This window comes from Ictalurus furcatus, chromosome 21 (genome assembly GCF_023375685.1).
Source record: "Ictalurus furcatus strain D&B chromosome 21, Billie_1.0, whole genome shotgun sequence".
NCBI lineage: Eukaryota > Metazoa > Chordata > Actinopteri > Siluriformes > Ictaluridae > Ictalurus > Ictalurus furcatus.
Window position 1 is genome coordinate 19,803,717 of NC_071275.1, and position 72,089 is coordinate 19,875,805.

At 44.0% G+C, this 72,089-nt stretch overlaps 3 protein-coding genes across 3 annotated transcripts; 1 reads left to right on the forward strand and 2 right to left on the reverse strand.

Moving 5' to 3' along the window:
- Nucleotides 1-9,299: 9,299 nt before the first annotated feature.
- Nucleotides 9,300-33,129, reverse strand: mst1rb (macrophage stimulating 1 receptor b). Its single transcript, XM_053652750.1, has 21 exons — nt 32,633-33,129; nt 27,765-29,064; nt 22,941-23,117; nt 22,390-22,512; nt 21,456-21,626; nt 20,926-21,086; nt 20,544-20,682; nt 19,626-19,762; nt 19,372-19,551; nt 19,127-19,226; nt 18,688-18,906; nt 17,910-18,056; nt 17,611-17,764; nt 17,356-17,454; nt 16,989-17,213; nt 16,756-16,842; nt 15,498-15,679; nt 15,289-15,398; nt 14,721-14,886; nt 14,351-14,487; nt 9,300-12,558 (listed from the first exon to the last, which is right to left on the reverse strand). The coding sequence occupies exons 2-21, from the start codon at nt 28,983-28,985 to the stop codon at nt 12,327-12,329; spliced, it is 4,167 nt and encodes a 1,388-aa protein (XP_053508725.1). The 5' UTR covers nt 28,986-29,064; nt 32,633-33,129; the 3' UTR covers nt 9,300-12,326.
- Nucleotides 33,130-33,196: 67 nt separating this feature from the next.
- On the reverse strand, nt 33,197-42,520 carry mon1a (MON1 secretory trafficking family member A). Its single transcript, XM_053652751.1, has 6 exons — nt 42,435-42,520; nt 41,640-41,840; nt 41,091-41,507; nt 39,845-40,610; nt 38,854-39,001; nt 33,197-38,321 (listed from the first exon to the last, which is right to left on the reverse strand). The coding sequence occupies exons 2-6, from the start codon at nt 41,767-41,769 to the stop codon at nt 38,181-38,183; spliced, it is 1,602 nt and encodes a 533-aa protein (XP_053508726.1). The 5' UTR covers nt 41,770-41,840; nt 42,435-42,520; the 3' UTR covers nt 33,197-38,180.
- A 338-nt stretch (nt 42,521-42,858) lies between these two features.
- On the forward strand, nt 42,859-49,392 carry traip (TRAF-interacting protein). The gene is made up of 16 exons (XM_053652752.1): nt 42,859-43,063; nt 43,280-43,387; nt 43,526-43,583; nt 43,666-43,752; nt 43,994-44,033; nt 44,110-44,237; nt 44,565-44,659; nt 44,766-44,879; nt 46,924-47,011; nt 47,493-47,582; nt 47,698-47,786; nt 47,896-48,051; nt 48,150-48,189; nt 48,299-48,412; nt 48,526-48,576; nt 49,207-49,392. The coding sequence occupies exons 2-16, from the start codon at nt 43,290-43,292 to the stop codon at nt 49,321-49,323; spliced, it is 1,365 nt and encodes a 454-aa protein (XP_053508727.1). The 5' UTR covers nt 42,859-43,063; nt 43,280-43,289; the 3' UTR covers nt 49,324-49,392.
- The last annotated feature ends 22,697 nt before the right edge of the window (nt 49,393-72,089 follow it).

Genomic DNA, 72,089 nt, shown 5'->3' on the forward strand with positions numbered 1-72,089 from the left:
GATACTCAGAGTCCACTCCTAGACTGAGACTCAGAGGCCACGCCTCCTTCACTGGGACTGACAAAAACAGAGGCCACGCCTCCTTCACTTGGACTGACAAAAACAGGAGCCTCTTTGACTGATGGACAGAGACCTTGCCTCCATCATGGAGACTGACAGGGCCACACCTCCTTCACTGGGAGGTCACGCCCACTTCCCTAAGACTGACAGGCACATAGGCCATGCCTCCACCACTGTGACTGACAGATCCAGAGTCCACGCCTCCTTCGTGAGGACTGAGACACGGTTTTTCAAGTGTCACTCTCCAGGATACTGTAGTAGGTTTTTTTTATATGCTTGAACACACCTGATTCGACTCATCAGCGAATTACGGAGCTCTTCACGAGCAGAACGCGACGCCGCGTCGTGCATCTCCGCGTCCCTTCCCGCGTTCGGCCGGGCAGCACCCGGATTAACGAACCACGGCTTAGCCGAACCCAATTAGCGCGTCCGAAAAGTTTCCTCCGAGCTCTGAATGCAAAATGTCCTCCATAAATTAAGCGGGTGTAAACAAAAGCAGCGCTAAGCTACCAGACCGCGGCGTTATTAAAAGCCGTCCGGCGGACACGGCCCGCATTAACGCAGAGACTCTGAAACAGAGCTAATCAGCGGGGGAGGATTTACTGTCGATCGACGTCTAATCCGCTCGCCTCTCCCCAGGCGTTGTAATCACGGTGGAACGTTTTACTCCGAGTTCAATCTCGGTCCACAGACGGCTGTATGCAAATACGCTCCTTCCCACGCTGACCCGCAGCTCTGGAGATCGACGCTGATTCAGTGGCTAATTATGAAAACGCCTCCGACAGCAACAGCACGTAGCCGTGAAAGCCGAACGTCTGGGTTGATTTTTGGCTCGCCGAAGCCGGCGCCTCCTCAGCGACTTTCGAGACACTTGGATCGGAGAAGAACGGAGGTATAAAAGTGCCCCGGAAGATTTATTCCTCTGACAAGCGCACTTAATGATACATTTTTATCGGTCGGCGCCTTCGCCTCAAGGACACCTTACGGGAAGACCGCGTCCAATAAGAAGAGCGTCGTTAAGATAGATACACAAAATATAAACAAATATACAGGAATTCATGCTAACGAATAAGCTAATTCGAATACATTTACTTCTTTCAATCAAGCAGCGCTAATCTCTCCAAGCGGCATAACGTTATGCTAACCAGCCCGCGGGCTGGTTAGCATAACGTTATGCCGCTTGGAGAGATTAGCGCTGCTTGATTGAAAGAAGTAAATGTATTAGCTCAAGCACGGAAAATATTAAACTTCACCCTCAAAAAGGCCCATTACATGCCCTCTGAACCTTACACCGATCATCCTGTTCAAAAGTTTACACCCCCCCCCCCATTCCACGAAGGTCTTAGAGGAGTTATACGGCGCTTGACTACTTTTAAAAGGGGAAGTTTCGTGTTAGTGCGACGGTTTTTAGAATCATGATTCACCACGATATTGCAGAGCGGAGAAGAAGAAGAAGAAGAAGAAAGAAAAAAGAAAAAAGCTCACGAAGAAAGTTCTCCCTTCTCGGCTTCTACGCCGGCGTAAACGATCGAACTCCTCCTGGATAAATATTTATCGAGGCTGATTTGTTGAGATTGATCTGGGTAATTACAGCGCGCTCGTTTAAGCGGACGGTATATTCGGGCGAGGGGAGGAGACAAATCCATCTCAGTTCATTAGCCGCGCTACAGTGATATTGAGAGGGCTGTTAAGGAACACGGTAAACACGAGTAATTGGGATCGGAGAGTCCCGGGTAAGTACCGTCGTACGTTATTTTTAGACCGTGGAATAAAACAGGACGACGTGCAGGGTTAAATCGTTATCCGTGAAAAAGAAAATAAAATGAATGTCTTCGGTAATGAGTGACGGCTTTGTATTCTGCGCGCCGCACACTTTCGAGATATTCCACTGCACTGTTACCGCTTCCTCCATGCAAAAACGCCGGGGGTATATTTTTGGCATGCAGCGAGCGATGGCGATCATCATGAGACTCTGGGTTCTGCTGCCTGGAGGAGAACCGGCACGGATTCATCCCTTCTTCGGTGCCTGTCAATCAGCGTCGCACCGAGGGAAACTTTTCAGCGCTCGGCACACACGGTTCGTCTCCGGGAGTTCTGAATAAATTGAATCCGTGTGTGGAGTTTCAGGAGCTGCGACGTCCGTCGTCATCCAGTTCAGGAAGACGGAGCAGCTCCTGACTTGGCGATGATTCCTGAAAAGCATCTGATCTTGTTTAATAGTCTGTGATTGAAGATTCGCGAACGTAGTTAAAAATGAACCACGCCCTGTTCCTTCGGCGACGTCGAACGCTGAAGTGCCGATCGCTCAGGACACACGCGTGACTCAGCGTCATCTCTAAACGCTAAATAAATGAACCTGTTGATGTTATCAGGGACGCCATCTTGGATTTATTCATTGGTGGTGTTCTTTGGCGAAACGTGGTGTCGTGGAGAAAAACCAGGCGGCGATGTCTGCATTCACAACACACAGAGTAGACTAACGTACGCTACAGACAGAGGCTGCGTCGACGGGAAAATTCCCGCCGCTTATGGGAATTTACAAGGAGTTTTATAAGACGTGCGCGGAATACGACTTCCACCGTATAATACGCAAACTGTAATGTTTCCGCAAGATGAAACCATTTCGCCTGCTGCTAATATCCGAGTGAACACACGGTCAGGATTCTGGTGAGATTTCGCCAGCGCCACGGCTCGAACGGACGCCGCCGCGAAGCCGATCCCGTGCGAGCAGGTACGGCGGATGTCGGAAAGTGATCCGAGTTTGTACGATGCGGTTTTTAATGATCACACGGCGAGTAACCGTTGGCGACGGGCGAAAGATTGGTAACGACACCGTAGCGGGATCAGACTCTTGGAGTCTAACGTGGGAGTCTTTTCAGACATCTTTCACGCGAGACTAAAACGGATGAAAGTGAGGATGAATAAGGAGGAGGAAACGGAAGACTAGATTTTAGCCTGGGTCAGGAGTAAACAAACAAACAAATAAATAAATAAACAAATCGCTGGTTTTAAATAAACACTTAGCACTGAAGCGTTCTTTATATATGTTCTACTCGGCGTCAGATCTCTTCCTCGTCTCTTTAGTGTTGAATTATTACTGATGTTTTTGCACTGGCGTGTGTGTGTGTGTGTGTGTGTGTGTGTGTGTGTATATGCCATGCGCTCTGAAGGTCCCGAGGTGTCGTTTCTGCCTTTTCTCATCCGTTCTCTCTCCGGAGGCGAGCTGACACCATTATCCAATAAAGCGGCACGCTGCCGCCGGCTCCCGGGCCATAAAGAGCGGACACGGGGGAGCTTAAAGATAATACAGCTCAAATTGCCTGAGACTTCAGGCGCTGTGTGTTCTTCTCTCCTTACAGACCATACCCCATGTTTCGTCGCACGTAGAAAACGACTACGTCGTCTATATGCGACACGTACACGTGGACAGGAGTGGGGGCAACGCTCGAGAAATCACACTTCGTTACCATGCGTAAGTATCGTTTTCGTGTATTTCTGCTTTACTCGAGTGTTACCGAATACTTGTACTTTTATTTATACTATACACACCCTCCATCCTCCTTTATGTAGACCTTCAAAGTACTTCACAGACATCAAACGGGTTCATCAGAAAACTATTGGGAATCCAAGATCGTCTCGGCCGCGTCTCATGCTACACGACGTAGCTAGCGTTGTAGGTATCAGTGCGCGTTGAAACGCTTGAGGATGAGCGCCTCAAGTGAGTAAACACACACTCGTATAAAACCAGGCGTCTCCTTTTCCTCCGTAGAAGGCATCTAATTAAATGGCGCACTTATATAGCGCGGTTATCCAAAGGTGTCTCCTTCACCCGTTCACATGCACTCACACACCAATGGGAGCAGAGCTGCCATGCAAGGCGCTAACTTGCCATCGGGAGAAACTTGGGGTTCAGTGTCTCGCCCAAGGACACTTCGGCACGTGGAGTCACGTGGGCCGGGAATCGAACCGCCAACCTTACGATTAGTGGACAACACGCTCTACCACCTGATCCACAGCCGCCCCAATCTAACTGTTGTTTAAAAAAAACACCATTAACTGTCTATGTTTATCTAATTCATCCTGTCTTATTTCGCTAATGCCAGGTTAGACTAGCGTCGATTCCAGACACACAGTGCAACCGAGAGCGAATGATGCTTTCAGGCCAAACGGCGTAACCGCTTCCAAACAAAAACGCTTTTAGAGATAACAAACTTTATACTTTATACATTAACTTTAAATCCCATCATTTAAATACGTTTACTTTTTAATAAATCAAAAAAAAAAAATAAAAAAAATAAGCAGAGATGATATTTATATTAACATTGTTACAACACAAGCTTAAATCAAATAAATAAATAAATAAATAAAATGAAACTCATTATTAATATTGTTGCATTAAAGTGTTATTAAACACGTTTAATCTATTTTATCTCGCAAGTACTTAAGTGTGCGATTTTCTTGCGTTCTTTTTCTTTTCGTTTATTACTGTTGCTTTAATCTCGCTGTTTTCTGTTCGGAAACTCATCTGTAATCTGAAAAAATATATCGATCTTATTATTTTTATTGTCATCATTATTTATAATTACTTCAGTTAAATGATCTTTGTCCTGTTTTGTACTTGTTCTGAAATGTAATATCTAGTCGTCACACGGTACCTGTGTGTGTGTGTGTGTGTTTTGTTAAATCTTGTTTTTTGTTTTTAATTAGTTCTAAAGTTGGTTGTTGATAACGGAGCCTCCGTGATCCGGGGTCAATAATGGTCTGAGGTGAGGGGTGATGGAGGAAGAGCTGCTCGGCTGAGGAGGGGTAACAGTTCGATGGTCTCCTGCGAAGACGCTGAACGAGGGATCGATCGCTCTTAACACCGCTGCGTTCAGGACTCTGACCTCGCATCAGTGCCGGGAGAACACGTCTTCCCCCCACCGCCCACACCCCCCCCCCCACCTCTCTCTGTGTGTCCGATTTATTTTATCTTCTTTCAGTTGTTGTTTCACAAAGATACGCTCATGAAATATTGAAGATGCAGGTAGGTATTGTGTAGAGAAGAAGAATGTCTTTTTGAGTGGCAGAAGGCTCTGACAGTGAGCGTTCCGTCAGGCTCCTGCTGACACACACACACACACACACACACATAGAAGTAAAGAGAGAGGGAGAGAGAGAGAGCTCTGTGTGTCCACTCGGTAGGGCAGATTTACTGCAGCTATAAACAGCGAAATGGCGTCTAGAACTTCAGAAAAGTGGACGATGTAAAAATTCAAGGCCAGAGTTTTCTCCGGCGCTCTCTCTAAACTGCTCCGTGGCTGAGGGTTTCAGTTTGCCTTGATGTCCTTGTCACATCGTCTGTTACCCCAAAAGCAATTCCAAAATCTTGAAGATCGAGAATGGAAGATAGGAAGTTAGGCTTGATGGTAAATTGCCAAACCAGTCTTTTTTTTGTGTGTGTGTGATTTTTGCGGGAAAAAAGCGCTCGGTTTTGCTGCGGCGTTTTTTCAAAATGTGCGATGCAACCTGCGGACTTGTTCTGCAGAAAACTACTTCAATTCTGCGCGCTCTTTCGCGGTGATGTTTGTCGGTAAATGAGACCTTTTAGCTGTACCCGTGTTCGACGCACGTGAATCGGAGAGCGCTCTGGCTGAATGCGGTTTGAGACGACGTCACGTGACGCCTCTCGGCCCGGACCTGCGGAAAATCTGCGGTAATTTTCCAAAACTGCACGCGCCTCCGAATATCGCGGAGTTTCCCTGATTTTGCGCTCATTTCTGCGATCGCTAAATCATGGAGGGACTGAATAACCTGACTTTTACACACACACACACACACACACACACACACACACACACACAAAACAAGTAGAACAACTCACCACCACTGGAGTCCTTGTTACTCATTTGTATCCATGAGATATACTTCAAACAGGATGGAAGGTGTTGAAGGACCCGTTTCAGACGTTGCTGTGACCTCGTCCATGTCTGGATCCATTCCAAAATCTCATTAGTTCATCTGCTGCTTACAATCATCATACAGTATAAAAAAAAAGCAGACTGACTGCTACAACGTGCCGACACTGGAGACTCCTTCCATAGATAAAACCTTCCCGCATATTTGCTCCTTCGGTACAAGGCGCGCCTAATCCGATCTGAACTCATGAAGTTATATAAGACGGCGCGCTATGAGATGAGGTACCTTAGAAGCCCTGTGTCACTTCACCCCTAGTCTAGGCCCTTACCCGAATTTAAATTCGCAGCATAACTCAAACATCGAAGTCTCACAGTTTTACAAGTTCGTTCGTACGAGGTCGTCTCGGCGAGTCCGGTCTTCGCACGTCGTAAGGGTACGACTGCACGCTAGCACCTCCGTGTCCTTCCTGACAAGGCGTGCGTTATTTATGCCTCGGTGTGAGACAAGTGTGTGTGTGTGTGTCCCTCCTTATGTCTTTCTCACATGCCCTGTGCTCTACACACACACACACACACACACACACACACACACACACACACACACAACTCAGAGTCTTACACTTAATGATAATGTGTGTTCTCATCTCAGCACCATTCAAAAGCTCCACCATCTGGGATTTTGCTTCTGTACACTGAAAATGAGAGAGAGAGAGAAAGAGAGAGAGAGAGCAAGAGACAGAGAGAGCGAACGAGAGAGAGAGAGAGAGAAAGCAAGAGACAGAGAGAGCGCACGAGAGAGAAAGAGAGAGAGAGAGAACAAGAGACAGAGAGAGCGCACGAGAGAGAGAGAGAGAGAGCAAGAGACAGAGAGCGCACGAGAGAGAGAGAGAGAGATAGAGAGAAAGAGAGCAAGAGACAGACAGAGTGAATGAGAGAGAGGGTGAAAGAGAGAGAGAGAGAGAGAGAGAGAGAGAGAGAGAAAGAGAGCAAGAGACAGAGAGAGCGAACGAGAGAGAGGATGAAAGAGACAGAGAGAGAAAGAGAGCAAGAGACAGAGAGAGCGCACGAGAGAGAAAGAGAGAGAGAGAGAACAAGAGACAGAGAGAGCGCACGAGAGAGAGAGAGAGAGAGCAAGAGACAGAGAGCGCACGAGAGTGAGAGCAAGAGACAGAGAGCGCACGAGAGAGAGAGAGAGAGATAGAGAGAAAGAGAGCAAGAGACAGACAGAGTGAATGAGAGAGAGGGTGAAAGAGAGAGAGAGAGAGAGAGAGAGAGAGAGAGAGAGAAAGAGAGCAAGAGACAGAGAGAGCGAACGAGAGAGAGGGTGAAAGAGACAGAGAGAGAAAGAGAGCAAGAGAGAAAGAGATTGAGCGAGAGTTGAGAAAGTTCTTTGAGAAGTTTGTGTGTGTGTGTTTGTGTGTGTGTGTGTGTGTGTGTGTGTGTGTGTGTGTGTGAGAGAGAGAGAGAGTAAGGGCGCTGAGGCTCACAGCATCCACACACACACACACACGTCAACAGAAACAAAACAAGAAGGAAATAAACATCAGTTGCTTTCTGCCTCACTACTCGTCTTCTCCCTCCTCGCTCCTTCTCTCTCTCTCCCTCCTCGCTCCTTCTCTCTCTCTCTCTCTCTCTCTCGCTCCTTCTCTCTTTTTCTCTTTTACCCTCTCAGTCCTTTGCAAGCTGTAGAGTTCTGCAGGGTGTCAGAACTTCCTCACAGCTTGCTCTCGTTTTCTCTCTCTCCTGTCTGGAGAGATCAGAGGGAAAGATAAAGATAGAGAGAGCGAGACAGAGAGAGGGAGAGAGAGAGAGAGAGACTCCCATCCCTCACCTCACAAAAGAAAGCAAATATGAAACACTTTTCAAGCAATCAGCTAAGGCATGTTTGATGTCTGGAATGTGCTTCGTCTCTGCCACGCAGGAGTTATGACTATAACTAAGCTACAGCGTAAAGGAGTAAAGCTTATCGCTACCGGTTTAGCCTCATTAGGCCTCGTTCATCAAACTGGACACGAACAGATTTAATCATGAAACGCGGCGTTTGTGAAAACCGCGCCCCGGGTTCTGCTCCCGAGTTTATCTGAATTTAGGTATCACGTGATCCTCGAGCGTTTCGCTTGAAATCGACGAGTTGTTGCTACGACGTTTAAATCAGGCGTTTCGAAAACGTCGAGAAAGCGCTTGGTAATTTAGAGCTGATTGATATTTATCAACGTACACACACGTGTAAAACAACAACAACAACAAACAGCGTTACGGAAACGTGTGAATCTGGAGGTCATTTTGAGCTCGGACGACGTTTACACACGGCTTTGTTAAACGATCGATAATCGAGGCGTGTTGTTTTCGCGGATCGTTGTAACCCCGTCTGATCGTCACGTGCGGGGAAATAAAAATGCGCTGCACTTGAAAATTCCAACTCGTCGAAAAACCTGCACGTGCGAAATGACCACTCGACGCCAAACCACCCCGTGAGTGTGTACCGGATTAAACCTGCAGTCGCTATGATGCTAAACTGGTAGCTATACCTCTCTCCTTAATTGTTAGCTAGATCAGCTTCAGACTCATCAGGTTCCTGTTGCTTAAGTGTAGAAACCATCGACTTCATCTGACACACACACACACACACACACACACACACACACGTCCAGACTTGTACAGTAAGATACTCACAAACCCCTGACACAGCTGCTGTCTTTAAGGAGCGGCACAAACATCTGAAAGAAGGTGCTGGCTCTGATTACTGTAAACGCTGAAGACTGACACGTTCACGTTCACGTTACAGAGACGTGATGGTTTACAGATGCAGTAACGTGTGTGTGTGTGTGTGTGTGGAAAAGGTTCCTGTGGAAAAAATCTGTAACTCATTCACTTTGACAGAGGCTCACCTGCAGCTGTGTGTGTCTGTGTGTGTGTGTGTGTGCAGATGTGAGAAAGGGTGTGAGAGAGACTCTACTGTCCTCTAATGGTGACATTCTGCCAGTGCAGCCTGAGGCAGAGGATTTAATACAGAGACGGCATGGATCTGATGTCCGGTATCCTTAAGATGGTGATACCAAGCGGCAAAAGGTGGATCGGATTTCCAGAGAAGATATATCGGATATCGGATCCTGTAACTGTAGAAACATTTGAAAGCATAATAGGTTTTAAAGGAAATGATACGGGACGGGTATCGGTATCGGGTCATACCCAAGAATTCGGAGATAAAGAGTAAAGATAAACAGGTATCGTGCCATCTCTAATTTAATACTATCATCTCGTTCATCTATCATCTTATTATTCTTTTTATTTTCAAATTGTCTCTTGCTTTTATGTGACATCGTGATATTTATGTGACAAAAAACAAAAAAACAAAACGCTATTTCCTTCTTCAGTCCGTATTTTTTATCCCTTATTTTTTCCAGGATTAAATGCGAGTGCTTGTGAGACGGTAATGGATAACCCCGTCTCGGAATAACCTCGGGCGCTTCTGGTCCAGGAGCGCGGGTGACTCCCGAGTCGCCGAGCGAATACGAACCTGTGTGATCGTTGTAACGTGACAGGACACGTTTAGAAAAACAATACAATGACATCGCTCATCAATTTAAAAACAAAAAGGACAAGGAAAAAAAAAAAAGAATGCCATGAAGTGAAACAAAGCTGTCTTTCTTTACATCTTTTTATTTAATGAAATGTCATTAACCGTGGTACAATCGCTACACAGTTCCAGGAACTTCAAATTAAAGCCAGTGAAAATAAATCACCGTGACGCTATCTCGTGTGCTTCAAATGAGAAACGCACGGCTACGCGACGTCGTCGGGTCGGTCACGGAACGACGATCGGATACGGCGTGTGCCTTCGAGAATCTAAAACGATTACGTGCCATCGGTTGTATTTACAAACATACAAGTACGTACAGACGTACGAGACAAAACAGACATCGGCTACAGCTCACGTCGTCATGGCGATCGCGAACACTCAAAACGCTGTTTTCCGGTCTAACGTTTATCCGTCGCGTCCGTAGTGTAAGTGTGAGGAACAGAGACGGAAACAAATGACTTGAAACAATTCAAACGGACGTTTAAGGGAAATTTTTGGAATTGGATTCATTTAAACGAGGATGAAAAAGCTCCAGCGTCACGTCCAGAGTCAATGGGCGTGGCTAAAAAAGCGCTAGCTAACGTAACATAAATATACGTCTTGAGCTAGTTTGCTAGTTACGTGTATTTATACACAATTAAGGGGACATGAACATGTAGCGCAACCTGGTGTTTCGTCCTTGCGTCGCACGTTAAGACAAAAAAGAAAGACGTTATTCGTCGCTGACTAGCGCCTTGATTTTCTCTCGCCGTGTGAAAACGCGAGGCGACTGTGTGTACGTGAGCCGTAAGCAGACGAGCAATACGACAGCTTCGCATCGGAATTTATTTCGAAAGGCGCTGATCGATCCTCCCGCTGTAGTAAAGATGAGATGCGTGTAGCGCGGCAGGTGGTGCCTGTTGAACCCGTTCCTGCAGATGTGTCTATGAACGTATCCGTACGGCTGTAAAAGTCGTCCTTTCGGAGATGGTTACGGTTACGGTCGTATTAGCATGGCTCGACCCAAACACACTGTTTATAAATAAGAGAAATTCTTGTCTGCACTAAACACACGTACGTCACAGAGATGAGCATTTCGAAACCTAGCGGGTGCCGGTTAACGCTAAATTAAACAAGACTAACCGCTGACCGGTTCAGTGTTAGACACGTTAGCATATCGGAGATAAATATTCCTTTGAGTGGTCTAGATGTGAATTGGGACCACTGTCTTCTAAGGTACGTTCGACAAATATAAAAGTCAACAAAACTCAAATGTGCGTGTTTACAAAATCGCCATCTCGGCTAATGTCGCTAACATCACTGTATCTGAGGAACATGATACTGCCGTCTTATATAATCGCTTCCGTTCTATCTCTCTCTCTCACACACACACACACACACACACACACACACACACACACAGAAATCGTAGCACATCCTGCGGAAGCCTGATGCTTACACCCGTAAATTTAATTATTTATTTCTCTACTATTACGACAGAATATGAATTTCACTGCTATAATTTTTTATAATTATCACGTCTCCTACCACAAAAAAAAACAAAAAACCTTTCAAATGGTTTACGATCTCATGTTCAATTTTTTGTTTAAGAGTTTTGGGATTCTCCCCTGTTTTCTCCCTAATTTACTCTTGGCCAATTCCCACCCACCAGCCAGCTCTCCCTTATCGTGCGACGGCTCTAACACGTGCTTCCTCCGAGACACGTGAAGCCGGCCGACTGCTGTCCGCCGTCTTCCGCATACATGTACGTGTACTGATTGACAGGTGGGAGAGAGAGAGAGAGAGAGAGAGAGTAAGCCCCTCCCACACAGACAGCACGGTTCATTGCGCTGCCTCTTGCTTTTCTGTCGCGTCACTCAGGAGCTGATCGTTCGGACAAACACATTTTTGTTAGACTCGCATCAGACGAACGGTGCGGAAAACGGGATCTTAAACAATCCGGTGTGGGATTTTTTGTTCTGCCTCCTAGTTTTACTAGAATAGTGAAACTTGTTCTGCTGAACGTTTTGGGAACCGCAGCTGAACGAGGTGGGCTGTGCTGCCGGACCGTGAACGCAAAACGCTCAGGATCTGTAAAGAGACAGTTTCTGTTTAGCTCAAGTGGACTAAACCCTGACAAGGTTTCCACTTGTGCAGGGGGAAAGAAAATACATGGACAGCATGGTTGTGTAGAACTGGATTCAAATAAAAACACAAACAGCCGTGTAATAAAATTCTTGTGCGTGGTCATAATGTTCGGCGGCACGATTTCGTTCGCTACAAATGAGTATCTTGCGTTTTAAAGGTCGTGATCTGTATCCTGAAAAGGGACATCGTTAAACAAGTCTACGTTACCATGACGACAGAACATACAGTACATTACCATCATGTTACAGGTCTGGAAATGATTGACATGGAGTACAGTCCTCTTCCTCATTTGCTGCGAATATCGGTAACCGCGAGCTCCGTTTTTTTTTTCCATGTTTTTATTTTCAAGCTATCCTTGGACAAACCAAACCCTGTTAGTCTGTAAGTCTCTCACCTGTTCGCACTGGAATAACTGCCGCATGTTCTGATTCGGCTCCAATCTTGGTGGATTCGTTGCAGTTTCTGAATAAAACCAAGGGCTGAATTTGTGCAGCGTGCACTTAGTTTTCCTCCGTTCACCTTTCCCTGCATGCTACAGAAAGCGTACTCCTTCCACGTTCAAGTTTACTTCCCAGAGCGGCTGCTACGTAATAAAGAAATAATCACTGACTCTGCATCGACGTCTTAGCACCTTCTCTATGAGTGACGGCACGCGCGGCCGGTCAGGTGGCGGTGGAGCCCGCCGTGTCTTCGTCCGAGGACTCGCACTCGTCGGCGGAGTCGGTGAGGGCGGGGTAAGGGCGCGGCTGGTCCAGGTTCACGTAGGTCACCTTCAGGCTGATGTAGTGCTCCCCTTCCAGGCCCGAGAGGATTTCCGTCACCTCAGAGACTAGTGTGGAGAAGCTGGGTCTCAGCTCCGGGTCCGGATCCCAACACTGCAGCGTGATAGCAAACCTGCGACACAACGGAGTCAGCGTAAGGAAATGACCCCTCAAACACAGGTGGAAAAATAAAAACCCCCACAGAGGTAGACATGTATGAATTCTCTTTCTGACAGTTCCTCAACCTCATCTACATCACTCCATTTCATTAATGGATTCTTAATCCTAGTTATTATTTGTGTTTTTACTCTCTCACGCTCTCGGTAACTGCTTTAACCCGATCAGAGTCACTTTAGATCCAGAAGGGAACGCTCGGGCATGACACGGGAACACACCCTGTATGGGACGCCGGTCCATCGCAGGTCACCAAATACACACACACACACACACACACGTTCACGTCACACCTTTATCATGGTTTTTAGGAAGGTGGAGGAAACCGGAGAACCCGGAAGAAACCCACAAGGAGAAGATGTGGATCTCCACACAGACAGTAACCTGAGCTTGGAGGTGAGACTTTTATTTTGGTTTGTTTTAAGTGTAATTTCATGTCTGTCTGTATTTGTATCTGTTTAGGACGCATCATCTGTACGATCAAATTGATCACACTGATTCACGTTCATTTAGTTCATTGCGTTAATAAAAATCCGCCTGAATAAAAAAAAAAGTAAACGTAATGCCGAAAACAGCGGAAGGGAAACAGCTACCATGACATCTGATTAATTAATCGAGGCTCACTTAAAGAAGGGAGTCCCAACCTGTTGGCATCACCCTCTGCTTTGGTGATCAGATCAGCGCCTGACAGGCAGATTTAAGAGTAAAGATGGGAGGAAAGATAAACTCTGATCGATTCTACTTAATGTCCACGAGTCAAACTGAGACGATCCAAGAGTGGTGTTTTTAAAAGATTCCCGTCTTTCCGGCCCGACGCCGTCTGTCATAACCGCTGGCGTGAAATGAATCAGTAACGACGGATTTCTCAACCCTGAAGTGATGGAAACTTTTGAAATCAACAACAAGCTGCTCATCAACTACAGACAAAGAAAACATTTACCAGAGTAACAGAGATGCACAGAGACGGAAGCGTATAATACTCCACACCTTTAAGCCACACTGCACACTGTCATCGTTCACTCCACTGACGTTTGATGAATATGTATAAAACCTGAATGAAAATCATACAGTCCTGAACCGATGATGGAAACAGCAGCACATTTCTCTGTTGCCTTTCGTGCTTTCACGTGTTTACTTAATTAATACTTTTAACTTCACAGCTATCATTCCCTTCATTATACGTAGCAGTGTTTATGCCATAATCATTGACAACTAAACGTTTAATTACCCACCAAACCATGAGACACCAAAAATGTCCTGTTTTCTGTCACGGTTAAAAAAACAAAAAATTAAAAAAAATAAAAGCAAAGGGAAAAAACATGGGAATGTCAGAAATCAATATGTCTAAACTCGACAAAATACTACAACGCTAACTCTGGCGAATTGGACTGTTACTGGATTTTAATTTTGCCTTTTTTTTTTTTTAAACCAATAGCTACTGAATGCTTAAATGTATTTTCTCCGTACTAAGTTGTACAACGTTACGCACCTTCTCTAGAATATACTACAAACAGAATTCTACTGAATTTATCAAAATTATTTCTAAAGCGACGAACAGTCTCCATGACCCGTAGACGCGTTTATCCGCAAGGTTTAGGTCAAAAATGAATATTAACCATCATGTCGCTAGCACGTAAAGCCACATGAAGGCAGCAGCCCGTGTCAATCAATCATCAAGCTGCTTTTGTTTAACTTAAAGCAGGTGAAGGGTCAGAGTGCAAAAACAACAACAACAACAAAAAAAAACTCACAGTGGATCGGGACAATACTGTGGCTGAGGGAGTCTCCGCCCCCTTAAGAGGTAATGTGTGATGTCATACGGGTCGACCTCTGGGTAAGGGCTCGCTCCTCGTGTCAATAACTCCCACATCAGAACCCCAAAGGACCACTAGAAGGAAAGAGAGAGAGAGAGAGAAATAGAAAGAAAGATAAATGCGGTGACTGAAAGAGACAGGAATTGAGTAAGTACTTAAAAGTTAGACAGAAAAAAAAAACCTAATATCCATAATGATTGGAGGCGTTGGAGGAGGAATAAAAAATGACAGGCTGTGCTGTTAAAGAAAACGAATCCACGATGAGGAAGTGTGATACGGCTCAACGTGGAGCAGAAGTACATCTCACCACGTCGGATTTGGATGTGAATTTTTGCGTCTGCAGGCTCTCGATGGCCATCCATTTGACAGGCAACTTAGCTTTCCTGTGGTCCTGGATGCTGTAGTACTCCTTATCGAACACATCGCGAGCCATGCCGAAGTCTGCCACCTTCACCGTGTACGACTCGTCCAGCCTGAAGGAGCAACAACGTGATAAAGAATAATAATAATAATAATAATAATGAATGGCTTTTCAACTTTGGATACATGGTTCAAAATGTATGACTATAAAGGTGCTTCCGGATTAGGCCAAAATTTGACCCGATGGTGGCGCTACAGCGTTGGCAGCACTTGGACCTAATTTGGTCAGAATGCTCCTTAGACCCTCCCTAATTAGTGTGCCAAATTTCACAACTTTTTTTTTATGGGTTGTCATAGACATCCTAGCCAGAAGAAGAAGAAGAAGATGAAAAGGTAGAATAACAATAGGGTGTCTGTGCAACTTCGGTGCTTGGCCCCCTAATAATAATAATAAAAAGAAGAAGAAGAAGAAGAAGATGAAGAAGAAGAAGAAGAATTGTGTGTTTCAGGCTCACATGCAGTTGCGGGCAGCTAAGTCTCTGTGCACAAACTTCTTCTGCGCCAAATACTCCATCCCCTTAGCAACCTGAAGTCCGAAGCCAATCAGGTCCTTGACTGTGGGACTCTGGGGTAAAGAACAAGATTAGCAGTAAGAATAATAATAATGACAGCCCGTGCCTCAGAGCTGATTAAGAGCCTCTGTGGCCCACAGGTGGGCACTCACCCTGTTCTCACAGCGTATGAAGTGACGCAGGTCTCCGTGCTTCATGTAGGGCAGCACCACTAGGGGGAGCCCTTCGTGAGGCAGCAGGATGCCCAGCAGAGAGAGCACATTACTGTGGTGGAAAGCCTTCATCAGAATCCCCTCCTTCAAAAACTGCTCGACCTCCTCCACGTCCGTTATTCCTGAACAGAGAGAGAGACACGAAGAGACGGTTAGTGCAGAGACGTCTCTCGCTAGACTGATTCTGATCTTATCCTGTCTACATATGTCAGTTTAGGAACACGTGTCTACTTAAAACAATCCATTTAAAGGTGTTATACGTTAGTGCTAAAGCCTGCACAATGGCAGGTTTTTAAAAGTTTTTAAAAGCTTTTATTTGTCACACTATGCGATCCCGATTCAATTCATTTCTACAATTTCTATAACAGATGACGTGTGCTCTCCGATGAAGAACGGTAGGTCTGCGACTAGCATGATCCGCGCTCGTGCAGAAAACGTACTCGCATAAACACGAATGTTCTTCAAGTGTTCTTGACATATTAAGGAGATGGGTTTTTTTCTGTCCATTAGCTGGGCTTTTTGGTTTTGCTCGCGTTTTGCCGCCGGTGACATCCGATCTCAACTCACAACCAAAGAATTCTTTCGCGACGTGCGATTTACCTCCGTGACAGCACGACCAGGCCGAAAATCGATATAAAATCAATTAATGTATACGCGTATACGTTCGGGTTTAACTTCTACCGTGGCTCGAAATGACAATTCGAAATAAATTCCTCTTTTGGAAACTTCCTCCTTTAATAAGTTGTTTTACTCATTTCCTCATTCCTAATTTTACCTTACGAGACGACAGATAATCCGAATGATATTAATAGCATTATATATGAAAAGTTCCTTTAAATGTTCAACACAAAAGACATGCCTCGTCTTTGACCCCTCGGCGGTGAGATATAAACGGTTTGTTAATTGGGGAGACGTTAGCACAGAGTTGTTTACGTGATCGTTTGAGCAAAAGGTGTGATGTAAACCGGGCGGTTCTGTAAGACGACGGCGATGAGATGCCGCGACGAGCAGAAACATACCCGAACCTTTTCCTCCGGTGATTCATCCGACTACAATCGGCAATGGTGACCCATAAGGACGCCGTAGCGACATCTTACCGGTCAGCGGGTCCGTGCGACGGCACTGAAACCTAATTTGAACACGTTGTGGCAGTGTCACGTGTGCGAGCTGGGATTACGATCTTGTCACAGGTACTTACTGTTACTTAGTGACTTCACGGCACAGTGGATTTCCCTGTTGTTGTGGTCGGTGGTTAGGTAACCGTGGTAAACTGTGCCAAAGTGACCTGCAAACAGAACACTATCACTAACTTTTGCTTCACATAATCGTGACCAAATTAGAGAGCACTTAAAATAATAATAATAATAATAATAATAATAATAATAATAATATTTTGCTCTCAAATGCTGTTCAAAGTGCAGCTGTATCGACCTTTCCCGATGATCTGATGGTACTGTACGTTAAGCATGGACGCCGAGATGAGGACGTCCTTCACCTCTTCCAGGAGCTCAGGACGGAAGCTGAAGATGGAGATTTTCTCGGAAGGCAGGAGCGGGTTGAGGCTGGGGTCCAGCGCGTTGGCGTAGGCCAGGCCTGGAAACGCCACGGGCATGGCAGACACAGTGGACACAGAGGTCGGACTGAAGGCATGTTCTCCTGGAATGTAGTATATATAACGAACAAATATAGTGGATTCCCAATGAATAATAACTTGGCTGTTATTTGTTAGATTTTTACCTACGAATGCTCTAAAGCCATTAAATAATCTGATGTCACATGATCTCAGTGCCGGTCTCACCTCGTCTGTAGTCTCCGAGAGGCAGGAGCTCGACACTGCCGTTGCCCGAGAGACTGTGATTACGTGAGTAGTGGGACAGCCGACTCTCAGCCAGAGAATCTGCACGTTAGACAAGTGGATTTCATTTAATCTTGAACGTATAGAGGGTTTTAATTATTTCAGTTCTTTTAGCAGGCAGGGAAATGTACTATTTTGCTATAAGGTCTGCGTCGAGTGGAAAAAAAAAACAAAAAAAACACCACAGTTCTCCCTCACCTGTCTTTTTCTTTCTCAGGTGTTTCATAGTGACGTAAGCCAGCACCGCACCGGCCACCAGAGCTCCCAGAATGCCGAGCACGATGCCCACGACGTAGTGGTTGCTGACCAGAATGACCGTGCCCACGTCATGAACCTGGCCGTTGACTGTAATCTTAACACAGGAAAAATAATAATAATTTAAAAATGATCAAAACTATCAGACTACCTTAAAAAGTCTGTACGTTCGATCGTCACGCTCAATCGACAGCCGGAGGAGGTTGTGATCTCCAGTGTAACCATCTCAGAGATTACCTCACCTTCACGGGTAAGCCCTCGTTAGGATTGGTGAGGTTTTTGGGGATGCGGCAGGTGATCTCGTTATCCAGAACCTTCGCTCCGCAGTCAACTCCTCCGACGGTCATGGTAATCTTCATGCAGGAGTTCACCAGGTTCAGCTTCTGGTGCTGTCGCACACACAGAGTACATCAGAAAAGAGATAACAATTCGACTAGTTTAAAAACACACTCGGGAATTCTACATCGCTGAGATACCGTACGTTTCAAACAATATACTGTACATTTTTTTTTTACCCAACCATCAGGTCGCCGGTTAAGCAAAAACAAACAAAATGGCGGTGGAAAACAGACAGGTAGAGATAGCGCGGGAGTACTTTATTGATCCCTAAGGGGGGATCTAGTAGAAATTTGTAAATAATTTTTTATTAACGTGCAAATATGAGGAGATTTCTGACATGTTGGACGACATATTCCCACTATTTCAAAGAAGTAAAACTGTTTACTTTTGACTCTGCAGGGTGACGTTTAATGCGTACTACAGACAGTTTAATGCATATTGCACTTTTCCAGGATTACGCTCATTTCCTGGACATTTCCACGAGCGCATTTCCCACTTTCCAGGTCTTTTCCATGACTGGAAAAGTAGCCTATAAACGCCCAGGCTTTCCACATACATTAACAGCTTAGATGTTTTGCGCTTACTGATACTATCTCACACGAGTCAATGGTCAAAGGGAGGGTAAACCGTGATGGTGAGCCACACACACACACACACACACTCATGCTTTACCCCACTCACATGTAAGGAAACTTCATCAAAGCCAGGGTAGAGTGTGAGAACGTGTCCCTCTGTCTCAAAGGGAATGGGCCTGCCATAGGGGTGATAGGAGAAGTCCTGCTTCCACAGACCCACAGCTCCATCCATGTCAAAGGAGAGCTCTCCTTCTTCCGTCTCATCTCTGGGGAAGACCGGGGTCACACACTCCATATGGGTGGGCTTGGCTTTTCCCTGGCACTCCTGAGCAAAAAAAAAAGCATAAGGTAGAGAGGTAAAGCTTATGTCCTGAAGGGCAAGTAAACCTGTAGTTGGTTCTGAACAACAGCCTATTTATTGGGTACATGATATAAGGTTAGGACGAAGGTTATAACTCAACGCATAAAGCCTAACCCTAGATAATTAGCAAAAACCCTAACCCCCCCCCCCCCCCAAAAAAACGAACTGTAAGGTCGGGTCTTACGGTGGAAACTGGTTTCAGGTGGCTCTCTTTGGGTTTGAAGTGGATGACGGTCCTGTAGACGGAGTCCAGATTTCTCCCTTCGATAGTGATCCGCGAGCCGCTACAGATGGAAGACAGACCGAGAAATGAAAATGAGCGGAAATGAAGCGCCTTAATAATTAAAAAGGGAATCAAATCGAAAAAAAAAAAAAAAAACAGATTTGAGAAAGGCGAAACACGAAAGTGAGAACACGAAAGCGGCGTACTTGTCGAAGCTGCAGTCGGGCTGGACGGAGAGGATCTCGGGCGTCTCCTTGTAGCGGAACACTCTGGTGGTGGCGATGTGAAACTTATCGATGTAGACCTGCAGCACCACGTCCTTCACCTCGCTGACGCGCTGAGAAAGACACACGATGGACGACAGGCTCTCCTGGACTACAAACTCGCTGCAGGACACAACATAGTGTTCACTCGTTCGCTCGTGAACGTAAACTTCACGCACGAACGCACACACACATACCCTTTGATAGGACAAACTTTGCCGTCCAGCGTGACTTTCCTGGTCTTCCCTGAGAGTAAGAAAGGTCCGGTGATGTTGATCAAGGTGCCTCCGTTCATCGGACCATAATCCGGCTGCACCTCGTCGATGTTGGGAAGCTGAGACGCACAGACACAGGACACAGCGCGGTTAACGTGCAGGGCTATCAAATCCACTTCGAACTAAATCCGGTCAAACTTTACTATTCAAACACGTATTTTATGCCACGAGAGCGTTCAAGAGTGCAGAACCGGCTGTGCTGTCTGAGTGGGAGGGACATTTCTGCCTCCCCTGTCAATCACAGTGAGGCTAGGCAACCGTGCACGACTGTGAGCTCATGTATGCGGAAGAGGGCAGATAGCACTTTCCTCTGAGTGCATTACACTGCCCCAGACAAAGTATAATTAACACACTTTTTAATACACGGTTGGATCACATACACCTCACAGGGAGGAAAAACATCATGAGGAGACAAGATTATAATTGCATGATCAACTTGTGGAGGGTAGTGATTTCTTCTGATATTATACACAGCCCAGGATGCATCATCAACCATATTCATGCTCCAACACACAGTTAGATCCAGTAGAGTCACGCTTAGACGTATCCTAACCATTTAATGGCATTGTAGGATCTACGTAGTGTAATATCTGCCCAATTTACCCAGCCACCATACAACAGTGACTCCAATAATTATACTACGAGACAAAATAAACATTTGATGGACGATATACGTAAATAAAGTGAAACGACTGCGCTTATTCAGACCCCTTTTCTTACATTACGCAACCATTTGTCCAAAAAAAAAAAAAAAGTGTAGGAAATGTTTCTGAAATGTTTTGAAAGACCGTAACTGATTTCTTTCTTTTTTTTTTTTAATACGTAGATCAAATAAATTACCACAAATGTGAATCCAGGCATTTCGTCGATTCCGCTGATGAAGTAAGGGTCTTCCTTGCGGTCCTCACGAACGCTCACGGTGACGTTAGTCGGCTTGAACGGAGGCTCCGTTAGTCCAGGACGGATCTTACACGTCAGCCTACGGACATACACAGACTGGATTAAAGTACACACTGAAATCCTAAATATAACTGAGTTACTATGAACTCCACACTGTATACTAATACATTATCTAAGGGGTAAAACAGTTGCAAGAATATCGTAGCCATACCGTATATATGTTCTGCAACGGAACTATTTTTACTGTCATTTTTAGATTGGACGAATGGACGAGCCGTGTAAATAAACACATGCGTGTGTGCGTGCTGGCGGTGGTGCTCACACTGTGCTGTTGCTTTTTTGAGGTTGCACCAAGCAGCTGGTTTCTCCGAGCTTCACTAGGTGAGTCTTGGTGGTGATGTCAGGTTTGTGGGGCGACTGGAACTCGAATCCACACAGCGACACCTCCGTCTGACCATTAGGGGGCGCCGTCTTTGGGAAGAACTGCGCGGGAAACGCAGAGCGCGTATGGTTCGGTGACGATTAGGTTGCACGGAGATTATAAAGTAGACAGGTAGTCGGATGATTGTTATTCGTAGCTGTTGAGGATTCAACGCTGCAACCTGTGTAATCTCATTACTCATTTATGTCTGATTAGTTTCCGTAACATTAATGCTTATTAAACGTTATTCCACCAACACAGACGGCTAAGTCACAGCCGGAAAAAAGATAAGATAAGATAAGTCACTTAGCAATAAAAGTAAGGAAATAGGCAGTGACTCTGTTTGCTGCAGAAACTGTAGGTGCTGGTGTATTGTAAACAGTAGTCACACCCAGCAGTGTGTGTGTGTGTGTGTAGACTCTGTAGCTCACGTCGGTGATAACAGGTGGGCAGGACTCTTTGACCCAGTGCTCTGAACACTCAGACTGCCAGGTGCAGCGTCCCGAACACCAGCCACAAGCCATAAACCTCGGCGCGCTCAGACACTCAGCACAGGTGAGGAAGTGGAGACACCCTGGACCTCTCTGAGGCACTTGGATCATCTGCATGGAAATGTGTCAAAGCTCATTTATACGCAGAATAAAAATAATCCATTTGAAATAACTGTGGGAATTGATCCGTATCTGTATTCCGAAGGATAACGTCTGCGTTTCATGTTAGTTTCACCATCTGGAGCTTCCTCGCTCCTGGACGCTGGGCAAACATGAAACGTTGCACAACTGTACCTCGGTCATAAACTCACGAGCCGTTTAAAACGAAAAATCTTCGATACACGGTTATGAGTACATGGTTAAATCTTAAACTGTATCAATCTTATAAAAAGATTTTTTTTTTTTTTAAATCACTGACGTCTAAGCTGCCTTAAACAACAACGCGAGTCTTAAGGATAAAGTTATACATTAACCCGAGACAGGTGTGTCACGCTGAGAATTTTCCCTCTGATTATCGAACGATAAAGCTCTAAACAAGCGCGCTACCTCAGGCTGTGTTTCATCGACTCAAACACAAAGAACCCTTCAAATCCAACCAGCCGACCAAACACTTCGTATTTCTCTTCGTATCTATTCGTGGTACATCATGTCAGCTGTCGTCTCGGGTGTTTTCCAGCGTTGAATCATGCATAAGATATTAACCCTGATTTCCACAATAATTAGTCACGTCAGCATTCATAAAAGTAAGTATATACAGTGCGAGCGAGATAATAACATACGGAGAGTTTGAGCAGTTAGCCGTTGCTTATAAACACGAGACTCAGGAGTACTTATGGTGTAATGACTACGTTAATAGCTGTATCCGAGCTCGTACCTTGTTCCCCACTACAAAGAGGAGCTGGTCTGGAGGAAGCACGGCGGCGGTGGACGACACCCTCTGGTTCGGCGCTAGGGAATAGTTGGCAAAGATGATGGGACTGGATCTCCGCAAGACGTACTACGGCACCAGCAGCATGGACATCGCACATGAAACAAAACACAACACACACGACGCACCAGTCAAAACTTCTACTGACTACGTTTTCTCACAACTGGATATATTTCATGTAAAGTAATAACATGAGCTTGGTTTTAATCCAATTGGTAATTTAGCGTATATACGTATGTACGGTCAAGAATGTCAAACTTGATGCTTCTCTTAATAAACATTAATAAACAAATTCTGTGGTCGTGAACACAAGGAATAAAGTTTTTATGTGTATTTTCATCCTGATGATTAGGAAGAGTTCTAAAACAGTACTGCCTAGCCTAGGGGGCTTTTTTTGTTTGGTTTTTCATTTCAGACACGCCCATTTCTTTTTTTTTCCTGCTGTATTCCCTTTTTCTTTGTTAGAACAGCGTGTAGTTGCGTCACGTGTGCTGTACCTGCAGCAGCCTGCCGTCGGCCGTGCCGATGTGAGCGAGGGTTCGGTTGTCGATGGTGGTGACGAGCAGAGAGGTGAGCAACGTGTCTCTCATCTGCCTGTTGAACAGATCCACCCTGTAACACGGCTGGGCCACCAGAGTGGGCTGATCTCTGCAGCTCACATTATTCTCCATGCTCTGCTCACACACACACACACACACACACACATCGAGTGAGCAATCATGTCGGAAATTATTTTCCCACTCTTTTTGTACATATTTCACTTCAACAATGATATATATTGGGATTTTTCAGCAAAAAAGAATATTAAAAAATAAAAACTGGTCAATCAGACATTTTATTTTAAATATATATATCTCCTATTTTGCATATAGAAGACCGAGTAAAGTATGAGTGCGGCATGTTCCAGTTGCACCTTTTCTGCTCGCTGATAAATCGACTTTTCTATCTAATAAGACTCAAATTCCTCCAGGTGAAAAGGATAGAAAGAAAGAAAGAAAAAAAAAAGAAGAACCCTCTGTAGTTACACACAGGTCAGCTCTGTGGAAAATCACAGCAATTTCATCCAGCATCTCGTTTTGAAATCATATCTGGCAAGGATCTACGACTATAATCCCGGCCAAGGAAAACATGCCCACGCAAGTCAACGGCAAGTCCGGTTCATTTGACACGAAGCCTTCAGAGCTGAACCTGTGACGCACGTGATGGTCTGAGTGCTCGCTGAAACGCTTCCGAGCACGTGCAGAGGATGAGAAACAGAAAGGAAGACGTAATGGGGGATTTTCTGTAAATCAGAGGTTCCTGACTCTGAACAACCCACGCAACCGACCAGGAAAGCTCTCGCAGCCCACACCCGTCTGGAGCTGAAGTTTGGAGGGGAAAAAAGCAATTATATAAACACTACCGGTCAAAAGTTTATAGACACTCGACTGAAATGTTTCTTATGATCTTAAAAAATATATATACGAAAAATATTTTTTTTTAAACGGACGACTCGGAGCGGAATATTCCGGAAAGCAGGTGATAAGAGTCCGGCGTAGGTGTGAACTCCTTTAATACTGTTTAAAAATCATCTCAGGGAAATTCCTCAAGAAATCGATTGAGAAAACGCCAAGAATACATTTCTGGAAATTCTAGGCGGAAAGCGTGTCTAATTGAAGATGCTAAAATACTAAATTATTTAGATTTATTTTGGATTTTTTTTTTTTTATCACAACATAATTCCCATAGTTCCATTTGTGTTACTCCAGAGTTTTGATGACTTTATTATTATTCTAAAATGTGGTTAAAAAAAAAAAATAAATAAATAAAGAATGAGTGTGTCTAAACTTTTGACGGGTAGTGTGTATATACGCTTTTCAGACTTTTTCTGACTGGACAGACCACTTCTGTTTCCAGGACCAGCTCTTTGCACGCTAAGGGATGGTTTTGCAACTATATTAGGATGACTCAGATGAGGCAATGCTCTCTTGTCACTTCCTGCTCTGTACTGAAGAGACTTAGGATCAAAAGCTTTTGTCATTAAAAGGATTTCATCCTGACCGAGTTAATTGGCTCTTTTCTATACAAAATTACCCTAGACTAGATAATTCATGTTAAAAATTCTCCAACTGACACGATTATTGAACTCAAACAGTGATGGCTGGTGGTGAAATTTCACAGGAGTCTAAGAATCGAATAACTATCGATAGCTCGTTGAGGAAACTATTCGTGTTGCACAAAGCGTTTTATCACAAGGTCTTGTCAATGGAGGAAATGGGGAAAAAATACCACACACACATACACACGCACACACATTTAAAGACAGTTGATCCCTAGCTTTTTCAGTGCTTTAAGTCCGTTACGCTCGACCGGGATCATTCCGTCCAAATTTCCTCCAAATACCAACCAACAGAAAAGTCTGTAACCCGCTCCTTCAGACCGAGAAACATTAAACAGTTCTGCTTTGTGTACTTTTGTGTATTTTGTACTTTGTTTAGACAACGAGTGTTTAGTCTATCTACTGTTCTACTTTCTCCTCCAAATGGATTTGGGGCTAAAGAAAAAAGAAAAAAAAAAAAGAAAAAAAATGTACGACAGAGTGAATAATTCGCCTCGTTTGCGACTGTGTTTCACGCGTGCCTTCTCAGTCACTGCTGACGTTACCGTGTTAAGTGAGGGTGTAAATAATATCAGCCCAAATGGAGATCAATGGGGGGGGGTTAGGGGGGTGTCACTGCTGAGTGATCACCTGACCCGGCGATCATCGATAAGAAAGAGACGGACCGCAGCCTCGCCTAATTTTTCTTACAACTGCGTGCGGCGCCGTTGCGCTCGGTTCCACGTAAGTCCGGCATGATGACGGTGAGCGCGCTTGAACGCCACCTCGTATCTCGGATCTTTTTATGAGTCCCCGTGCCGTTTTGTGAACTCGCGAACGTCCGAGGAGGCAGCGTTATCCTGAACAGTCGTCCGAGCTGTGGTACTCCGAACCCTCTGATGCTTGTGATGCGAGTAAAACTTCTCGACACACTTCCTCCTGTACATCAAAGAGATTTCCTTCACTTTTCACCGAGCTCAAAACACATGCTTCGGGTATTAAACGACGCTGTGCCGTTTGTCCGATCTAATATACGTCGAGCATCAAATCAAACCCTAGCCCTACTCCGAGGTTTCACTAGCGACGCACTCTCTGTAATCTTGTGAAACCGACAAACGTCGAGTGTTTGTACAGCGTGTAAACACATCTGCCTACGGCCAAGTGAAGCCGCGTTACGACTCGTTACCCGATCGGCACGTTGGCCAGCTGGTGCAGGAGCGGAGCGCACTTCGGTTCAGCAGCAGATGTGAAAGACAGAAGTGCTGCTCGTCGTGCTGATTGAACACGCACTTTTAAATCAAAATCAGTGAGTTGGACTTTTCAAGTTAACGTACATGCTGATCCATGGTGTTAGAGACCCACGTTTAAACGTGTCGGGTGCTGGCCTTTTGTGTGATCGAGTATAGAGACCTACAAATACGATGAAGATGGAAGACTTGGAGCATGTTATGAAATCGCGATCGCGATCTGTTGGTAAACGAGACGTTGAAGCCGTACTCACGTTCGACGAACGTGAATCTGAGAGGGTTTTGGCCGAAAGCGAGTCGTGATGATATCGCGTGACGTGTCTCGGCCCGAATCCACGGAAAATATGCTGTCATTCTGAAAAATTGCACACTCCTCCGAATATCGCGGCTTTTCCTAGACTGTGCGTTCAATTCTGCTATCGCTAGCGCAGACAAACCGCCATCGCATCACGTCGACATTTACACTCTATACAGACTTTAAAGGAGCAAGCTGTCGAGTCAGTTCGAACAGAATGACGATTTCTACCAAGAAAGAAGCTAAACAATTAACATCATGCGCTCCAAGTCTTAGCTGGCTGCTTGCTTTATTGCTTAGCCTTCGGTTGTCATCTATCATTCCTTCGTTATTAGATTATCTCCACCACTTAGCACAGCCCTGCTTCCCATTTCCTCTTCTTCTAGTTTTCACTTTTTTGTTTTGTCTTCCAGACAGGTGGAGACAATTCAACATAAAGTCCCACTTTGACATTTTCATGGACTTACTGTTGGCCTCTCTGACTTGTTCATTAGGGATCTAAACCGGTAATCGGATGCCTCGCATGGCTGCGTTGTGACAACGTCTATTGTGGAAAAACGCTGTACCAATAAAAATTTCATTCAGTGAGCTTAATCTGTCGCCGTGCTTTATGCTCTTGCCTTAAGCACACACCGGCCGGCCAGAGAAGGAATTTACTGTCTGCTCCTGACTCACTTCTCCCTCCCACCTTGGTCATGGATTTCAAGCTTCACATGCCAAACAACACAAACTCAAATCTCAAAGCAGATGGAATGCTTCAGCCTGCACATATCAAAGCAAAATCGTAGCAACCGTCCCTTCGTGCTCTCCTTCACACGAGGTAACGGCAGTGTATAAAACATCCTTTCCGGAAAACTCATGCTATCCATCTACAAGTCTGTCATTACTCATCACTCCCACTGCATTCCACTGGGAAGCACGGAGAGAGAGGGAGAGAGAGAGAGAGGGAGAGAGAGAGAAGGAGAGAGAAGGAGAGAAAGAGAGAGACAGAGAGAGGAGAAAGAGAGAGAGAGGAGAGAGAGAGAGAGAGAACCAGAGAGAGAGGAGAGAGAGAGAAGGAGAGAAAGTGAGAGAGAGAAGGAGAGAGGAGAGAGATACAAGGAGAGAGGAGAGAGAGAGAAGAAGAGGAGAGAGAGAGAAGAAGAGGAGAGAGAGAGAGGAGAGAGAAAGAAGGAGAGAAAGTGAAAGAGAAGAGAGATACAAGGAGAGAGGAGAGAGAGAGAAGGAGAGGAGAGAGAGAGAAGGAGAGAGGAGAGAGAAAGAAGGAGAGAAAGTGAGAGAGAGAATGAGAGAGGAGAGAGATACAAGAAGAGAGGAGAGAGAGAGAGAGAGTGAGAGAGAAAAGGAGAGGAGATAGAGAGAGAAGAGCGAGATTTTTCAATGGCAGTAAAGTTCTCTTGTCTGTTTTTGTCATATGTTGTTTTTTATATATATACTGAAAGAGCTCATTATTACCTTCTCATGAACTTAAAAACTAAACTTTAAGGACTTTTTGTGCTTTGAAGAATTTGAAGAATTTACACAACAGTCTCGAGGATGCTGCAATCAGTGTATTTTATGACTTTCTGACAGGGAAAAAGAGACTGCAAGGCAAAACACATCCATATTCAGCCACTGTATTAAATTCCTAACGCTTCCCTCGGGGTTTTCTTGTGAGCCTGTTTAAACCACGTGTCCTGATTGTCGGATGCGTTGCACTGACCTCGTGTGGGCAGCTTTCACAGGTCTGGAAGTGGCACAGACCACGGGAGAGCTGCTCAGGTCCGGATTTGCAGCAGACCTCCACTCCTTGATCGATGAACTTGTTCACCCAGTCCATGGGGAACGCGCAAAGGGCCGAGTCACGCTCGGTGACACCCAAATCGTCCATGACGGCGAAAACTCCGTACAGGATGTCGTCGTTTTCCTCTGCGCCAAGCTCGTCAGCTAGCTCACGCCCGGCCCTGCCAAAGTGCGCCGCCTGCACCACGTTGTACACGATGTCCTTGAAGGCCTCGCTGGTGCCGGAACCGGCCACGTTCCTGCGTCTGCGCTTGGGTTCGAAGCGGCACTCGAGCACGACCTCTCGGTAGCGGCGCATTTCCCATTCGTTGCGCGGCAGACGTCCGAGTCGCGTCTGATACGGAGACGTGCCCTGCGGCTCCGCCTTCTCCCTCTGCACCGACAGGAAGTAGACAAAGTCATTAGTGTAGAAGCTGTAAACGTACTCGATGGGGTACACCCGCCTCAGCTCGGGCAGCACCGTCAGGCCCTGCACGTCGGTGTGGAAACCATTCTCGGTGGCTAAAGGACGCCGCACCGAGACGGACTTCCGGCCGTACCGCTGCGTCACACTGTCGTTAACCGTTGCAGCCACGTAAAAATACACCGTCTGTCCCTCCTCCACCATGCTGACCTTGGTGCCCAACGGGCTGGCGATGCAGTCCGGGCAGAAAGCGGCGGAATTGGCTTCTTTGCGGAAAAGGCACTTGGAGGGCGCCGGCGCCCGTCCGTTTTCGTTGAGCTGGTGGAAGTAACACACTCCGTACTGAGAGCTGCCACACGAGTACAGGTACATGAGGAAGGTGTCGAGCAGCAGCACCTCGCTGTCCGTATCCTCCTCGAACGGGTCGCTCTCGATGTCGCACAGCCGACACAGCCGGCACTCCTTGCTGCCCACGGGTCCGGTGCGCAGCTCCCAGAGCTTACCCAGAGTGCTGTTCACTGCCTCGATGAGGTTCCGTGACCCCACGTAGACCTCGTGGTAAACAGGGTTCACGGCGATGTTCTGGATGGGGTTGGAGGTCTGAAAAGAGCGCATGGGGTAGTTCACGGAGAAGTTGACGGACTCGATGGACACGGAGGGGCAGGTGTCCGACGCCACCAACGTCGCAAGGGCCTGAATCCAGATACATGGCACCAGAACAGTGGTCCAGTGGACCATGTCGAACCAGGGAATGCAGATATCCTCTGGTTACCTCCAGCTTTCGAAAGGAGACATCCTGAGGATGGGCATGGGATCTCTGAATAAAACAAAAACGGCATAAATTGACGTTAGCGGTTACATCTTACACCATCATTCTGATCATATATATGTGTGTGTGTGTGTGTGTGTGTGTGTTTTCTTCAGGATGATTGTAATTAAATAATCTGTATCTATAAACAAGAGATGAATCAGATCCATGATGTGCTCTCTTCTGACACTCGCACACAATAAAAAATAATTGCGAAACCGTACACAGAGATGACTCAGTTTTACATTTTTGATCAGTCACGGTTGACTGAGCGACACGAAACAGGCCTTTCTGGAAGCACAGCGGCATGAAGCGGCGCGACGGAAGAGGAACGTTTGCTTTGAGTCAGATGCGGAAGAAACGGTTTTACACAATCTCCTATGGAAATCAAAAGTAAATTTGGCTATTCTGATTTTGTTTTTTTTTTCAGGATGCACAGAAGCATGAAGTATCCTGTGGCCTGTCCTCCATAAGATGCAGGCCGAAGCTGTCGCTCATTAACAGAGGTGATCGCGGTGTGACCGTCGGGCCCCTCTACTTTACATTCCTGTCACAAACGCTACGTGCTTCCCGGGAGAAAACGCGAGCACGGCCTGATGCTCAAGCAATGCCCGTCTGTTAAAGTAACGAGTGAACTAATGACTGTTTAAAGACGTGCTGGAGAATTTCCACCGCTGCATTAAATACACAAACGGACTAAATACACAATTAGCTGCATGTACCTCGTATTAACATTGGTGCATTTTAACATTCGGAGATTTCTCAAGCTCAAACAGTTTCATAAGCATAAAACTTAGCCTACAAAAATAGCCCTATACGTTCTACTCTATCCGTGTCTCTCCTGTATTCTCGATTCTATAATGTACACAAGTGTTAACTGCTGGTGAAACATGAGTTCACATATTAATGACGCTTTCTGACCAGTGTTATGCTCCAGGTGAATCAATCCGAGCGTTTTAATTGCGTTTCCGATGATTGATTACAGTCTGTCCTGTTTGCTTTTCCGAGTGAACGTACTTACAAACTTATAAAGCACTTACAGAGCACAGGACACTCAGGAACGCCGCAGTTCCTCTTCAGGCCAAAGACGTTAAACATTGCACATAAACCGCTCTGTGTTGGTCTCGACCGCGTCTTTGGACGTACTTGGACATTTCGTAAGCTTTACTGTAGCCACTACACAGGGCAAATAGTAACCTAAATAAATGATAACCTGTTAATGAGTGCCTTTTTATTCTGCACAGGCTGAGTGGCTTTACACACACATTCCCTGATAAGGAGAGAGAAACAGGCGCAGTTTGCTCTTACGCTCATTAAGAGATCTCTTACGTTCCTCTGAAGTACGCCCGAAATTTAGTATCCGAGCCGCGTCCGTGTGTTGATCCCTGAGCTGGGCAATGACATGAACAGTAGCGCTGCACTTTGTATTCGTATCGCGGAAACATCATCACGGAAAAAGCTGGAATGTTTTATCACTTTCTTTAGCAAAGAGAATCATGCGGAGGCGATTTAATCAGAGTTCAGTCCGATTTTACTCTTTTTCTTTCCTGTCACAGATATTTATTGTTTTACTCCAGCCAGGATCCATGTACAAATCTGAATGAGATAGATAGATAGATAGATAGAGAGAGACAGACAGTCAAACAGACAGATTGATTGACAAACAGATTGATAGACAGATAGACAGACAGATACATAGACAGACAGACAGACTGATAGATTGATAGACAGATACATAGACAGACAGATACACAGACATACAGACAAACAGACAGATAGACAGACAGACAGACAGATACATAGACAGACAGATAAATAGACAGACAGACAGATAGACAGACAGTAAGATAGACAGAGGGATACATAGACAGACAGACAGATAGATAGACAGACAGATAGACATATAGACAGATACATATACAAACAGATACATAGACAGACAGACAGATAGACAGAGGGATACATAGACAGACAGATAGACAGACAGGCAGACAGACAGATGGATAGACATATAGACAGACACGTAGACAAACAGATATACAGACAGACAGACAGACAGACAGCTGAGCACCCAATGAATCCCATTTGAATTAACTGAATAATCGGAAGTTAATTGGCATGTAATTAATTCATTATTATTATTATTATTATTATTAACTCCAATCCTCTTTTTATCCATCACCCAACATCAACGGGTGATTATCATGGCATCTGTACAGCGCAGCTCATTACATACACAGTTTAAACCCGTTATTACAGAGTAGTTACCGCTCACAGCAGTGTACTTCAGAGTCAGATAACCCCTTAAAGCTGCAATAAAGTCCATAAAACAATCCACAGCCTTATCATTCCTAATAAATATTTAACCGCCCCAAAATACTACTGAGCCAATCAGCACTCGCCTTGGTGCGTTTAACCACCTTTTATTGGCTCCCAGCTGCTGATCAGGATTAACCAATCAGGATCGGCCATTTTTCTGCTATTAAAAAAATTTTAAAAATAAACTGCCGTGTTAATGAGTAGTACATGTGAACGTGTATCTAGATGACTGAGGACATCCTGTGCTCCAGATCTAATTTACTTGGCGCAGATCTGATGAAAAATGTTAGCTCGTTAGCTGCTAAAAGAATGCTTGCTTGTCTCGTATAATGATGCGATTTAAAGTGATTTGTTCATTTAGACGACCAGTTACTTAGTTTGCTCACGAAAAAAATGATAGTTGTGGATTCAAGTTTTTTTGTTGTTTTTTTTTAATAGATTTTTTTTTAGCTGTTCTGTTTGCAAGGAGCGATCTACATAGTCCTACGCATAGCTTATTTTTTATTTATTTATCCAGATGGATATACGAACTTATTTCCTCCCCAGACGTGGCAGAAGGACAGAAGATCACCACCAGTCAGGTGAGAAGAAGCAGAAAGCAGCGACAAACCCTGCTTCTGAATGATTTCACTGCAGAATGTCATTTCACTACTCCTCGAATAAACCTTTCAGAACCCGGACCTTAATCTACAACCACAACATCGACAAATTACCCAGATACACCCCGAAAATGTCAAAGCATTAACCCTCTCGCACGTAAAATATTCCAGCCAGGCCCCAGCGCTTAGAAAACACTAGGCAATTTTAGCAAATCTCTTTACAGTAAATAAAAAAAAACTAAACAGATGAAATGATCCGCAGTACACACATACAGTACTTACATTAATGTCTGTTACATAAGGTGATTTTTAAATAAATACTCCCAAAGTCACCAGAATTGAATGCTACTCCTCTGAAGTTTTTGAGGGGTCTGTGCCCCAGTACTGACCAAAGTCTAGAAACTTCCCTGAGCAACAGGAACACTTCAAACAGATCCTAAACACACAGCTCACTGAAACACTTAGACCTGTAATGAAGGTGGGTCTGGAGATTAGTTTGGTGAGAAGGTGTGGAACTTCTTGTTAAACTCTTCCTTTTGGGCTTTAAGACAAGTACAATGTTGTAATGCTCGTTTTAACACTCTTTCTTTCTTCCGAACACGAAGTGAAACAGTTTGAGGCGAGTCTGTTCATTGAAAAGTTCCAGCTTTGACTCTTACCTGTGTGAGGTAAACTGGCCTGAACAGGAGAGAACTTTCCTTACCTTCACTACATTTAAAAAAAAGAAAAAAAAGAAAAGAAACTAAATAAAATAAATAAAAACACACACACACACACACACAAACCGACAAACGAACGGTGAACTTTTCCTCCGCGTTTAAAAGTAAATATAAAAAAAGTCGTTAGCTAAAAGGCTAACTTTCCTCAGAGAACTCGGAGCTCATAACGGTTCTGCTCGGAACGCAGGCGGCACGAGAGCGCGACAGGAGCGAGCGCGCGCTGCACCCCACCACATCTCTCTGCACGCGTGAGGACCTGGGGGCGGGGGCAGGGAGAGACTGAAGGCGTCGCGTGAGCTCGAGTGCAACTGCAGGCTCACTGCGCCGCCTCGCGCCCGGTCACGTGCTTTTTTTTCTTCTCTCCTCCTCTGGTTTGCTTGTTTAACAACAACAAATCAATCGATAATGAAAAAGTCAAATACAATTATTTAATGAATGTGCTGACGTCACTGTGAGCTCGCGACGAGGCCTCGCGGCCGGTCACGTGCTTCTTCTTCTCCCCCCCCACCATCTTAGATTTTGCTTTAATTTCTGAAACAATTTAGTGAGATCCACACAAACACAGAAGAAAGCAGGAAATACTTTTTCACAGCACTGTATATTTATATATGTTTATTTCAAGGCCACACAAAAACCTGTGAAAAGCAGGTTATAGTAATATTATACTGTATATAAGCACACTTAGATGGCAGTTATTACTGTCCAGGCTGTCCTCTTTTCTACAGTAACGTCAGGCACGGTCGAGGAACCTGTCGAGGAACCTGTTGCACGTATTCAGACGTTAAGAGGTTAAAGCACAACAGCTCTTCACAAAACTCCGACTTATACTTTTCCAACCCATTACAACAATCACCGTCGATATTAATGAAGTAAAATCACGTGCTCTATGTAAGCTCTCCCTCATACACAGAGTCCTGGAGACACAGTGACTGATACAAAAACAAAATCAAAATGTATATTTAAATAAGACTTTATTGATTTGGTTAATTTATATACAAGACAACATTACAGAGCTGCAAAGTCCGAGTTCCACCTAGCTGTACGGGTTTAAAGCGTCGTATTGCACCGCTACACGACAAAACTTCTGCTGTCTACTGCACGAGGAAATCTCATGAAGGAATGCTTTGCACGTCGTATTAAACACAGCAGACAGGAAAGAACAGAAAAACGCAACACATTTGTAAGTCTCTTGGTCAGCACTCCCAGTTTAACCCGTGTGTGTGTGTGTGTGTGTGTGTGTGCCTGATACAGAGACTGGAGGTCACTTCCTGTAATAAGATGAAATTCATGACGGCTACCTGAGTACGCGCAATACATCGACTGCTAGCCGTTATCGCAATACTGATATATCGTAGACGGTAGCGAATGACTTAATGTTTGCTGTGATCGGGTACACGAGGAAATACACTTATTTTACGGAAGCTCGACTGCAAATAAATGCCAACACCACCTGTTAACGTTTTATGGTTATTGGCAGACAAACACACGAAAATAAAAAATGATTATTATTATCATCATCATCATCGAAACGGTGCATGGATTTGCTCAAACCGAATTTTAAACAGGTTTATTGCAGAACGTTTACGCAACGCTACTTCAACCTAATTTTTTATTTTTTTTTAATCTCTGCAGGCTTCTAATCACGTTTCGTGTAAATTAAGGACGAATAAAATAAATATTAACAGGAATGTTATTTAAGGACGGTTTAGCGTTAAGGTCTTAGCTAGTCCATTAAAGGACGCCCAATTTTATGCGCTCAGATTCTTTAAAATCGCTTAAAATCTTTAAACGACTGCGTTAATTACGTTACACAGCTTATGCTAATCCAGCTGGTTCGAATCGTATTTTTATAATCGCACGTGTGGGGTGGCTGTGGCTCAGTTGGTAGAGCAGGTTGTCCACTAATCGTAGGGTTGGTGGTTTGATTCCCGGCCCACATGACTCCACATGCCGAAGTGTCCTTGGGCAAGACACTGAACCCCAAGTTGCTCCCGATGGCAAGTTAGCACCTTGCATGGCAGCTCTGCTACCATTGGTGTGTGTGTGTGAATGGGTGAATGAGACACAGTGTAAAGCGCTTTGTATAAAAGCGCTATACAAGTGTGCCATTTACCATTTATCTACATCAGATATTTGCACGTCAAAATATCGGCTAAGGTCCGGAATTCCCCTGACAGCAAGTTATTTTAAGATTTTAATCATGTCCGGGAAATTAAACTGAATAACCTCAACATCAAAAAAAAACCATCATATCACCTAACATTTTCATGCTAGCATACAGATTAGCGCTCGTCAGTGTTTGCTGGTCGTTAAACCATAATCGAAGGATCCTAATATCACAAGTTTGTGAGGGAATGTTCATTTAAAGGGGCAGGAAGTTTTTATTTATTTTATTTTTTTTATTTATTTTTTTTAAAAGAGCCCGAGCCCCTTGTTCTGGCTGAGGAGGGGCGGAGTTAATTTCCAGCCCAGAAAAAAAAAAACAAAAAAAAAACAAAAACATAAACTCAACCCTGAAACAAAGAAACTAGCCAGTTCAGTTGCAGGACAATATCGCAAACGACAGATTTTCCTAAGTATCTTTAGAAGCGTGAGTGTATTAGAGGTCTAGGAACACGTTTCAACATTACAACACGCACCTTTAATACGAGCAACTCAAATATTTTAACGCACACTTACAGCAACTTTACTTAGGTTAATAGTCAGTGCGTTTACATGGACAACAATAATCCACTCTTAACCCGATTAAGACCATACTTTGATTAAGAAACTACCATGTAAACAGCAATTTTTACTTGCCTTAATCTAATTAAGGTCATACTCGAATTAAGCTCTAATCGAATTAAGACAGGTGGAGTACTCCTATTTTAGTCGCATTATGGACGTGTATTACAGACATGTAAACACCTTCATCACAATATTAACGTCGTGTGAGAGTTTTCACCGCATTTTGCGACAGGACACGTACACACACGGCAGTCCTCAACATTTTACGGCGAACAAGAGAGTACGACTGCGTCCCATACCGCGTACTTGCCTACTATAGGCCTGTAGTGGGGAAAAATACATGTATCTGGGCTACTATATAGATGATAAGTACGCGGTTTGAGACGCAGCCCACGGCTTCAAGCAGTCGTCTATTAGCACGTACAGCATGACAAATAATTAATTGCACTTAAAGCGTTCGTAAAATTTTTTTTTTTTATAAAAACACCCAAAACTGTATACGGTCCCATAACGAAGACCAACTGTATGTAGATACGTGAGATTCTGGAGGGACGTCGGACGGCGTGGCGCGGTGACGTAATGACGTGTGCTGTTAATCTAATTATGTTCTATAACATGTAAAACGGGAACATGACAGGAGTGTTCTAAAAGCGACTCGTGTAAACACCTTAATCACATTATTACCTTACTCAGAGTAAGGTCAGTAATTAGATTACTGCTGTCCATGTAAACGTCGTCAGTGAAAGATCATCGTTCAAAGCAGCGCTGCACTGTGCATTAATATGCAGTATGTAAATGAGCTCTGAGCAAGCCTTAAACGTGGCATGGTCGTTCACGTCACCAAATAAAAATCATTTTAGTAAACTGCGATATGAAGAAGTCTTTTTCATCTATTATGTCGATTTGCTGAGTGAAAAGGAGAGATCTCTCTGAAACATCGTCTCAACATGTCAGTGTAGGTCAGAACAGTGACGGGTCTTTCATATTAAAGAAAAGAAAAGAAAAAAAAAAGGCAAAAGGTGAGATATTGGGTTTAGTTTGATAAGAGCCCGAGGCAGTTAAAGGAGCAGCTTAATGAAAAGTCAGATTTATAACAACAATTTCCCCACTTCCCTGAAATACAGTCAGTCAGCCACGACTACACATCTAGATTAGATTTGCTTTAAACTAAGCTGAAGCTACATAATGCTTTTTTTAAATAAACAAAAGCACGTGTTTACAAATTACAACTTCGAATTACAAAATTGAACCGTTTTAGCATTTTAGAGGCGGAGCCTAGGGAGAGGAGAAAAGGGTTTTTTGTGTGTGTGTGTTCCTAAAGCACATCAGTACATTAATAAAGAACTGGATGTGGTTTGAAGTGGATAATTAGATTTTTTTTTTTTAAAAACCAAAAAAAAAACCATATGATTCGTTAGCTAGATTAGCCTTAGTTCCAGTGCAAATTGATAGTGCAGTGCTGATTGGGCGATATATCAATAATATTGATATAATGATAAACAATTACGTGATACACTTTTCTGAGATATCATTAGTATGGTGATGCATTTTTTTTTTTTTTTTTTGTCTTCAAAAGGCGTTAAAGAAAAGTATCGGCAAACTAAGCTTCAGTGAAATTTACTGCTGTTTTGCAGACAGTTTGTTAGCTAAATTAAATATCGTGATACACATCGTGTACCGTAGAAACATCCTCAAGTATCGTGATATGATATTTTTGTCATATCGCCCCGCCCTAGCATGACGTCATTCTGCGCTCGGACGCTTTTCCCCTTCAATGCCAGGATCAATTCGGCGAAATAAACCTGCGACAAAACAAACCTGTAAACACATGTCTTTAGTCTCTTGACTAGCTAACGAGCTACACTAGTGCTACCGCTAGCATACAGCTCATATTCACTGCGAACTAAATGTATCTTCATGGCTCGATATCCTGGTTTAGCCAAGATACACTCTTAGAAAATCTAAGGGTTCTCAAATCGAAGAATCCTGGAACCTTTTTTTTTTTTTTTCCTCCTCTATGCAGATCCCATTCAGAAATCTTTCCACATAGAAATTCACTGATGCAGAAAAAAGACTGTAGAAGTCACGAGTTCCACAAAGTTTTGAGCTTTCAAAAACAATTAAAAAAAAAAAAAAAAACTCGGGAGCCTGAAGGAACCTTGATACGGTTCAAGAAGGATAAAGAAATGGCAGGACTTGCACTCTTAAAATAAACGTGCCAGAAAACGTCACTGAAAAGTTCTCTAGGGAACCGAAATGGTTCTTCTATGGCACTGCTCTAAAAAGCACCTTTATTTTTTTAAAGTCTAGAACCTGTAACCAAGCAAGAACCCTTGAGGAACCCTTTCCTTTCTTTCAGTCTAAAGTGTAGCCCTATATTATGAGAGGTTTCAAAGTACTAAATATTACACACGGCTCCTTTAATGAATGGCATGTTAGTGTTTTTGTTTTTTTTTTGCGGGGATTTTGTTGTTTTTTGAGGTACTGTGTAGACTACCTCCTGTTCTTGTGGGGGTTTATTTTGTTATTATTATTTATTTATTTATTTACTTTAAATACGGTCACTGAGGTTTGGTGATAAAAATCCGAGCCTCGTACGGCTCACGTTACTCTGTTCAGCGAAGCTCACTCTGAACCGCTGAAGGATTTGAAATGGTTCTTGTGCGTCCCTCCCCCACGTACGATCCCGACAGCAGCTCCAGCACAGTGTCAGTGGTCTAGATGTGTCAGACATCCTGGCCTCTGGATCAGGAATCGGATCTCAATACGTGAGCGAGTTGAGGATAAAGAGACGGTCCTCCTCCTTCCTGATCCACTTCAGCAGTTTGGTGACCGCCGACATGGCCAGAGCTTTCGTGGCCAGAGGACTGAAGCAGAGGTAGAGCTCGAAGCCGCTGGTGGACTGAGGAGGAGGACGGGGAGGGAGAAAAAAAAAAAAAAACATCTGCTAAACGTTTATCATAGTTTTCACCTCCAATTAAACTTTTCCACATTTTGTCGAAACTGAAATTTGGATTATGTGTCATGAATCTACATGAAGCATGGTGGTGGTAGCATCATGCTGAGGTAATGACCCTTGGCCTCCTGGTGGCTTCTTCTTTCCATTCAGCACTCACGGCATTGTTATTACAGGTCTGTAGCGCTTGTGTCAATTCATAACACAGAACTCCAATTAAGGTTCTAACACTACCAAAAAAAATAAAAAATTTGGAAAACTTCAAGAGGGGTAAATACTTATGCAAGCCACCAGGCACCAAAAAAAAAAAGTCTTGTTCTAATCAAATCTTGTGGGCGGAGCATCTGAGGCTGATTTATGATATTGTATTATGATTATAGTAAGAAAACACACCGAGCCTTTAATGCGACCCGTGTTAACGTGAGGCGCGTGTGTGTGTGTGTGTGTGTGTGTGTGTGTGTGAGGCGTGTGTTCTCACCCAGCCGAGCAGGTTCTCGGTGTTGGTGCAGCGGTAGATGGAGCGCAGGGGTCGTGTCGGGTGGTGCAGGCGACTGTGGAGGTACCGGTACAGCTCCATCAACCTCTCCTGTTCCACTTCAGTGCGATACGGCACAGGCAGCTCCGGGCTAACGGCAAGAACACACACCACCAGCGGTGAGGTTTTTTTTTCATATATAAAACACACACACACACACACACACACACACACAAAACAACAAGCATTTAATATCACTATAACACAGGTGTGAGCACAGGTTATTGTGAGTGGGCGGAAATGTAAAAGCTGCCCCGCCCCCTGCTGATACCCCGTGTGGCGCTGCAGAGGTGCGGTGAGTTTTATTTATAACGTGTAATTCTCACACCCGATGTTTTGACACGCAAATATAACTGTTAGAAGAATAATCACAGTACCGTTCAGACCAAAACTACAATAGCCGGCATGCAGCATTTTCCTCTGTACGGTTCCCTTCTAGAAATATAAATATAGCTTATAAATACAAATCAATACTGGTGGAGTTTTTGACATACGTAAGTAATGACCCCTGGTTTTCTTCTGAATCTTTATTCTACTGATGAAAACAACTTTATTTTGAAAGGAATCTAAACAAGAGAATTACACTTAACATTTCATCTCATGTTAATTCTTACCTTTTTTATTTCGCTGAATTATTCATTATTGTGGATGGTTTCACTAAGGTGCCATGAAATTATGTTTAAATCCTTTACAAGGTCTTGGACTCACAATGAAAAGAACTACATCGTGAACATTATTATTATTATTATTATTATTATTAGCTGATTTTTGGCTTTCTGTTTGTCTGTTCATGTATTTCTACCTGTATTGAAGAGTTTTTACGCATACGCACGTGTAACGCATAAAAAACGTAACTAATTATTGAATGTTATAATCAGAATTTTATCCAAATAAATGAATGGTGTATGATGGTACCACACGAGCTCATCCTCACCTGGTGTAAAGCCCAGAGCTTTTGGACTTGTAGACGAAGTGCCAGAGCTCGGGGATGCCCACCTGCGAGACGGGGTACGTGGGCGTGTGCAGCGCCTCCTGCAGGGCCTGGTAGACGTTACGCTTCTTCAGCCGCTCCAGAAAGCGCTGCTTACAGTCGGACAGGTTAAAGAAGTCCTCTCGGTCCGTGGAGACCAGGATCAGACAGAGATCGGACGCCTGCTCCAGGTACGAGATGTGCGCGTGGAAGAACCCGGAGGCGTTGAACTTGGGCAGGCAGACGGGCGTCCAGCCCTCCCCCTGTCGGAACGACGAGGACGAGGCGGCGAGGTTGGACAGCAGGTGGAGGTCGGTGTGATGGAGGTGCTGCTCCTTCTTCCTGATCAGAGCGACGAGTCGGCTCCCGGCGAGCAGGACGGAGAAGACGAGGTTCTTGGAGCTGGCCGCCTGCAGGCTGGCGCAGACGACGTTGCGCGTGGTGCTGCAGAGCGGCAGGCTCATGGTGGCGTTGAGCATCAGCCCCGCGTCCATCTCCAGCAGGCGCAGCAGCCCCGCGGTGACGCGCTCGGATCCGGACAGCAGTCGGCGCAGGTCGAAGCTCTGACGCTGCTGGAAGACGCGCTGCAGCTGAGGCAGAGTGAGCAGGCTCAGGATCTGATAGTAGACATAGTGCAGCTCTCTCCACAGCTCACCGTCCGACTGACCCGAGCGAGACACACACACCAACACCAGCGGACTCTTACGCAGGAACACCACGCGGAAACCGTCTGAGGGGGAACAAAAAAAAAAAAACACCGAACCGTCAGCATTAATGACAACTAGTGTGTTTAACTACATCCAGGTAACTTATTAAACTTTACTAAAAATGGAAAAGTATTGAAACTATAAGTTTCAATATGAATCAATATATGTTTTTGGCTTCTTTCTTTCCATTAACTCTCTAATAAATGGAATATCTTTGTTTTTATTACAGTTATGATATGCAGTTCATTCTGGAAGTAAAAATGTCATCAGTTGCTAGATCCCTATATATCAGCAGAGCTCTGGATGCTCCATACCCATAAATACTGTTTATACTGATCCTCACCGAGCTATAAGGGATATTTTTTAAATAAATTCTACAATTGCATGGCTATAAAACCAAAATGTTTTTTTTTTTTTTGTGTTTTTTTTTTAAACCACGGTGTGGGTCAATATACTGCTGAGTGTTTAATTCTCCTTATTAAAACTCGAAACATGGCGATGACCTGCGTGAATGGAGAGTATGACGTTCTTATCGGCCTCTACGAACGACACGAGCGCCATCATGACCCCCATGGTGGAGGAGAGCGCCTCCTCAGAGCCGTAGCGCGTGTAAATGGGCTTCCCCGCTTCGCTGAGGACAAACACGTGCTTCTTGTGTGAACGCCACGTCTCGCTCGTCACGTCTTCCTCCTTCTCCCGTACTACGGCCTGCACCTCTGGCTTCGGCTCGACCACAGCGACGTCTTCACCTCCTCCTCCTTCTCCTTCTACTCCTCCTTCTAGTCCTCCTTCTACTCCTCCCTGCTGTTCCTCCTCCACCTCCTCGACCTCAGAGCGGTGGCTTCCCGTCAGCTCCACGTCGGCCGTCAGGTCCTCGAAAGACTGCGTGTGGGCGAACATGGCGCGCTCCTGACTTGCGCCTGAGGAACACACAAACACACACAAAGCTTACAAAACTCAGTCCACTAAAGCCTGTCCATGCTTTCATGGATCATATCTCCATCAATCCCCATCGAGACAGATTCCCGAGAACATACAAAGCGCCGTCTCACCCGGCTCGGTCCCTTCCACCAGCCCCGGAGTCGGACTCTCCGATCTGCTGTTGGGAAGATGCTCGACCGGTGCCAGGTTTCCGTTCGGAGTGTCCCACGTCACCCCTTTGCTGTGGACGTCGGCCGCCATGCTGGACAACGTTGCGGTGAGAGAAGACTCGATTTGTCCCGACGGCGTAAAGAACCAAAAATCAAGAATCACTGTATTAGACAGAAGAAACAACAACAACAACAACAACAACAATACACAGTTAGAAGATATTGCAGAAATATAAGACTGCAAAGTGTAGAATGAAATGTAATGCAAAATCACAAGTGTTTCACAGCAAAAATAAATAAATAAAAGATTCAACGATGACTAAAAGCAGGTAACCTTTATTTTAGGACTCTTTTGTTTAGTTTAGTTATTTCTTTAGTTAGTTAGAGTTAGAGCACATAAAGTCCCAGCACATGGATCCAGGTCATAATTCAGTCCAATGTTCAGTGGTGGAATATTACACATGTTGGGTAAAAAAAAAAAAAAAAAAAAGTTAAAATTGTAAGAATTAAGTAGTAAACTAAAAAGCGCAAACTTTCAGCGATAGTACCTATTAAAAAACAATCACAAATACAATTTAGATCATCTAAAAATGTCAATAAAAACTGGATCATGAGTGATTGTGCTGCCTAGCCAAGTGAGCTAACTAGGAAATAAACAACCTAAACACACTACATCACAGTAGATGTTTATCTCCGTAAATTTAAACATTTTAAATAAGATTGTATCGTCTAGAAAACAACATTCTGCAATATTACCTTTATTAACACGGTGTCCATTTTAGCCCTCTGTTTCGCTACCTGTCACACGGCCCTTATTATTTATTTATTTCTTTTTTCCCCTCCGCACCCACATTCAGATCACTTCCGCCTTCCTCATGCTCCAAACTGGTCTCTGATTGGATAGCTTTCCTATTAGCCAATAACATTAGAGAAATCCGGACCGTATTAACCAATCGTAACGTAGAAAGGCGGGGCTTGTTTGAATACGGGTGTGTTTGAGAGGAAGGCGTCGCAGAGGTCATCCAACCGCAATGCATAATGGGACACCGAGTCTTGAAAACAGTTTACGGAACCCTTTTATCCGGGACAATATTAAAATCTATGGAAACGTGTAGCTGTTTCTTTAGTAGCGCATACCAAACTGTGTTAAATTATGACCGCGATTTAAGTAAGATGTACCCCTTTTTGTGCGCTGGCGATGCGGTGATGGTCGCGTTTTTATGACGCGTAAGCAGGAGGCGGAGCCTTTATGTTTGAACCGAACGCGCGATGCGGAAGGTTTTGTTTTCCGTTAAAACAAAACAGAAATATGACAAATAAGTTTGAATAAAGTCGATTTTTTGTTGTTGTAGTTGTACAACCAGGTCCTTATAGGAGTATTTTGGGTAAGAGAAATCATGTTTAAATGAAAGAAAGGGCGGGATTGGCGGAAATGAAGGCATAATGTATGTTTATCTCAGTTCTAGTCTGAGACTCAGCTAGCTATGTGTGTGTGTGTGTGTGTGTGTGTGTGAGAGAGAGAGAGAATGCTCAGATTTTCAGTGCTGTTGTTCCTCCCTGATCTTCAGGTGTTTGTTTGTTTGTTTTCCTCCCTCTCACAGCTGCTCCATCATGCCTATCCGGGCGTACTGCACCATCTGCTCGGATTACTTTGACCATTCCAGAGATGTAGCAGCGATCCACTGTGGTCACACGTTCCACTACGCCTGGTAAGAGAACACACCTGAGCGTTGGACCAGGACTGACCGATATATCGTCATAAAGTCTCACGTTACGACACAAACCCAATGCTTCTTTCTTATCTATCTGTCTGTCTGTCTTGTCTTGTTCTCTCTCTTCCGTTAAAGTCTTCTACAGTGGTTCCAGTCAGCTCCCACTAAGACCTGTCCCCAGTGCAGGAAGCAGGTGTGTGTGTGTGTATTAGTGTGTTAGTTCATTATACCGTAGCGTTTGCACTCTGACCGCGTTCTCCGTGCGGTATCACCAGGTCAGCACCAGACACATCATCAACAAGCTGTTCTTCGATGTAGCGCCGGACGAAGAGGGATCTGCAGCCGACCCCGAGAGCCTGCAGGTGAGACCTTTCACACAGAGCATTTACCCACAGCACAGCTGGAGTCGTCCTGATGTTCTTCATTAGCTTCACACTTTATGTAAAAAAAAAAAAAAAAATAAAAAACGCACATGATGTGTAAATTCCTGAGTTTGTAAACACTGGTCCAGTCCTCTGTATTTGTTTCACTCTCACACACACACACACACACACACACACGTGTGAACCCTGACCCCAAAATCTCTGCTTTTTTTTTTTCCAGAACGAGTTGGACCGAATGAAAGTAGTTTTATGTGAAAAAGGTAAGAGTGTAGTTCATCAGGACGTGTTTCAGCACAGCGCTGATGGCTGATTACGGATTGCTGATGTGTGTTTCAGAGAGAGACTGGAGAGACAAACAGAAAGCGGCCGAGGCTCTGAAGGAGACGATCGAGAAGCAGAGAGCCGACCTGGACAGAGTGAGGAGGGAGATCGGAGAGAAGGAGATGCTCTGTACCACCCTGAGAGTAAGAGAGAGAGAGAATGTGAGAGAGCGAGAGATGATTGAGCGAGAGAAAGATGATGGAGAGATGTATAGAGAGAGCTTGACAATGAGAGAGCTCATGAAAGAGAGATGGGGAGACAGAGAGAGATTTACATCTCATGAGACGAAGGGGGGAAAATGGCCGAATCTAGTGTAATTGAATGAGAAATGGGTTACCTTGACAACCACGTGGGGGAGGTGGGGTGATCACCGCGATTGTAGTCCCGATGTGACGTGAACGCGCTGCTAGCTTTGTTTCCTGGTTAGCATTAGCGCAGGTGTGTGACGTGTCCCGACTGAACCCCTGCAGAAGCAGATGCAGTATTTGGAGAGTCAGCAGAGAGAAAGCGAGGCAGCTAAAGAGGAGGCCAAGAGGCTGCGGGTCAAAATGAAAACCTACGAAAGGTACGTGTTTGGTGTTTCTGTTTACGTTTCGACGCGTGGACTTAATCCTGGAGCGTATACACACGTTTATGAACATTCTAATGGTGTGTGTGTGTGTGTGATACAGCCTGGACATGGTACTGCAGGGTCAGAGGGCAGAGGTGGAGGCCATGATCTCGGACATGGGCGTGGGACAGTCGGCTGTGGAGCAGCTCTCCATCTACTGCATCTCTCTCAAAAAGTAACGTCACATACCGTTCAACATCACATCATCATTTTTGCTGATCTAGTTACTCCAGGGCTGGGCAACGTGGCGATGTGATATCCATACACTTTTCACAAGTATCGCAATATATGTTTTCTGGAAGCATCGCTGAGAATTGCTTAAAAAAACAAATTTAGCAACAGAATTTTAGCTAAACTACATATCATGTATCGCGTGTTGTAGAAATGCTTTCACGTACCATGACGTGATATTTTTTGTCGTATTGCTCACTCCTGATGGACATGCACTGTCTGATAGTAAAATATATTAATAAGATAAAAAAAAATATTGAAGTGCTGTCAAATAGGATGGATGGATGGATACGTGGATTGATGTATGGATGGCTGGGTGGATGGATGGATGGATGGATACGATGGATATGTGGATGGATAAATGAATGGATGGATGGATGGATGGATGGATGAATACATTGGATGAATACATTGGATGGATGGATGGATACATTGGATGGATGGATATGTGAATGGATGGATGGATGGATGGATATGTGAATGGATGGATGGATGGATACATTGGATGGATGGATATGTGAATGGATGGATTGATACATTAGATGGATGGATGGATACATTGGATTGATACATTGGATGGATGGATATGTGGATGGATGGATGGATATGTGAATGGATGGATGGATACGTTGGATATGTGGATGGATACATGAATGAATGGATGGATGGATACATTGGATGGATGGATAAGTGCGTGGATGGATGGATGAGTGCGTGGATGGATACATTGATGGATGGATACTAATAATAAAGTGTCTGTTTATAAATAATATTATGGTCTGTCCTGTACACCACAGCCACAGTACAGAGAGGTTTAAAGCAATATTTTAGCCAAAATAATAATTTCTTAAAAACGAAATTCCAAGACACGTGAAGCAGCGGAGCTTCACAACGAGCACTTCACAACGAACACTTCACAACGAGCACTTCACAACGAACACTTCACAACGAACACTTCACAACGAGCTCTTCACAACGAGCTCTTCACAACGAGCTCTTCACAACGAACACTTCACAACGAGCTCTTCACAACGAACACTTCACAACGAACACTTCACAACGAGCTCTTCACAACGAACACTTCACAACGAACACTTCACAACGAACACTTCACAACGAGCTCTTCACAACGAGCACTTCACAACGAACACTTCACAACGAGCACTTCACAACGAACACTTCACAACGAGCTCTTCACAACGAACACTTCACAACGAACACTTCACAACGAGCTCTTCACAACGAACACTTCACAACGAACACTTCACAACGAACACTTCACAACGAGCACTTCACAACGAGCACTTCACAACGAGCACTTCACAACGAACACTTCACAACGAGCACTTCACAACGAGCACTTCACAACGAGCTCTTCACAACGAACACTTCACAACGAACACTTCACAACGAGCTCTTCACAACGAACACTTCACAACGAACACTTCACAACGAGCACTTCACAACGAGCACTTCACAACGAGCACTTCACAACGAGCACTTCACAACGAGCACTTCACAACGAGCTCTTCACAACGAGCTCTTCACAACGAGCTCTTCACAACGAACACTTCACAACGAGCTCTTCACAACGAGCTCTTCACAACGAGCTCTTCACAACGAACACTTCACAACGAGCTCTTCACAACGAACACTTCACAACGAGCTCTTCACAACGAACACTTCACAACGAGCTCTTCACAACGAACACTTCACAACGAACACTTCACAACGAGCTCTTCACAACGAGCTCTTCACAACGAGCACTTCACAACGAGCACTTCACAACGAGCACTTCACAACGAGCACTTCACAACGAGCACTGAACTCCATTATCACACGTCGTGTAGTTCGCAGCGCTGGTTTAAAACTCCACTTCCTCTTTAACCAGAGTTAGTCGCCGTCCCGGTTTTTTTCTTTCCCCACTTGATGCATTCAGAGTGAGTTTTCTCTCTTCCTTTTCCGCATTTCTCTTTCTCTCTTTCCAGAGAGTACGACAGTCTGAAAGTCTGCCTCCGGACCTCCAACGAGATGTGCGAGAAGCTGAAGAGGGAAGTGTTCTGCTCTAATAACAAGGTACATCTGACCACTTCCACGCCTCACTTCCACTTTGCTTTTTTTTGTTTGTTTGTTTGTTTTTTTTAAACAGCTGGTGTGTTAGATATTAGATATTAGCTACTGTATGTCAGTGTCTGTTAATGAGCTGTAAATGGCATCACTCTGGCACAGCGCTGTTGAGTTCTGGATTCTGATTGGTCGGAAGATTTGAGCAGCTCTGAGAGTAGCGCAGCTGCAGCACACGGGTTTGTATTAACGCACGTGTAAGCGCTGATACGGTGCAGTTCGCCCTGTGGCGTTTATGAAAGGAGTCTCCGGTGTCGGGTGAGAACAGGAGCCGGCTTGTTTCGTGGACGTCCGACGGCATGAAACGTAACTGAACGGATAAAACATCACGTGTCGTCGTCGTTCTTTAATAGGATTTTTTTTTAAAGGCAGATTTGCTGTGGTATAAGAGGAATAAAAACTGCGTGTTGGTTTATTTGTTGATCTGTTGCAGTTGCAGAAAGTCACGCTAGAGATGAACCGAGCGAAGGAGGACATGAAGGCTTTTCAGAATGACCTCGCCAACTCGGATAAAGAGATCACGGTGAGACACGCACGTCCGTTTTTAATCCAGTTAATTACATTACGTGTTCAGTGTGTGCCGTCAGTGACCGTGTGTGTGTGTGTGTGTGTGTGTGTGTGTGTGTGTGTGTGTGTAGAGTCTAAAGAAGAAAGTGGAGATCCTGCAGAAGACCCTGAGCACTCCCACACGCACCAACGAGGCCATCAGCCGCCTCGTGTTCGAGAGGTTCGCTTTCGGGTTTCATACACACACACACACACACACACTTTATACGTATAAAGCACCACTGAGTGACGGATTTAAACCTGCCTGTCCTGTGCTCGTCGTGTTTCAGCCCCGCCCCCATCGAACTCAAGTCCCCACGCCTGCACCGGCCCTCAGACAGCCAGGACATCGACCTCAACATGACCTTTGACATCAGCACACCTGAGCAGGTGGAGAAGAAGCCCGCGGCCGTCCCCTCGAAGAAGATGCGCCTGGATCAGGCAGCGTGAGTGTCTCGTCTCCACGTGTCTCCTCTTAAATATATATTTACGCTTTTAAAGTGGCGTGGAGATTAATCTGGGATTTTCGCGTTCTGCTCCGTAGGACGTCGTCCAAACACTGCGAGAACACGTTCGGGAGTAAGGTACGTCTGAGAAATAAACCTGATTGCTTCGAAGCGACCAGTAGATCTACAGTACGTCTCACTTTGTGTGTGTGTGTGTGTGTGTGTGTGTGTGTGTGTGATTTCACAGATCTCACACCCTAAAGATGACGAGGTTTCCATGGAGCCCATGTTCAGGAACTCTCTGCTTTTCAGGAAGAAGATGTTCGGCAGCATGCTCGACCCGCACAGCAAACCTGGAGCTGTAAGACACACACACACACACACACACACGAAGTAATTGCTAATATTTTATGAATACAGAACCTTAACGTGTGTGTGTGTGTGTGTGTGTGTGCGTGTGTGCGTGCGTGTTAGGTAAGAACGGGCTACGATGGACTCGGAGGAAGGACCAAATTCATCCAGCCCGTATCCTTTATCACAGACGGCGGTGATTCACACACAAGTTACTCGAGTGACCGAATATTAAGGCTGTTGAGCAGTGATGAGTGAGTTACAGGAATAAATCAGTTAAAAACAAAGGAAAAAAAGTACGAGGAGATGAAAAAAGGGAACGGAAGAACAGAGGGGAGACGAAGAGTAAGATGGAAACTAAAAGAAAAGGAAGTGAACGGTTTAAAAGTGAAAAGGGCAGAGAAGCGAATAAAAACAAATGTAGGAAGAGTTTTGAAAAAGGGGAAAATGAAAGAAAAAGACTGAAGTAGAATGAGCGGAGAAGGTGAAAGATGGCAACAGAAAGACTGACGTGGAAAGTAGAAAATGAAAGGGGATGTGAGAGGACAAAGCGCAGGAAAAGAAAGAGAACTAGAACGTTAAAGAAGAAAAGGAAAGAGAAAAACAGACAGGAAAAGAGTAAAGACGAGGGACGCAAGATTATGAAGAATTAAAGTTAGTGAAGCAGGAGAAGAAAGGGCGGGGGGGGGGGGGTGTGAAGGCAATAAATTGGAAAAAGCCTTTCATCACGGTTTAGTTTCTGGAATGTTTTTTAAATTGTGTTTAGCGGTGTTCACGATGCTTTTCTTGACCCGAGTGCGTCAGTCTCCGCTGGCTGAGATCCGGCCGCTCGTCATGAAGGCAAAGAGGAAGAAAGTGTCGAGGCCAGCGCCGAGCAAACTGACCCCTAACCTCGCCACACTGGACGGATTCCTGGAGTGACCTCTGACCTTTCTCGTTTGTCTCTAAATAATGTGGGGTAATAAACACATGGGTGGTGTGTGTGTGTATATATGTATATATATATATATATATATATATATATATATATATATATATATATATATATATATATATATATATATATGTATGTGTATATATATAATATACATATATATATATAATATACATATATACACGCACACATAAGAGCGAGATGGGACTCATTGTCTGACGTCTCGTATGAACTGGAGGTTTTTTTTAAAACACGCCAAACAATTCCTATTTATTTTTTTCTTTTTTATAACTGTGTGTCAATTTCCAGTCAGTTCTTTTGTTGTTGTTTTTTTGCGTCTGTTGAATGTGTGTACTCTTGTATATTTTTGTGTCAGTTATTCCAGTTGCAGAGTGGAACTTAATAAATTGTAGTTTTCTACTCTCTGCTTTAACGGTTTTCATATTTTGTCAGCGGGCCCCGCTTCATAAAGGTGCACAGGTCCTGTGGTTCTTGCATCATCTTTGTGTTGTTCTTCTTAATATGATGATTATTATTATTATTATTATTTCTGCTTTTTTACATTTATTCCGAGTGGTCCTCCCTCTGTTAAATCCATAAATTTGTCCGCGTTATTGCTAATTGCAGTCAAATCACTGAAAACTCAACAAACTCTCCAGTGTCACTTACTGGAATGAAGATATCTCCCCACACTATTGTAGCCGCTTGTATTGTAGTCAGACCGACACTACAACCTGCCCTGACAGTATCACAGAGAATGTACTGAGAACGAACCAGCGCACTAACAACGTCGGCTCTGGCTCGTACAGGGATTGATGAGCAGTAGAGCTGTAGGACTCGAGTCAGGTTTTGACCCGTTTTCTATTCTGACTTGCCTTGAAATTACTGCATTTGTACTTGGACTTGTCATGGGCTTGGACATCGATCTCGCTAAATACGGTCTTGGTCTCGACTCGTTAAAGTCTTCTTTTCACATGCACGACGTTTAACGAGAAGTAATTCCTTCTTTTAGAAAATATAGTAGGATTACGGGTTCAGTGCGCGAATAAAGCTAGCAAGTTGACGCAAATAGCATAACTGGTTCAGGTTCCGCTGATTAGTTAAGAACAGGTGTCTGCTAAAAAGATCTTATTTACCAATGGCAGGGAAAGAAACTACATTGAGCATGCAATGTTTTGGTGCAATTGCATATGTTTGGCCTCAAAAAGGTTTTTGATGCCTTTTGGTCTCTATCTCGAGTTGGTCTTGATTACATTTGTCCTTGACCCCTTTAAAACTCGATTGCAATTTCACCAGTTCAAGAAGTTTTCCACAACAAAAAAAAAAAGCAGAAGGATGCCAATACTTTTTTTTTTGCACAGTAAGATAAAGTATTGAGTTAAAGTTTTTGGTCAGCAGCAAAACTCTTCTCGATGCTTGGCCCCCTGCCGTCGCTGTTGAACCTTACTTGCCCTTCCCAGTTGTGAGCAGCAGAGGGCGCTGAGAGCCTGTGGGAGTTACTGAGTGGGGATTCTGGAAATTCCAGAGAATTGATTCACAGTTTCCTGTGTAAGATCCCGCTGGAAGACGCGCATGGAGATGCATCATCACTTTATCATTTCAGATTTCCAGAATTATTTCCGACATTCCTCCTCCACTAAGTGAGGAATCAGAAAAAAGACCAGGAGTATGAAATCTCAGAAAACCTAGCTCACACATGACTAGATTTGTCCATGCACATCACCAGCTTTAGTAAATCTGTCGGTAAATCTGTCGGTAAATCTCTTGGTAAATAACTCAGTGGGATTTCCCCTGTTTTACATCATGCGCACTACTGAGTCGGCTCCATGAGTCGGCTCTTTTAGGCGACCCTTGCATATATGAACCCTTTCTTCCTTTATTTGTTTCATTCTTCTTCTTCTTTTTTTTTTTTTTTTTTTTGTAAGTGTAAGCAACGCCATCCCTCATTCATTCATCCATTCAGGGAAACATCCTTTAATCTGAGCTGTTCGTTTTGAATGATTCATGAGTCGAGTCGTGGGTTTGATTCAGCTGTGTGAACGAGACGACGATTGATCAGAAATACTATTTAGAAATAAATCTAAATCCAATGCAAAGTAATGTTATCTTATTACCAACAACGTAGATTAAGATTTCATGAAACTATTTAGCCATTAGTAAGCAAACAAGAACAATCACTGATCATAAAAGGGCAGTGAGTCGTTTAGGAGCTGAGTCAATAAGAGTCGACTCATATTGGTGGGCTGAGTCAAATGATCTGGAGCCGGAATTTCCACGAATATCGTGCAGTTTAAACAGATTTTATTACTTTAAATATATAAATGTTCAAATGTGGATCTCTTTAATTTGATGGCGATAATTCATTTAAAAAAAAAAAAACGGAAAATGATTCAGTTACCAGAAAATGATTCATTTTAGATTTCAGGGTTAATTAAATATATACAGAATAAACAGCTGCATATCCTTAAGATACAAACACTCAGTATGTTTTATTATTAAATTCTAAGATTTGGATTGTTGTGTTGTGGGCTACCACTTAAAATAAAATAATAATAATAATAATAATTTCTTTTCCCATTGTTTGGAAAGAATAAAATTGCCTATGATAAGCGATGCTTAGCCCAATACATACATATCTGCATGCATGTGGACAGTGGAACCAATCTGTACTCACACACACACACACACACACACACACACACACACACACACACACACACAGGGAAAATTGTTTACTCTTCAAAATAATGTGGATTTTTAAAACATTGAAATATGATAATAAAATAACCAAAATGGCACCACATGTACAAAGCAGACTGCTCACACAGATCAGAATAAAAGCTGATCTATTTTTTTTTTTTTTCTTTTCTCGGTACACTGATGAAACAAATTCAGCCCCTAAATTAACACTCCTCACTCTGAGTCTCTTAATAAATGTGTGTGTTAATGTGCTTCACGCTGCATTATTCTCCCTCTGCTTCTGTCTACAGTATTGTTCCCAATCCTGTCCTCTTTATTACTTTTCTAATTTCCCCTCATCATCTGTGAAACACACACACACACACACACACACGCACACACACACACACACACACACACACACACACACACACACACATCACCATCATCATTAATTATGTTTGGTGTGTCCATCTCATTCAGGAAGCTCTTAGAGAAAAAAAGAGGGTGTTTCTTTTCTTTCACGGAGACATTAGAGAAAAAAAAAAAAAACCCCAGTGCATTAAATTACAGAACAATATTTCTGGCTTTATACAGCAGCACTGTTAGACTCTCCGTTCTGATTGGTCAGAAGGGGTTGATTGATTTTCTACAACAGCGGCTCTGACGATAGTACTTTGCAGTGCACCTGCTTTCTTTTCGTCTGTTTTATTACCTTCGTGAGACAGCAAAAGAGGTGAGGGTACGACTGTTCATAGCGGCTATAACGTAAGCGACAACAGGAACGTCTCACAGAACGTTAAGCGTAACTATAAATGGATAAAAAAAAAAAAAGTAAAAGAAAACGATCCCAGCATTCAGGAGCTGGAGCGAATGCCGGTTCTTGCTCTCACATCTGGATCTGGTTGTCGGTCCGTGGCTCTGCTCTGTGTAAAAAAGCAGATCGGCGAGTGTTTACTCTCAGGCCGTGGGGAAATGGAAGCGCTCTGGGACGGAGCCAGGAGAGCATGTGAACCATGAAGAGGAAGAGGAGGAGGAGGAGGAGGAGGATGACGAAGGGCTTTCATTAGACCCGAGGGGGGCGCCGGAAATCATGTCAGTGGGAACAATGGTGCCTCACTTCCTGGTTTTTCACCGAGGCCGATGAGGATGGACGTGGCAGTGGATGCTGATGCTGTTTGTACTTTGGTCCAGTCACAGAGACGCGCCGTGAATCAGCACCGAGCCGATTAGTGAAGAAGCTTCTGGAGGCCAGTGTGAGGTGCTTACAGCTCAGGTTCAGACACATATTCCAGAAACAATTCTGTTTTCTACACAACACTGACAGCAGTGTGCCACATAAACCCTTTAAAATGAGCTTTGAAATGTAGAAAGTGGTCAGTGTTGAACTTTCCATCACTTCTTCTCTGGTGTTGAATACACACTGCTGTGCCATGGGCACAAGAAGGAGCAGCAGAAAGTCAATGCTAAGCCTAGCATCCCAAGACAGAGCAAAAAATAAAATTAAATCACTATTTTTAAAGCCTCGTATGAAATAAATGAGAGTGTGTGTGGTCAGACTGGAGGATTTTTAGGTCATTTGCTCACTCAGTGCATTTGTGCATATCCAAAAGTGGGGTTATTTATTTATTTATTTATTTAACATGTTTCCTGCTTGAGTTTTCTTTCCCCTTCAGTATCCGATTCTCACTTGACAGAATTTCCTTCCTTACAGCTCTGCTTGGGTGCAGAAGTACGTCTCTGGTGTTTCTCGTAACCAGAAAAGGCCCAACAACACACACTTCAAATGGTTAAAAGCTCCGAAAACAACACTTTCGCTCCATCAGCAAAACAGACGAGCTTCACTTGTGCTGTCTTACAGAGAACCTCCCCGTCTCCTGATTTATCTCCATCCCCTCAAGGTCGTCTCCAGGCCACTCAGATGCTCGCTGCCTTTTTTTCAGTTTTATTTTTAATGAGAGAGGAGAGTGTGTTGTGCTCGGGCACATCCAAACAGGAAGGAGCGCGCGCTGAATGATGATCTGACTTTAAAACCTGCAGCCAAAAGGCCAAAATGCTTTGTGAGGGTTCAGAGTGTGTGTGTGTGTGTGTGTGTGTGTGTGTGTGTGTGTGTGTGGTTTGGCCTTCATGCAGTGCATTTCTGCAGAGCAGCTGCTCACATTAGACTTGTGTGTGCGAGTCTTATTGGCTCTGAGGCAGCTCTTTGCGCTCGTTCAACCAGGCGCAGAGCCAATTTCAAAAACTCTCTCTCTCGCTCTTTCCTCTAAACACTTCTCTGTGTGCTGAACTCCCTTCGTGTTTTCTTCAAAGCATTCATGAATCTCAGAAAAACTAGGACAGCGTTTCCCTGTTAGAAAGAGAAGAACCAAGAGAACCAAGAACTCACGCTGAGTTCGAGGTGAACTTGTAACCTGTAATTCCCTCTAAAGCCGGTTAAAAAAAAACAAAAAAAACAAAGACGCCCCTCAACATGAAATTTCAACTAACATGGGGTAACTTTCTCACGTAGCAGTTCCGTCCCGGTGTACGGAGTGACGTCAGATCAACATGGCCGCTCACAACGTGTACGGTGAAACGTTCCCTTTACTTCCCTGCTTTTAAATGAGTTCATATCAGTACTGACTTCAGAGCGGGTAATATCCAGACGCCGTACTCGGTTAAGCCTATAACCGACCGTATTAATCACTGCTCTGAGAAGCTAATCATCCACTAGCGTTAGCTGGCTAGGTTAGGCTAACGCTACTTACCACAGCCCGCACACTGTTCGAAAAAAAGGGTTCTCCTCGGGTTCTTTAGGGGTTCTTAGCTTCCAAAATAAGGGTTTAACTGAAGAACCTTTAAGGTGCCCTTGAGCTCTTATTTTATTTAGATTTTTTCTTTTCCTTTTGCTGCGCGTCATTTACTTGACAATAATGAATGTAAAAATTATTTACTGTGATTGTTTTTTTTTATTCTAAGTCGTTCGAAACGAGTTATTTTATACGTTTGATTTAAAACGTAATTATTTGTTTTAATCGTCTTCCTTTGTTTTTGAACTCAATTTATTAGTATTTGATCACGTAACATAATCAAACAATCATAATACATTTCTATTTTTGTTTTAGAAATACGCATTTAATTCAAAATGTGATTGTTTCCTTCGTTTACTCAATGTATTATTATTATTATTATTATTATTATTATTATTACTTGTTCGCGTAAAGCACTTTAAATGATCTTTGTGTGTAAATTGTGCTGGAGAAATAAAGATGAGGATTGAGACGCTCTGATTGAGGTGTATGATATATTATACAGTATATTATATACGTTTATAACCCACGTGTAACCTCTGATCCTGGAGCAGCAGCAGATCGGCACATTGCTCTGTTTTTCTGCTTCAGGGTTTAAAAACTTCAGCAGGTTTGTAAAACACACTCGCATGTTTGATGGTGATCTCGACCCCATGTCACGGCTCATCTCTGCGTGTGTCTGTTCAGGGCTGACAGGCAGGAAGTGTGTGTGTGTGTGAGTTTTGATTTCATGTCAAACAAAGAACTAAGATCTAAAATCCAGGTTTAGCAACGAAAAATAAAAAACCCTGACAAATCTGATCTAAGAGCAGCTTGGCGAAAGCGTCAGCGTCTGAGGCTCCGTGACTCCGTGACTCCGTGACTCTGAGACTCCGTGACTCTGAGACTCCGTGGCTCTGTGACTCTGAGGCTCTGTGACTCCGTGGCTCCGTGACTCTGAGGCTCTGTGGCTCTGTGACTCTGTGACTCTGAGGCTCCGTGACTCTGAGGCTCTGTGACTCTGTGACCCTGAGACTCTGTGACTCTGAGGCTCTGTGACTCTGTGACCCTGAGACTCTGAGACTCTGTGACTCTGTGACTCTGAGACTCTGAGGCTCTGTGACTCTGAGGCTCTGTGACTCTGAGACTCTGTGACTCTGAGGCTCTGTGACTCTGAGGCTCTGTGGCTCCGTGACTCTGAGACTCTGTGACTCTGAGACCCTGAGACTCTGAGGCTCTGTGACTCTGAGTCTCTGTGACTCTGAGGCTCTGTGACTCTGAGGCTCTGTGACTCTGAGGCTCTGTGGCTCCGTGACTCTGTGACTCTGTGACTCTGTGGCTCTGAGGCTCTGAGGCTCTGTGACTCTGAGGCTCCGTGACTCTGAGGCTCTGTGACTCTGAGACTCTGTGACTCTGAGGCTCCGTGACTCTGAGGCTCTGTGACTCTGCGAGTCTGTGGCTCTGAGGCTCTGTGACTCTGAGACTCCGTGACTCTGAGGCTCTGTGACTCTGTGGCTCTGTGACTCTGTGACTCTGTGACTCTGTGACTCTGTGAGCCTGAGGCTCTGTGACTCTGAGGCTCTGTGACTCTGAGGCTCTGTGACTCTGAGGCTCTGAGACTGTGACACGTCTGATCTCTCTGATTGTAAAAACACACGTCTGATCTCTCTGATCGTAAAAACACACGTCTGATCTCTCGGATTGTAAAAACACACGTCTGATCTCTCTGATCGTAAAAACACACGTCTGATCTCTCTGATCGTAAAAACACACGTCTGATCTCTCTGATCGTAAAAACACATGTCTGATCTCTCTGATCGTAAAAACACACGTCTGATCTCTCTCTCCGTCCACACAGTAACTATTTGAAATAAGCAACATCCGATAGTGGTGTAACAGGAAAGGAATAATGAAAATAAAAGAATATTAATCAATATTAAGATTACACACAAAGAATATTCCATGATAACATTTCTTGAAGAAAAAAAAACCTTACGGACCAGTTTTAAAGTTTTTATTTTATTTAATTTGTTGGATTTTGTATTTTTTTTATTTTTATGAAATAAGCAACTTTTGGAAAATATGGAAAAATTTGTAGTGCATGTCTCTAACACAGCACACACACACACACACACACACACACACACACACACACACACACACACACACACACACACACACACACACAATCAGACTCCACTCAGCAAGAAGCCTCTCCTTCCTTTATTTCCTGTTGTCTTTTCTACATCCCGAATTTAAAGCCCCTATCGGCTCCTCGATTTCCGAGCACACACACACACACACACACACATACACACACACACACACACACACACCGAGTAACGGAGGTGTGCAGGAGAGCAGCGCGGCCATTATTCCTGTTTCCTAAAGCTGCTCGCTTACAAAGAGTCACTCAGCAGGTCACTAATGGGGAGCTGATGCACAGGTAGAGGCCACTGACCCTCATCTCTCATCACACACACACACACACACACACACACACACACACACACACACATACACACATACACACATACACACATACACGCTTATTTCTTGTCAAACATCAAATATAATACTTAAAGATTTATATATAACCTAAATCACATAAGGAATAAAACATTGCGTGTGACGCAGGACGGAGCGGTGTGATGAAGCTGAGTTACTGTTACTCATGTTCTGAAGTGTTTTATTCCTCTTACACCACAGCAATTTACCGACACTGACATTTTTTATTTATTAAACAACAGAACGTCACATTTTTATCCATTTAGAGTTACACTTAACGTTGTAAAACGTCCGCAAACGTCACGTCGCCCCTGACCGTTACAAAGTGCTGACATTAGAGACTAAACGTTAGGGTCAGTCGACGTCTCCTCGATGAGCTGTTGCCGTAGAAACGATGACGTATTCGAACGAGCGCGCTAATATAAACCTGCGATTTGCAGCTGCTCTGCTGCTTATAGAAAACTAATCAACACCTCCTGGCCAATCACCAACCAGGATTCAACAGAGATGCGGTCTAAACGTTAAGATATTCATGGAGTGTAATTTATTAAAAATGTACAGTCATCCATTCTGACCCAATATCACATGACACTCCAGTCCTTCAGTTAAAGCCCTACACACACACACACACACACACACACACTGCAGCGACGCAGCGTTGAGTGATGGCTCTATTGTCCCGCTTTCGCTTCCCCTCACATTCACCGAGACAAAGAGCGAGGGACATGTGAACAGACACGAGTACAAAGTACCAGAGTGGGCGGAGCTTCTTCCACCTCCAAAGGTAAATGGTGTGGAGGACCGACTGAGGGGGTCAGAGAAGTCACGTTTCTGAGACTTCACACACGCACGCACGCACGTCTAAAGTGTGACCTCATAGCTAAAGATCCTGCACTGATCATACAGCGAGTCAAAGTTGTGAGTGCATAAGTATTCACCCCCACTGCTGTGAAATTACCGAAGTCAATAAAGTTGACTTCCGTGCAACTAAAGTGTCACATGATCTCAATCTAAATACACTCGTTCCTGGAAGAACCCAGATCTGCTTAGAGAAGAAAGAGCATCATGAGACCAAGGAGCGATCAGAACAGAGGAGCGACGTTCTGGAAGAGTGTTCATCAGAATTCGGTTATTTAAAAAAAATATCCCTTACTTCAAACATCCTGCATAATATCAGATATTTAAAAAAAAACGCACAGCTACGTGACGATTCTGTCTAGAGGAGACCGTCCACCAACAGTTAGTGACAGGGAAAAGAGGGGGTTAGTCAGAAAAGCAGCCAAGATGCCAAAGGAAACCCTCGGTGTGGTGCTACCACCACCACGCTTCACTGTTCCCAGACTGCTAAGCAGCGATTTACAGAAGGATATGAAAACATGCTTTTTTCAAATTTAGCCAAGTTAGTGAAGGCTAAGCCTCAGAAAGCTAGTGTGTTACATGATCTTTAGCTAGCATTAAAGTGCACGTTTGTGAAGTTAGCTGCTCAGCTGATCCACACATGCATGTGCACATCTTTTAGCAACAGTAACCCTCCCAGCGCTCAACCCTTCCCCGTGACACTGTGATGAAAGCCGTGTTTTGATAAAAAAACCTTCCCTCGAGTTCATTAGCAAGCTGGTTCTTGCTCGTTTCTGCGTCTCTTTTGAAACCTGCGCTTGTGTTCCTCCTGAATCATCGAAATCTGTGGCCCGAGGAACTGAGGCAGATTTTAATGGTTTAATGGATTTTAATGGTTATTAAGGAATCTAGTCCCCCCCCTCCCCCCCTCTCCTTCGTTTCCTCCTTTCATCGTGCAGCCACATTTCTCCAAGCTGAATGTTCATGTGTGTGTGTGCCTTACGTGGGGACCAAAAATGGTAAAAATGGTGCGCTCATGACCACCCGGTCCTTACAAAAATACGGCGTACTATGTTCGGATTTAAAATGAAAAGATCCGAAAGATTTCCTAGTGGTTTCTGAGGTTAGGATCTGGGTTTGGCAGAGCATTAATTAGCTACAGTGATCATTATGTCAACGGAAAGATTATGACCTTACAAAGATAGAAAATTGAGTGTGTGTGTGTGTGTGTGTGTGTTTACCTGTGTGCACCTGGCATACAGGTCTCTTCATCCCAGGACCTACATGTCCATCACCTCATTATTTTTAGCATTAAAAAATATATATGCCGTGTGTGTGTGTGTGTGTGTGTGTGTGTGTGTGTGCATTCGCGTGCCACCAGCAGGAAAAGAGCAGAGAATTATGGAAAGGTCCGATGCGTCAGAGTTTCAGTGTGTTTGTCTCAGCTTGCCTAAAAAACCAACACCTCCAGCTCCACCTCGCTCTCCCCCTCCTTATTCATCTCCTCCTATTGCTTTGGCTCATGCGGAAAATTATTTTGTGCTAACAAACTACTTCCTGATCAATGCTCTAATGCTTTTGCATAAGCTTAAAAATCGTTCTTTTTCTGTTTGTTTGAGGCTACAAGCTTGGTTTTGAGGATCTTCCCCTGTTCCTCTCTGCAGAAGCGCTTGGATGAGGAGCATCGCTGTACCATTAAGTGTGGACTCAGTGTGTATTACAATATTAAAACACATATATGAATAAGCAGGTTATAGAGATGGAGAGGAAGTAGTAATAATGCACAACCCATTCAAATACTGCACATATTAACAGAAAATCCAGATGTAGATATGGATGAACACACCAGAGGTGACAGTGATGAGGGGGGGGAAACTCCTTTAAGAAACCTTGAGAGGAACCCGACTCAAAATGGAGTCTGTCATCTTCTGGGCGATGCTGGATAGTGGGATTATTAATCCATTATAAAACAACATAAATGCGTGAGTTTCATTTCGTCCCTGGCAGGTATGAAGTGATCACTGAAGGTGAATGAATGACTACGTGAGTCAGATGTGTTCATCGGATGTGTAAATCGCACAAGTGAAACGACTAAGTGAATTCAGTATCTGAATCAAATATGCAAATTAAAACGTACGAATCGAATATCGAGTGTCGGCGCGTGTGAATCAAATATTTGAATCGTATATGTAAAGTGAACATGTAAATCTGAGGTTTATGTGAATCAAATTTGAGTCTCGAATATGTGAATCAAATATCTGAACTAAGGATGTGACTCGAATGTCTGAATTGAACACGTGAATCAAATAAGTGAATCAAATAAGTGAATCGAATATATGAATCATAAGTGAACCTAATTAGAATGAATGTGCAATCAGAATTAAGAAGTGTAACTCACTAACTGCTGGAACATGGTGTGTGTGTGTGTGTGTGTGTGTGTGTGAGAGCGAGAGTTGCTGTGCTCTGGCCTTTTGCCCAGTTTCCCTATTTTTCACCAAAGGAGTGAACGAGGGAGTCTCAGCACATCTCTATAGAGACCGAGAGAGAGAGAGAGAGAGAGAGAGAGACAGCAGGGACGATAACTTCCTCTCTACCTGGCCTCCTCTTGCTCCGAGACAGAGGAGCGTCTACAGAAACAGGAATAAATCCTGCAGTGTGTGTGTGTGTGTGTGTGTGTGTGTAAAGTTCATGGGCCTGGCACCCATCACACACACCGGATACAGGGCCGCAGTGTGTGTGCGTGTGTGTGAGAGAGAGAGAGAGAGAGTGTCCGACACAGTACACAATAAAACATACACAATGAGAGAGAGACAGGGGGTCTGGATCTTATTCCCACACACACACACACACACACACACACACACACACACACACACACACAGATTTTTCTATATTTGTGAGAACCTTCAATTGACTGTTATCACTGTAATTTATTTATTTATTTTTTTCCCAAATAAACCTGCATTTTTTCTATTTATTTAATTTTGCACACTGGCTTTGAGAGCAATGCAACTCATGTTTCCTTAAAAAAATATTCGTAGATAAACTTTTGCTTTAAATCCTTTCTTTATCAGGAGAAATCAGCAGTTTGCTGACGATAACATGAACTCATGGAGCCAATAAAATGTTCCAATAACAAAATAATATTTTTCTTGTAAAGAGAGCAAAAGCAAGTGCTCTTTTTTCATCACTGACACACACACACACACACACACACACACACACACACACACACACGTGTATCTCAATTGAAGTTCCAAAGGGAAAAAATCACAGACCAAACTCTGAACTGTGTGTGTGTGTGTGTGTGTGTGTGTGTCTGGAGTTCATCCAAGTTCCTTTGGCTTTATTTGGCTTCAGACACACAGATAATGAGCCGAACAAATGAGCGGCCCTTCAGAAGGAAGTCGGCTGTTTGTTACCCACAATCCCACTGTGCACCAAGAGCTAGAGCTGGCAAAGTTAATCCGTGTGTGTGTGTGTGTGTGTGTGTGTGTGTGTGTGTGTGTGTGTGTGTGTGTGGACGTACATACGTAAAGGATTTTAACCTCCATAATGACAGGAATATTTTCCGCTGGTCCTCATGAGGAAGACAGTTTTCCTTCTAAACAACTGCAACTATTCTTTAAAAAAAAAAAAAAAAAAAGACGCAAAGAGACAAAAAGCCTGTGTGTGTAATAATAAAAGCTCGTATCAGACACTGGTGTTTCCAGTACAAGTTATTTTCATTTTTCGCAGAATAACGTCTACATTTTAAATGCGATGGACAGAACTGTTAGTAGAATAAATGTATTATTCCTTGGCAAGGTTTATTCTAAAAGTCTTTATTTTAGGAACTTTGTGTCTACAAACCAGAGAGAAAACGATTTTGAGCACCTCAGCGGCTGATTTTATTCAAAACCAAACTGTGGAAAATATCACGAGTACATCTTCATCTTTCGTCATCTTGTTTCCCCATGATAACCCTTCATCATCATCATCATCATCATCATCATCATCATGGCCGTGGCACCGTCCACCATATGGGGCCCAGATGTCTTCCTGTTTCCCGTCTATTCAGAGCCTGTGAGGCTTCTCGCACTTGAGCGCATAAAAGTGCGATTATTAAACGGGGTGAGACGAAGGTCAGAGATACAGCGAAATCAGTGGAGGGAAGAGTGTGTGTCGGAGAAATCAGTGGAGGAAAGAGTGTGTGTTGGAGAGTGTAGGGGTGTGTCGGAGTGTGGTAGAATGTGACCGAGTTTCAGAGTCTGAGTGTGTCAGAGTGTATCCGAGTATGTTGGAGTGTATCCGAGTGTGTTGGAGTGTTTGCTGGAGTGTTTATCCGAGTATGTTGGAGTGTTTATCCGAGTATGTTGGAGTGTTTATCCGAGTATGTTGGAGTGTATCCGAGTGTGTTGGAGTGTTTGTCAGAGTGTGTTGGAGTGTTTATCGGAGTACGTTGGAGTGTTTGTCGGAGTACGTTGGAGTGTTTGTCGGAGTACGTTGGAGTGTTTGTCGGAGTGTTTGTCGGAGTGTGTTGGAGTGTTTGTCGGAGTGTGTTGGAGTGTTTGTCGGAGTATGTTGGAGTGTTTGTCGGAGTGTGTTGGAGTGTTTGTCGGAGTATGTTGGAGTGTGTTGGAGTGTTTGTCGGAGTATGTTGGAGTGTGTTGGAGTGTTTGTCGGAGTATGTTGGAGTGTGTTGGAGTGTATGTCGGAGTGTATGTCGGAGTGTGTTGGAGTGTTTGTCGGAGTGTGTTGGAGTGTTTGTCGGAGTATGTATGAGTGTGTTGGAGTGTATGTCGGAGTGTGTTGGAGTGTATGTCGGAGTGTGTTGGAGTAAGACGGGTCTCAGGACTCTGACACTGTCTGAGGAACAGAACCGAGCAGACCAGCGCTCTGAGGAGATAAGACTTGGTGCTGACTCAGAAACCCGAGTGCATGTGTTTCATTCAGCTCTCACCTCCACCACCCTCAGGGTGCCACCCTGTACTGTGACCTCTGACCTCTGACCTGGTGGCAGCCCCTGGGCCTGATGTTGGTCTGGGATTAATTACAGGCTGAGAGGCTCAGCGGGACTCAGAACAGCAGGAGGGAACATGAGAGAGAGAGAGAGAGAGAGAGAGGGAGAGAGAGAGAGAGAGAGAGAGAGAGAGTATGAGATCAGTAGCGCTTGTAAGCAATAAACCAGCCGTCGTTAATCACCATCAGGGGAATCTACAAAACTCAGTCAGGTGCTGTGTCCAAATCACATCATAATCACTGTCACTCATATCTACTCAAGATAACCTCACATCCAACACCATCATCTGTCAATAATACACCTGATGTATCAATCAGAATAAAAAACAACCATCGATCTTATTTGATCTTTTGTTGCTCTTTTCTCCTGAAGCAAAGAAACAGATTTCTCTAAACACACAGGAGACAAAAACAGAAGAAGAAAAAAACTATGTTCAACCAGACCATGTACCAGAACTTCTACTGAACCCACGTCTGATGCCATATGTACATAGTCTTAAACAAATAAACTAAATATGACACAACTTTAAAAAAAAAAAACAACAACTTTGCAGACTGCCCAGAAATAAATCAAATCGAATTAATAAACATTTCCGTTACACACTTCACTGCCAAAAATGCTTAGCAAGCAAAAATATCTTGAATAAACACCGAGGCAATTCCGCTGAAAAGTTAGTCAGAATGTCTAGAAATATGTTTATTAACCATATATTTGTTTTTACCTAAAATAAATATCATAACGATGGACTTTTCGGATTTTCCTACAGAAAAGATATTTTTTAAGAGTTTTAAATAATAATTTGGAGGGTGTAACTTTAGCTTTGAGTTTCCTGACCTTGACTGAAGCAACACTTCCCGTGATATCATTTTTTTGCTTGTTTTTTTGTTTTTTTTTGTAACCCAGGGAATTGCATAGTGTGAGATTTGGGACAGAGCCGAAGTGTCCAGTGGGCTCATCGTGTTGTTTGGTGGATAAAAGGTCAGAAAGCAGGGTTATGACATCATCACGCGGTTTGGGCTCGGAGGTTATGTTTAATACCAGCACTGAGACGGCGTTTTACTCTCAGGATTAAGAAAAAAACGATTTAATGGCACAAAACTCTCACGTCGTAAGTCACTTTCTGCTTTGACATGATGTTTCAACTGTAATATTATTGCGCGGATTTATTTTTCAATTCTAACATCATTAATGCACTTTTTCTTTCAAAGAGAAAACACACACACACAGTGCTGAGTGCTGCAGGTATTATTAGGAGATTTAAGGCCCATATGGAGCTCTGGCTGGCTCTGTATTTAGTTACATGGCTCAGTCAGGGTGTGTGTGTGTGTGTGTGTAATGGAGTTGTACCTGAGCCTCACTGCAGATGGAGGGGAAACAATATAAACATCTGCTCCACACCACCACGGACATCCTGAAGTAGAGCCGGACATACACGCCGCTTCATTATAACATGAAAGATTTTATTCCTGTAACAAAAATTTAGGAGGAGAATTAGATCAGACAGTGTTTTACGGGAAAATACGTGGACACACACGTGTCATATTGGCTGACAGGCCTCAGTTCTACCAAACGCTACTGTAGCCCACATATTCAGTTAGTCTGAGGAGAAATGGACTAATCCCCAGATGATTAACAGTCCAGATTTAGTTTCACGTCAAAACGTGACGTGAACTTAACGTCCTCGGTACTGTTTGTTACTTGACTACATCTGAAAGCAGCGACATCTGGTATCCGACTTGAGTCCAGATTTATTTTCGGCTTGCATTTTAATCCGAGTAAGGTTTGGACACGTTATTTATACTTTCACTTGAGCATAACGTCTCAGTACTCAGTCCATCCCTGGATTTATGCTTATGTTTATAAGATCAGCTGATTTGTCCATGCTTGGTTACTGAAGCAGTAGAGACATGGCCTTAAAAGTTCATAAACACTTACTTTAAAAAAATTAATAAAATAAAACAAAGAAACTTCCAGTCAATCCCAAAACCACTTCACCAAAAAAGTGGGTAAAAAAAAAGCAGTAATTTGAGGTGAAGTTGATGTGAACTTGGTTGATTTATTCAGGTTTCGTTTCATTCTGGTGTCTACTTTTGAAACCTCCACAAGGCCTGGTTTTGATGGACAGAACCTGCAGAGGTGAGACCCAGCCTGCTGCTTTTCCCTGAAACACCCGATATCTCCAGTGTTGCTGTATTTAATAGTGTGACCTTTAATACTCATAAATTGCTTTAAAAAAAAAAAACTGATCCTAGTCAATCAATCAATCAATCAATCAATCAATAAAATAAAAGAAAAGAAAAGAAACCAAGACCATCAAAGATCTAGTGACGTTCAAGCAAATCATCTGGAGGTGAGAAGAATTCGCACAGGGCAGCAGCAGCTTCTCACACACTGCTTAAATAGATCACAGGGAATTAGACACAGGTGTGTTAACGAGCTGCAGGAGACAGGGAGCTGGGAAACACAGACTGAACTGACATTTTAACACTCTACTGCATTTTATTTTACACACACACACACACAATTAGAGATTAATTTAATTATAGTGTGTGTGTGTGTGTGTGTGTGTTAATCGTCCTGTAGCTTTCAACAACACTACTGTAGCTCCTCTTCTCATACCACACACACACACACACACACACCAGTGTTGTTTCTGTACTGAGAATACATGAACACAACACAAACAATATCTGCTCAGTGGTGCGTCTTTTTAATCAGTGGACAGAGTAGAGGGGTGCCAATACTTTCGGTCTTTCTTTTTTTGTTGTTGTTGTTGAATGCAGCAGATGTGCTGCACTTATACCGTGGACTGTGTAATAGGCGGATCTGAAAAACGGGTGATTCTGTGTGTGTGTGTGTGTGTGTGTGTGTGTGTGTAGCTAGGTTGAAAAGTCATTAGCAGTAAGGTGTAAATGTAACTTCTAAATTACACTCTGCTCTTTTCCTTGTTCATTTAAGTGTGTGTGTGTGTGTGTGTGTGTGTGTGTTGCGAGTGGTCGGAGCAGCATTTAGCGCGCGCTTGCCTAATGAAGCAGGAGAAAACACCATTTGGCACGAAGGAACACTGATTAGTGCTCTCGGGTTACCTGATCCGCATTACTGACTCACACACACACACACACACACACACACACGGCTGCACTCAGCATGGTCCGCAGCTCACACACATTAAACACCCCATCAACCCAGACCAAGGTTGTTTAAAAGAAGGAAAAATGGACTGCATGTACACACACACACACACACACACACACACACACACACACACGACATATCTTAATTTATCCCTGAAGCACTGAGATGTTTCTCCTGTAACCACACCTGTGCGTGTGTGTGTGTGTGTGTGTGTGTGTTTGAGAGAGATAGAGACTGACAGAGTCAGTCGTAGAAAACAATTATACAATCACTCCAGGTACACACACTGGAGTTAAGTGTCAGTGTGTGAGTCAGCGTGTGAGTCAGTGTGTGCGTGTGTGTGTGGGGGGGTGGGGGTGCTGGGCATCCTTATTACCCTTAGGGGACTTCACCCTGAGGTTAACTGCCCATAGCCATAGACAGAGAGAGAGAGAGAGAGATTAATTCATAATCACATAACATGCAGTGGATGAAAGAATGAGTAAACAAAAATGGGGAAAAACAAGAAAGAAAAGGAACAAGTAAACAAGCATAAAGAAAGAAGTAATCTAAATTTGGACTAATGAAAAAAACTTCTTGAAATCACATGGCATTTATCTAGGAACACGATCATCATCCAACACACACACACACACACACACACACACACACAGAGAGAGAGAGGGGTGAAACTCGAACCTCAGAGCTTTCATTGCCATGTTGGGACTGGAACTCAGAGAACTCTGGACACGGATCAGGAAGAGAGAAAACACGTCGTGCAGAAAGCTGGTGATCACGGAGGAAAAGCGAGCGTGGAAGAGGAGGAAGAAGAGAGGAGGAGAGCAGAGGAGGCGGAAGTGGATTAGAAGGAAGAGAAGAAGAGGAGCAAGATGAGGAAGAGGAGGAAGAAGTCTTTGCACTACAGCCCTTCTCTTTAAACATAAATACAGAAGGAGACCCTCTACCACACACACACACACACACACACACACACACACACACACACTCAGATAGATCCCCATCAGAGTAACATAAACATGGGCTGAGGCCTGAGACGAGCTCACGCTGCAAACACACTGCGTATATAAAACTGTCAGAGCAGAACTAACTGACCTGCTCCTCAACCCAAACACACCACCACTGCGTGAGAGAGAGAGAGAGAAAAAAAGATGGATAGAAAGACAGACAGATATTAGAGACAGACAGGAAGTGAAAGAGACAGAGAGAGTGCGTACTGTCTGTATAACTGGGATCTATACAGTAATTAATAATGGTATGATGCTCACCGCTAAACACACATATACACTTATTAGCAGTAGCTAGTCCTTAAAATGAAGTCGCTATAGCGACGACCCCCAGGGTCAGAGGAAGTGTGGCCATGTGAGATGCAGAGCTACATAGTGTGTGTGTGTGTGTGTGTGTGTGTGTGTGTGTGTGTGATGAAAGATATTCAAGAAATAAATATTTTTTACAGCTGACAATAAAACCCACAGAAGTGCAGAGAGCCAATCAGATCGCATGAAGATGCTGAAGCTTGTGGCCAGAAAAGTGTACAATAGATATGAGCCTCTGTATCCAGTGGGCGGAGCTTCTGGGTCTGAAAATAAAATAATAAGGATTACGTTCTCCGTCCTGAGCACAAATCACTTCACGATGTGGAATTCTCCAGCTATTCTTCATGTGTAAATCGCTGTAAGCGGAGACTCTGGCTCTGACTCGGGGAAACATCTCGCCTGGTCGCGCTTAGCCTCCGTCTTTGTGCTAGCGTGTAGCGCCATTCTGGATGAATGCACTTCTTTCTCTCCGTGTCGTATCCTGTTACGCCCCTCAAACCTTTCGCTATTTTTCTGAATGCCAGCACACTTGGAGACCAGAGTTCTTTTGTCCCCAGCTCTACCTGGACAGGTGTAACAAAACCACAGGCAGGTGGGGAAGTCAAGCCAGGGAGAGTAAAAAGGAAGGTTCCGCCCACATACACAGTAACACAAAAACATACACACACATCCAGTTTCTGACCGACGTGGTCTTTTGTCACCACGCAGGAACCCACTGAACGTCAGTATCAGTTTCGCTTAAATTTATGACTAAAATGTCGACAATCCTGAAGCTTGTGGCCAGAAAAGTGCACCAAAGATATCAGAAGCTCTCCATCTCCGCATTCTTTGACTTCGGAAATCAAAATTTTCAGACGGTTCATAAGCTCTGCCTCCACGGTAGCCTTCAAGATCCTGACGCTTGAGGCCAGAAAAGTGTGCAAAACGACGGTGGGCGGAGCCTCTGATGCAGACACGAGTGCCTTTAAAATGGTCCGCATAAAGGCTAAACAGCTGTGTTTGAGCTAGCATCAGTCGTTAGCTAGCTTAGCTTATATCCAGAGTGTTGCCTAGCAACAGTGTTCTCAGGACTATCGCACATCGCATGTTCACCTTCCCATGTCAAAAGCACAAACACACAAATTATATTTGCGTCAAATCCTCTGTATGCACACACACACACACATACACACACACACACACACACACACACACAGTTTTTCCGATCGTTCTGTCTTTTCCTAATTACAGATGAACTGAACCCTACAAAAGATCAAACGTTCGTGTCCCACAGAGAGGCAACACCTCCCTCCCATCATCCATCATGGTACACACACACATACACACACACACACACACACACACACACACACACCACAACAAAAGTCTAATTATTGCTTGAGACTGTTGTGGTCGTCCCAACTATATATGCTCATTCTTTTCCTTCTCCCTGTCTCTCTCTCTCTCTCTCTCGCTCTCTCTCTCTCTCTCTCTCTCTCTCTCTCCCTCTCACACACACACACACACACACACACACACAAAAGGGTGAAATTAGCGGCCTCAAGCTCAGCCGCATTGTGTGACAAGCCTCTGAAATGACTAGCCGCTGGGAGACCAGACGCCAGGCTCTTGCCTATATTTGTCCCTCCAGAGGTCAGCACGATGCATTCTGGGAGTTCAAAGGATCCAAATTGTGAAGCCGATCCAGAGATTAAGGAGAAACAGGACCCGGGACTTCTCAGCGTGACCAAACGGCGCACCAGGAGCACCACTGACACATGCTTCAGAGCCAGGAAAGCAGCAGGAATAAATAAAACACACAATAAACACCACAGCAGTGTGAAGTACACATTCTCGGTGCGTTTGTGTAAAATAATAATAATAATAACAGCGGGGTTCCTCAGGGCTCCATTTTAGGTCCGATCTCATTTCCATTGTACACGTAATATACTGTATATATGTTGATATTTAGGTTAATCTTGTTCTTGTGGTCATGATAAGCAGCCCGACTTCTAAATAATGAGTGACTTTCTAATCTACATGTCCAATTAAGGGCAACATTTTACGGCTGAAAAAAGAGAAAATCCACCTCTTGTAACGCTAAATTGATTTGAAAGGAGCAAATCTGCTGTGAAAGGAAGTAAAAGAAAGCTCCCACACACACACACACACAATTTTTGAATTTTGCTGAAAACACAAGCGTGTTCACCACATTTAGTAGAAGAGTGCACTTGTATCCGTGAGTTTTTAGCTGTGACACCATTTTGACGTTTCTCAACGTGCTACAACCCACTGAAATTTGGTTTGTAGTCGATGTGAAGTAAAGTCAACTCTACACGACCTGTTTTCTTAATCGATTCCCAACATGTCCGAGGGAAGTGTTGACGATCCTGACAGCTTTTTGTCTGATTTCTACTTTCAGTGTCCCTTTAAGCTGTCCATACACCGTAAAGATTAAGAACGCAGTCTTCGAGATCATGTATCTTGTGATCAGAAAAGTGTCCAAACGTCGGTGAGAAGAGCCTCGGAAATCTACACAAATTTATACAAATGAAATGGTTTGAAAAGTAGTTTCACTAGGACTTTCCTAGTAGATCCCAGGGCTCCGGTTTAGGTCCGATCTTATATTCTGTCCTACTGTTTACGTGATACTGTTTAATTAGGTTCATTGGGTTGTCCACAGTATGCAGTCCACATTATAAATAATTAGTGACTTTTGAATGTCCACATGTATCATTAAGTGCAAAAGTTTGTGCCCCCCCCCCAATATTTCTGGGTGAAAAGAGGAAAATCTACCTCTTTTTTTTACCTCTAAATCTTAACTGTAAAACATGATAGCCCCATTAAGTTATGTGAACTCCCTTCTTCTCTTTAACTCCAATTATTAAACTTGAACTAATCCACTGTCTTGGCTTGGAGACCTTGCAAAAACGCAACTTTTTAATTCGAAACAAATTCGAATCTTCACGTTGAGTCTACGGATGTTTTTAATGCGGCAGGTGAACTTTCCTTTCTGAGTTTTAACCACCTGAAATGTTTTACAGAGTGTCGACGTAAAACATTAAACAACAGACATAAACATTGCTCGAAGAGACGATTTGTCTTTCTACATCTCGTCTGAATGAAGCGGTGCAGGAGACGAGAACTTGGCCAAGCAATCTGGGCGAGAGGAGGCTCCAGAAGCCATTCATGAGAAAGGTGTAAGGGAAAATTGTGAGTTAAAGGAGAATCGTTATTTCACATCGGGAGAGATATGAAATGAAATTTTTTTAAAAAAAGCCAGGAATGAATCTGCATCTGGCCTCCGGATTACAGCTCTCCCTGGACTATTTCTAGCTGAGAAACATTCCTAAACACTGATTACTGGGTTCACTGTGGTTTGCTTCTGCTCCGTGTGTGTGTGTGTGTGTGTGTTAGCTCTGGATGTTGACGGAGCCCAGTAAATGGTCCAGATGCTTCACCATCGTCTCCCTTGTTTACTGCTCTGCAAATAGAGACAAATTACAGCGTGACACAAAGCCGAACAGATTAAAGGTACAACCGGCATTTCGGAAACTTTCCTTTCAGTCGAGACATTTTTATCAAAAGGAGGGCACGTGTTGTTAATGACGGATCAGGTAGATCAGGACGGTTTACTCGTTTGTATTCAGCGGATAAACATCTTGCGGTGTCTTAGATCATCATTAAACGGCCTGCTCTCTCCATGTATCCTCCATAAGTCTCGAATCTTTCCCTAACGATTACATAATCTCAAACACTTCCCATTTCCACAAACTCAACTGGGGAAAAAATATAGTGAGTTAATATGTGATTATATTTGGTATAATATTTAAAAAAGAACAAACATCTTGGGCGTGTCTTAAAATCGATCACAACATCTGATGGAGACAGACCGGTGAGTATTAAGCAGCCTGTATGTGTGTGTGTGTGTGTGTGTGTGTGTGTGTGTGTGTGTGCGTCCCATGTTGTCTCGCCTCGCTCAGACGCTCGCAGACCCCAGCGTGATTACCAAGAGAACTGCACTGAGGAGGAGAACACAGGGTTTCATTCAGAGACTGCGTATGCGAAGGTGCACTCTGTGTGACTCTGTGAGGTGCCGTGGGTTCGTACAGACCCGAAAGCGACGTCAGAAACCACAACCTGCTCCTCAAATCGATTCCAGAGCGCAGGACCCTGACGACCGCTGAGATGAACCTACTGTAATGCTGCGGGTTCGCTCCGAAGCAAATTGGATGGAAAACCTCTTCACGAAGGCTGTCCCGATACACAGATAGGCACACACTGTTCCTTTTTTTACTCCAACACACACACACACACACACACACACACACAGGCAGGGAATCCTCGCTGACCCGCAACGACTGAGACCGGGGTCCTGGGTCACGTCCGTGAGGTCGGAGGTCGAACGAGAGTGCCGCTTCCTGTCTCCACTAACAAACGCATCTTTTTCATCTGGAGTACACAGCTTAGTCCTACACTCGGAAGCCTGGTCTAATTTAAAGGCTGATTTATGATCACACACATCAGAAGAG

Coding starts and splice junctions, on each gene's coding strand:
- mst1rb (XM_053652750.1), bottom strand. CDS start 28,985: ATGGTCCACTGGACCACTGTTCTGGTGCCATGTATCTGGATTCAGGCC. Junction 14,488..14,720: donor TCACATCCAAATCCGACGTG/GTGAGATGTACT, acceptor CTTTCCTTCTAG/TGGTCCTTTGGGGTTCTGAT. Junction 12,559..14,350: donor CAGTATTGTCCCGATCCACT/GTGAGTTTTTTT, acceptor GTTGTGTCGCAG/GTTTGCTATCACGCTGCAGT.
- mon1a (XM_053652751.1), bottom strand. CDS start 41,769: ATGGCGGCCGACGTCCACAGCAAAGGGGTGACGTGGGACACTCCGAAC. Junction 40,611..41,090: donor CATACTCTCCATTCACGCAG/GTCATCGCCATG, acceptor GTTCCCCCTCAG/ACGGTTTCCGCGTGGTGTTC. Junction 39,002..39,844: donor AGCTCTGGGCTTTACACCAG/GTGAGGATGAGC, acceptor TCTTGCCGTTAG/CCCGGAGCTGCCTGTGCCGT.
- traip (XM_053652752.1), top strand. CDS start 43,290: ATGCCTATCCGGGCGTACTGCACCATCTGCTCGGATTACTTTGACCAT. Junction 47,583..47,697: donor ACTCGGATAAAGAGATCACG/GTGAGACACGCA, acceptor GTGTGTGTGTAG/AGTCTAAAGAAGAAAGTGGA. Junction 48,413..48,525: donor CGCACAGCAAACCTGGAGCT/GTAAGACACACA, acceptor CGTGCGTGTTAG/GTAAGAACGGGCTACGATGG.